Source organism: Ovis canadensis, chromosome 21 (assembly GCF_042477335.2).
Source record: "Ovis canadensis isolate MfBH-ARS-UI-01 breed Bighorn chromosome 21, ARS-UI_OviCan_v2, whole genome shotgun sequence".
Lineage (NCBI taxonomy): Eukaryota > Metazoa > Chordata > Mammalia > Artiodactyla > Bovidae > Ovis > Ovis canadensis.
This window is the reverse complement of record NC_091265.1, coordinates 42,444,712-42,516,800: the sequence shown is the minus strand read 5'-3', so window position 1 is coordinate 42,516,800 and position 72,089 is coordinate 42,444,712. Positions and strand designations below refer to the sequence as shown.

At 39.9% G+C, this 72,089-nt stretch overlaps 4 protein-coding genes and 1 pseudogene across 4 annotated transcripts in view; 2 read left to right on the top strand and 3 right to left on the bottom strand.

The window, feature by feature from the left end:
• The window catches only part of LOC138426880 (olfactory receptor 10G4-like), a 933-nt gene extending 389 nt beyond the window's left edge, over positions 1–544 (top strand). Inside the window, exon 1 of the mRNA XM_069565888.1 lies at positions 1–544. This exon is cut by the window's left edge and continues 389 nt beyond it. Within this exon, the coding sequence (XP_069421989.1) occupies positions 1–544 (544 nt within the window).
• Positions 545–10,786: 10,242 nt separating this feature from the next.
• On the bottom strand, positions 10,787–12,080 carry LOC138427232 (olfactory receptor 8B3-like; annotated as a pseudogene).
• Positions 12,081–24,675: 12,595 nt separating this feature from the next.
• On the bottom strand, positions 24,676–25,611 carry LOC138426884 (olfactory receptor 10G9-like). The gene has a single exon (XM_069565892.1). The coding sequence runs from the start codon at positions 25,609–25,611 to the stop codon at positions 24,676–24,678; it is 936 nt and encodes a 311-aa protein (XP_069421993.1).
• Positions 25,612–52,680: 27,069 nt separating this feature from the next.
• On the bottom strand, positions 52,681–53,616 carry LOC138426882 (olfactory receptor 10G9-like). The gene has a single exon (XM_069565890.1). The coding sequence runs from the start codon at positions 53,614–53,616 to the stop codon at positions 52,681–52,683; it is 936 nt and encodes a 311-aa protein (XP_069421991.1).
• Positions 53,617–66,678: 13,062 nt separating this feature from the next.
• Positions 66,679–67,647, top strand: OR10G6 (olfactory receptor family 10 subfamily G member 6). The gene has a single exon (XM_069565679.1). It carries the CDS (start codon positions 66,712–66,714, stop codon positions 67,645–67,647), a length of 936 nt encoding a protein of 311 aa, XP_069421780.1. The 5' UTR covers positions 66,679–66,711.
• The last annotated feature ends 4,442 nt before the right edge of the window (positions 67,648–72,089 follow it).

Here is a 72,089-nt window from a genome sequence, read left to right as displayed (position 1 = left end):
GTATGCCAGCATGATGAATGGGAGGATGTGTGCCACTCTGGCCACAACCACGTGGCTCAGTGGCTCTGTGCACTCTGCTGTCCAGACCACACTGACATTCCTTTTGCCCTTCTGTGGACCCAACCAGATCCAGCATTACTTCTGCGATGCACCACCCATCCTCAAACTAGCCTGTGCAGACACATCCACAGTGGAGATGGTGATCTTTGTCAACATTGGGGTGGTGGCCTCAGGCTGCTTTCTCCTGATAGTGCTATCCTATGTATCCATCGTCCATTCCATCCTGAAGATCCGCACCTCAGAGGGGAGATGGAGAGCCTTCCAGACCTGTGCCTCCCACTGCACTGTGGTCCTTTGCTTCTTTGTTCCTTGTGTTTTCATTTACCTGAGACCAGGCTCCAAGGAGGCTATGGACAGGATTGTGGCTATTTTCTACACTGTGATGACACCCCTTCTGAACCCTGTGGTCTACACCCTGCGGAACAAGGAAGTGAAGAAAGCTCTGTTGAAGCTTAAAGACAAAGTAGTGTATTTGCAGAGCTAATAATCTCTGTAATGTACACTTGCTCATTTAACAAATATAGTAATAGAATAGTACAATGAAACATAGAAATATAGCATAGCACAATATATTTTATCAGTGTGAAATATTTTATGTATATAGTTCTCAGTATTAAACTTTATCAAAACTTCTTGGGAAAATTTGTTTCAAGGATATTTTTGAAATTGCAAAAATTACAAATTTTTTATTTATGATAAACATGTTAAATTTTGATCTATGAAGTCATTTTTCTGTAATATGTTTATTTTACCTTTTCCTCTAATTGTATTCATATATAATTGACATATAATATGATTTTTACCTTTCTAAAGAGTGAATATTCAACTTGGATCTTGGATGCAGAATAGTGAGCTATTCATATATACGTAAGAAGGCTGAGCACCAAAGAATTGATGCTTTTGAACTGTGGTGTTGGAGAAGACTCTTGAGAGTCCCTTGCACTGCAAGGAGATCCAACCAGTCCATTCTGAAGGAGATCAGCCCTGGGATTTCTTTGGAAGGAATGATGCTAAAGCCAAAACTCCAGTACTTTGGCCACCTCATGTGAAGAGTTGACTCATTGGAAAAGACTTTGATGCTGGGAGGGATTGGGGGCAGGAGGAGAAGGGGACAACAGAGGATGAGATGGCTGGATGGCATCACAGACTCGATGGACGTGAGTCTGAGTGAACTCCGGGAGATGGTGATGGACAGGGAGGCCTGGCGTGCTGCAATTCAAGAGTCGGACACGACTGAGCGACTGAACTGAACTGAAGTTGATAATATACTTTTTTGTTTATGTCCTATGCACACAAATTGAGGACACTGCTCAAGAACAGCAACAATTATCAGAGGTCACCTGTCTCCTCAGTTTTTTTGTATGGCTGCATGTGTGTGTATGTGTGTGTGTGTGCACACATGCCGTGTGTGTGTGTGTGTGCACGTGCGTGTGCCTGTGTGTGTTTTTGCATGAAGGTCCCAAGGTAACTGCCCTGCTTCCCAGGACATCTTGGCCCTGCTCAGTGCTCCCACTCTGAAAGAGTCCCGCACGTCTGAGAGGCTTGTTGTCTCTCTAGGTAGGTCTGCCAGGACAAGCTATGGATCTGAGAGGCTCTTTTCAGAGACTGGGAACCATCACCACCTTCATAGAGCCCTGAAGTTTCTCAGGTTTGGTCAGTGTGATCAGGAGGAAGCTACCATCAGACACCTCCAGTCTCCATCACATAATCTGACCTTAAATTGCTGTATTAATGGACCAGATGCTTATATTCAGCACAACCATTCTATTCTGGGTCATTTCACTATGGATGGTGATGAAGGTCATGCTGCTCAGAGAGCAGCTTCTCTCAATATTTCAGAGTCTTGGAAATTCAGATTCACCAAACCTCAACCTGCTCTGGGACAAGGACACTCTACATTGTAGGCTGGAGCCAAGGGTGCCTCCTATTTAGAAAGAAAGTAGAAAAATTAATGTGTAATTAAATCACTTGGTATCATGGGATTTCAACATATTTCTTTCACAAGTTAGAAAAATCAGGCCTAGTAAAGACAAAACACCCTAAAAACCCCCCAGTACATAGCTACACAGCCCATACAAGTGGACTTCCATGCAATGGGTAAAGTGCTATAACTGCATGTAAACAAAAAGCAAATATTGGTTCAAATAAGGTTAGAAACAGTTATGCTTTGTATCTCTGTTTTTCAGCTGTGAAAGACCTTCTCTAACAATACTGTTTGGAGGATTCAATGAGTTAGTAGAAGTAAAAGTGCTTTGAGAAGTGAAAGTTTTGGTCATTCAGTCTCATCTGACTTTTTCTGACTCTGTGGACTGTAGCAGTACCAATATGCAATAGCTTCTTTTTTTAATTTAAATTTATGTTAATTAATTAAAGTTTTAAAATTCAAACTTGGGACCACCAGCTAGATAGCCTGATTCTCAAAATCAATCCTTTTACAAACTATTTTCATGATTGACTAGTGATTCATCCATCTTCAAAAATACTGTATTTGTGAAGATGCATGAAAGTAGTTTTCTTTAAATCACTGATAATAAATTAGTATGATTAACACCATTATTGACAATGCAATTATTCCAAATGTTTTGATAAATTTGATATTCTGTATTTACTAGTTTTCAAGTAATTTAACTGCAATAAAGTCCATGAAGCATTAAAGTTACATGGAATTAAATTATTCTGGAACAATTCAGAGGCAAAAACATAAATGTTATTGAGCTTGGGATATATTAGACACCTTATTTATTCTTTACTGGAGACTTTATCATTACATGAACACTATGCCATAGGTACTATTGATACATAATGTAGAAAACTGAAGGTGATCAGGTTCCTTACTCAAATTCACACAGTTAGTAAGGAATGTGGTTAAGGCTTAATTCTAAATGGGTTGGATTAAGTCGCTCAGTAGTGTCTCTTTGCAACACCAGAGACTGTAACCTACCAGCCTCCTCTGTCCATGGGATTTTTCAGGCAAGAATACTGGAATGGGTTGCCATTTTCTTCTCCAGGGGATCTTCCCGCCCCAGGGATGGAACCCAGGTCTCCCACATTGCAGGCAAATGCTTTACCGTCTAAGCCCCCAGGGAAGCCCTGCACCCAAATACCCAGCATCAAAATCCATGGAGTGAAATTCTAGACTGTATTGGTATAACATAATTTCAGGAACCTTTTAATTCTTTGAGGACAAAACATTGGTTAACATCAATAATCACTGAAGCAACAAAGAACAGAATTTTGTACAGTTGTGTGTAGTCTATATATCAAATGTAGGTTTAAAAAAAAAAAACTTATTTCCCCCATATACTATGAAATCACCTTAGCTACCCTAACTTAACTCTGCCTGACTTAGATTCTAAGTGCTTTATAACACTATATATTTTTGAGTTCCACATTAAGTTGTAGAGTTCTCAAGGAAAAATATTGTCTTTTCTTGTAGTATTCCACCTTCATAATTGTTGGTATCGTTTCTTTAAGATGCTCTCCCTGCTACAGACTCTTTCCACTTCCCAGTATGTTTATACTTTCTGAGGGACCCTGCACACTCATAATTTCTATGCACACTCATAATTTTAGATATCAGTCCTAAAGAGGGGCCTTCTCTTTCTGTACATGCTGTTCCTGCCTTCCTTGTTCAAGTCCCTAATAACTTCAGTTTGTCAGATATATCCATTAGTAGATAAAGTTACTGCATCAAATTTCATGTATTTAAACTTTTTCCCCTCTTATTCAACATTTGCCTATGTGCTGATTGTCCCAGTAAAATGTACGCTGAAGCTCAGAAGGTCTGCTCATAATCCTTCCTCATACCTTTCTTCTTTTAAAACTGAAAGAACAGTAAGAGAGATGAATAGAAAGTGATGAGACATGGGACAGCATGAAAAAACTCTGGAAAATAAAGTAAAATAATGGATAATTGAAATACTTCAGTAATGAATCCTTTTTATCAAAAGAAAGTGAAAGTCACACAGTCATAACCGATCCTTTGCGACCCCAAGAACTGTATAGTCCCTGGAATTCTCTAGGCCAGAATACTGGAGTGAGTAGCCTTTCCCTTCTCCAGGGGATCTTCTCAACCCAGGAATTGAACCCTGGTCTCCCATATCGCAGGCAGATTCTTCACCAGCTGAACCACAAGGGAAGCCCAAGAATATTGGAGTGGGTAGACTATCCCTTCTCCAGCAGATCTTCCCGACCCAGGAATCAAGCTGGGGTCTCCTGCATTGCAGAGGGATTCTTTACCAATTGAGCCATCAGGGATGCCCGTATTATCAAATATTAATCGGAACAGTGTTATTTGTAAACACTTCTTTATGTCATTATAATGCCCTAAGAGTTACAAGGGCTATTTTTCAAACAGGAAAATAGAAAGAATAAAATAATTTACAATTGGTATGTGCATTGCACTTAGGGAATGGTGCTATTGTTCAGTCGCTCAGTCATGTCTGACTCTATATGACCGCATGGACTGCAGCACTCGAGGCCTCCCTGTCCTTCACCGTCTACCATAGCCTGCTCAAATTAAGGTCCATTGAGTTGCTGATGCCATCCAACCATCTTATCCTTTGTTATCCCCTTCTCCTGCCTTCAATCTTTCCCAGCATCATGGTTTTCTCAAATGAGTCAGGCTTCACATCAGGTGGCCAAATTGGAGTTTCAGCTTCAGCATCAGTCCTTCCAATGAATATTCAGGACTGATTTCCTTTAGGATTGACTGGCTCGATCTCCTTGCCGTCCAAGGGATTCTCAAGAGTCTTCTCCAACACCACAGTTCAAAAGCAGTTCTTCAGTGTTCAGCTTTCTTTACAGTCCAACTCTCACATCCATACATGGCTACTGGGAAAACCATAGCTTTGACCAGACGGACTTTTGTTGGCAAAGTAATGTCTCTGCTTTTGAATATGCTGTCTAAGTAGGTCATAGCTTTTCTTCCAAGTAGTAAGTGTCTTTTAATTTCAGCTGCTGTCACCATCTGCAGTGACTTTAGAGCCCAAGAAAATAAAGTTTGTCAGTATTTCCATTGTTTCCCCATCAATTTGCCATGAAGTGATGGGACCTGATGCCATGATCTTAGTTTTTTAATGTTGAATTTTAAGTCAACTTTTTCACTCTGCTCTTTCACCTTCATCAAGAAGCTCTTTAGTTACTCTTTGCTTTCTGCCATAAGGGTGGTGTTATCTGCATATCTGACGTTATTGATATTTCTCCCAGCAATCTTGATTCCAGTTTGGGCTTCATGCTGTCTGGCATTTCTCATGGTGTACTCTGTATATAAGTTAAATAAGCAGGGTGACAATGTACAGCCTTGATGTACTCCTTTCCCAATTTTGAACCAGTCCATTTTTCCATGTCCAGTTCTTTTTTTTAATCTGGAAAAAATCTTTATTTATTTTTTAATATAAATTTATTTAATTTTAGTCGGAGGCTAATTACTTTACAATATTGTATTGGTTTTGCCATACATTGACAGGAATCCACCATGGGTGTACACATGTTCCCCATCCTGAACCCCCCTCCCACCTCCTTCCCCATAGCATCCCTCTGGGTCATCCCAGTGCACCAGCCCCGAGCATCCTGTATCATGCATCAAACCTGGACTGGCGATTTGTTTCATATATGATATTGTACATGTTTCAATACCATTCTCCCAAATCATCCCACCCTCGCCCTCTCCCACAGACCCCTAAAGACTGTTCTATACATTTGTGTCTCTTTTGCTGTCTCACATACAGGGTTATCATTACCATGATTCTAAATTCCATATATATGTGTTAGTATACTGTGTTGGTGTTTTTCTTTCTGGCTTACTTCACTCTGTATAATTGGCTCCAGTTTCATCCACCTCATTAGAACTGATTCAAATGTATTCTTTTTCATGGCTGAGTAATACTCCATTGTGTATATGTACCACCACTTTCTTATCCATTCGTCTGCTGAGGGACATCTAAGTTGCTGCCGTGTCCTGGCTATTATAAACAGTGCTGCGATGAACATTGGGGTACATGTGTCTGTTTCAATTCTGGTTTCCTCTGTGTGTATACCCAACAGTGTGATTTGCTGGGTCATATGGCAGTTCTATTTCTAATTTTTTAAGGAATCTCCACACTGTTCTCCATAGTGGCTGTACTAGCTTGCATTCCCACCAACAGTGTAAGAGGATTCCCTTTTCTCCACACCTTCTCCAGCATTTATTGCTTATAGACTTTTGGATGACAGCCATTCTGACTGGCATGCAATGGTACTTCATTGTAGTTTTGATTTGTATTTCTCTGATAATGAGTGACATTGAGCATCTTTTCATGTGTTTGTTAGCCATCTGTATATCTTCTTTGGAGAAATCTCTGTTTAATTCTTCGGCCCATTTTTTGATTGGGTCGTTTATTTTTCTGGAATTGAGCTGCAGGAGTTGCTTGTATGTTTTTGAGGTTAATTCTTTGTCAGTTGCTTCATTTGCTATTATTTTCTCCCATTCTGAAGGCTGTCTTTTCACCTTTCTTAGAGTTTCCTTTGTTGTGCAGAAGCTTTTCATTTTAATTAGGTCCCATTTGTTTATTTTTGCTTTTATTTCCAATATTCTGGGAGGTGTGTCATAGAGGATCCTGCTGTGATTTATGTTGGAAAGTGTTTTGCCTATGTTCTCCTCTAGGACTTTTATAGTTTCTGGTCTTACATTTAAATCTTTAATGCATTTTGAGTTTATTTTAGTGTATGGTGTTAGAAAGTGTTTTAGTTTCACTCTTTTACAAGTGGTTGACCAGTTTTCCCAGCACCACTTGTTAAAGAGATTGTCTTTTCTCCATTGTATATTCCTGCCTCCTTTGTCAAAAATAAGGTGTCCATAGGTGCATGCATTTATGTCTGGGCTTTCTATTTTGTTCCATTGAACTATCTGCAAAGACATTGATCTATATTTCTGTCTTTCTGCCAGCACCATACTGTCTTGATGACCGTAGCTTTGTAGTAGAGCCTGAAGTCAGGCAGGTTGATTCCTCCAGTTCCATTCTACTTTCTCAAGATTGCTTTGGCTCTTTGAGGTTTTTTGTTAAGGATTTTTGCATCTATGTTCATCAGTGATATTGGCCTGTAGTTTTCTATACAGCACCATTGGTAAAACATCTAGGTTAAAGATGAAAAGTTTCTCCACAGTGAGGGACACCCAGAGAGGTTCACAGAGTTACATGAAGAAGAGAAGACAAAGGAAGGAGACAGAGGTGGCCAGGAGGATAAAAGGGGGAATCAAAAGGAGAGAGACAGAGCCAGCCAGTAATCAGTTCCCTAAGTGTTCTTCACTGTCCGGAACACACAAAGGGATTCACAGAGTTGGGCAGAGAAGAGAAGAAGGAGGGAGGAGATAGAGGCGACCTGGAGGAGAAAAAGGAGAGTCCAAAGAGAGAGAGAGCAGTCAAGCCAGTAATCTTGCTCCCAAGTAAAAATGGGTACTGAAGATTGGGTTCTTAAAGGTACAAAATTGATAACAAAGATTAAAAATCTAGAGTAAAGGTTGGATTTTCAAAAATACAATATTAAAGAAAAAAAAGTCACAAAAATTATAAAATATATAATATGAAGTTTGCTTTTAGAAATAGGGTCTCTTTCTTTGGCAAAGTAATAGTAGGTCATAAAAATGAAAATTACAGGAGTAATAGAGGACTTAAAAAATAAAGAATGATAGTAAAAATAATAAAAATATATCTAGGACTTTCTCTGGTGGTGTTGTGGGCAGTGTGGGGTCAGTTCATTTTCAGATAGTTCCTTAGTCCGGCTTATATTTCTCAAGACCTATAGGCCCCTTCCTAAGTAGTCGGTACTAATTACAGGGTTTTAATCTATTGCACCTGTCACTTCCAAGCCGGTTCCCTCTGTTTTAGCTTCTTCTGTTTGCTGGTCTCTTCAGTGTCTAATTTCCACCCTGACACAAGGGGGCGATAGTGGACACTTTTTTAGGCTCACTTGTTCAGTTGTGGCTGTGGAGAGAGAGGGATGCTGCAAACAAATAACTCTGGCGTGCTCTCGCAGTGTCTCAGCCACATGCGTGAGCCCCCGCTCACGGCATGTGTGCTTTCCCTGTCTACACTGCTTAGGCTCTAGGTTGCTCTGCTGGGAACTGTCTGAGGCTGGCTCTGGGTTGCATGCACTTCCCAGGTCTAAGCCGCTCATGTTCAGGTACTCGGGTACTCCTCAGAGGTGCAGACTCAGTTGGGCTTGCGTTTTGTGCCCTTCCTAGGTCTGAGAAGCTCAGGTGACGAGGTGTTTGGTGAGCACGGTCACTGCAACTTATCGCCTCCCCTGTCCCTGATGCTTGGTTTTATGGGTGTACAACCGGCACACCTTCTCAGGCGGATGTTGACGGTCCAGAATCCCAAGAAATCTTAGTTAGCAATGAAGCCTGCTTGCCATTTGGTAGATAATGCCTCTCTGGGGCCGCAAGTGCCCCTTCCAGCTCTGGCTGCCTGTCACCGGAGGGAGATGGTCTCCAGCCAGCTAGCTCTGCTCAGTCCTTGGTTCTGTGAGTGGGCCTGATGGTGTCTTAGGTTAGGGCTTTTCGTGTTGTAGCTATCCCACAGTCTGGTTTGCAATCTCAAGTTAGTTCCCTCAGATTGCCCTCGGGGCATTCAGGCCCGGTCCTTACTCTAAGCAAAGCAGCCCGTGCCTCTCTGCCCAGCCCCCGCTTGCTAGTGGCGGATGCAGGCGTCTGTGCTGCTTCTCCACTGGGGGAGTTCCATTGGTCACATAATCTGTGGGTTTAAATTATTTATTTATTTTTCCTCCCAGTTATGTTGCCCTCTGTGGTTCCAAGGCTCACCACAGACTCAGCAGTGGGAGTGTTTCCCGGTGTTTGGAAACTTCTCTCTCTCTTTTTTTTTAATATAAATTTATTCATTTTAATTGGAGGTTAATTACTTTACAATATTGTATTGGTTTTGCCATACATCAACATGAATCTGCCACAGGTATATACGTGTTCCCCATCCTGAACCCCCCTCCCTCCTCCCTCCCCATAACCATCCCTCTGGGTCATCCCAGTGCACCAGCCCCAAGCATCCAGTATTATGCATCGAATCTGGACTGGCGATTCATTTCATATATGATATTATACATGTTTCAATACCATTCTCCCAAATCATCCCACCCTCCTCTCCCACAGAGTCCAAAAGACTGTTCTCTCTTTTTAAGACTCCCTTAGCGGGACGGAGCTCCATCCCTACCTCTCTTGTCTCTCTTTTTGTCTTTTATATTTTTCCTACCTCCTTTTGAAGACAATGGGCTGCTTTTCTGGGTGCCTGATGTCCTCTGCCGGCATTCCAAAGTTGTTTTGTGGAATTTCCTCAGCGTTTAGATGTTCTTTTGATGAATTTGTGGGGAAGAAAGTGGTCTCCCCATCCTATTCCTCTGCCATCTTAGCCAAAACCACTATTAATGTGATCATTCTATATTATGAGTTTTAGACACAGCTTTATGGAAAATGAGGATAATTACAGCACTCTACCATCATAGTAAAAATTCACAATGAAGCATGGTTTCTAAATCTCATTGACCATCCGCTACTGAGGACCTCATTTATTGTCCTGTGTCTCTTTGGATCATGGACTAATGACACATTCCAGGAATTATTTTTCTTCCATGCCCTGAAAATACTTCATTTCACATTCTTAGAAAAAGTCTGCTTTCAAAACAAATCTTTTCTCACATTTTGCCTTTACTAAAATAAAAATAAAATGAAGTAGTGGCTCAGTGGGTAAAGAATCCTCCTGAAATGTAGGAGACAAAGGAGGCAAGGGTTCAATCCCTGGGTTGGAAAATCTCTAAAGGAAGAAATAGCAAACCACACCAGTACTCTTGCATGGAAAATCCCATGGACAGAGGAGACTGGCGGGCTACAGTCCATGGGATCACAAAGAGTCAGACATGACTGAGCATTAGCATGAGTCATGAGATATAAAGAATACCAGAAAGAGTGGTAGACTTGAAATCAAATAGCTAATAGTCTGCTGTGGGGCTTCCCTGGTGGCTCCGTGGTAAAAAATCTGCCTGCCAGTGCAGGAGATGCTGGTTTCACAGTTCAGTCCCTGAGTTGAGAAGATCCCCTGGAGAAGGAAATGGCAATCCACTCCAGTATTCTTGCTTGGAAAATTCCAGGGACAGACGAGCCAGGCCAGCTACAATCCAGGGGGTCACAGAGTTGGACATGATGGAGTGACTGAGCACACACACAGGTAATTGTGAAACACTGGCATTTGGAGGAATCATACTCCTGACCACTGTAGGACGATAGAAAAGGGTAAGACAGATTGTCCAATTCCTACTTCCGCTGGCACAAGTGGCATTTAAGAAATGCCCTAATGCCCCTAAGCAGATAGTATTAATTTTAACTTTATTGATAACTAAAAATAAATGCTTTAAAAAGACTTTAAAGATACAGCAATGTTACTTTTTTAATCATTAGCAGAACCATTTATCTTTTTCTAAGGGAAACAAACAAAGCCCATAATGACAATGGGGAAAAAAATGGAGATGAATGTATTTCTTAATGCTATTCTTAAATAGGAAATAGAAAAAGAACAGTAAATTCTGAAAGTGATGAAGATAGTAGACCTACTTTGACAGATGACTCCAATTTTCTTCCCCATGGTGAGGAAGAAATAGGATAAGAAGGATGCCAATAGAACAATTGTAAATAAACACAGACACTCCTGTCCTATGACTACCTGCATGGAGACCGTGATGCTAATCAATACTTTCTTCTCAGGGTTTTCCTCAAAGCAATTTGAACATCTTTGTTTCTCAAACTAAAAATTAAGGGGTTCATCATGGGGACTACAATGGTATAAAAGACAGAAGAGATTCTTCATCCATAGATCCAGTAGAAAATGGTTTTAGATACATAAATGCCCCTGATCCAAAAAACAGAAACAGCAAAGATGTAGGAACTGCAGGTGCTGAGGGCTCTGGGTCTGCCCTCCATGGACATGATGTGGAGGATGCCGGAAAGGATGAGACCATAAGAAACAAAGATGGTGAGACTGAGCACAGTGATGTTGATGCCCACCACAAGGAACACTTCCACTCATTGATGTAGGAACTTTTGCAGGAGAGCTGGAGCACAGGGAGGATGTCACACAAATAATGGTTGATGGTGTTTGCATTGCACAAGGTCAGTCTCAGCATGCATCCGGTGTGAGCAGAAAATGCCATCAAGTAGGAACCAAGCATAAGACTGGAACACACTTTAGGGGACATGGCAGTATTATACAAGAGTGGGTTACTGATGGCCACATAGCAATCATAGACCGTTGATGTTCAGTTCAGTTCAGTTCAGTTCATTTCAGTTGCTCAGTCATGTCTGACTCTTTGTGACCCCATGAATCGCAGCACACCAGGCCTCCCCGTCCATCACCAACTCCCGGAGTTCACTCAGACTCACGTCCCTCGAGTCAGTGATGCCTTCCAGCCATCTCATCCTCGGTCGTCCCCTTCTCCTCCTGCCCCCAATCCCTCCCAGGATCAGAGTCTTTTCCAATGCATCAACTCTTCAATGAGGTGGCCAAAGTACTGGAGTTTCAGCTTTAGCATCATTCCTTCCAAAGAACACCCAGGACTGATCTCCTTTAGGATGGACTGGTTGGATCTCCTTGCAGTGCAAGGGACTCTCAAGAGTCTTCTCCAACACCACAGTTAGCACATAGCATTCAGAAAGTTGTATAAAAGAGAGAGAAAAAGTACAGTTGGGTCATGCATTACACGTAAGAAATAATACTTTTCTTTGATATACAGTTAATCAGCATGTTGGGTGTAAATACAGAAGAATAACAAATGTCTATCAAAGACAAACTAAAGAGTAAAAAGTACATCAGGGTGTGTAGTTATGAATTCAACCAAGTTAGAGTGATCAAGCCCAAATTTCCCATCACAGTGACCATATACATTCCTAAAGAAAGAAAAAAGAAGTGAAGTTGGACATCTGGTCAATCTGTTAATCCCACCAGAATGAATTTGGTCACAAAAGAACCAATTCCAGGAGCCATTCTTTTCTTTTTCTTTTTTTTTTTTTTTTTGCCTTTTCGAATGAAGGTTTTTTTTTTTTTAATTTTTAGTTTTTTATTTTTTAAATTTTAAAATCTTTAATTCTTACATGCATTCCCAAACATGAACCCCCCTCCCACCTCCCTCCCCAGAACATCTTTCTGGGTCATCCCCATGCACCAGCCCCAAGCATGCTGCATCCTGCGTCAGACATAGACTGGCGATTCAATTCACATGATAGTATACATGTTAGAATGTCATTCTCCCAAATCATCCCACCCTCTCCCTCTCCCTCTGAGTCCAAAAGTCCGTTATACACATCTGTGTCTCTTTCCCTGTCTTGCATACAGGGTCGTCATTGCCATCTTCCTAAATTCCATATATATGTGTTAGTATACTGTATTGGTGTTTTTCTTTCTGGCTTACTTCACTCTGTATAATCGGCTCCAGTTTCATCCATCTCATCAGAACTGATTCAAATGAATTCTTTTTAACGGCTGAGTAATACTCCATTGTGTATATGTACCACAGCTTTCTTATCCATTCATCTGCTGATGGACATCTAGGTTGTTTCCATGTCCTGGCTATTATAAACAGTGCTGCAATGAACATTGGGGTACATGTGTCTCTTTCAATTCTGGTTTCCTCGGTGTGTATGCCCAGAAGTGGGATTGCTGGGTCATAAGGTAGTTCTATTTGCAATTTTTTAAGGAATCTCCACACTGTTCTCCATAGTGGCTGTACTAGTTTGCATTCCCACCAACAGTGTAGGAGGGTTCCCTTTTCTCCACACCCTCTCCAGCATTTATTGCTTGCAGATTTTTGGATCGCAGCCATTCTGACTGGTGTGAAGTGGTACCTCATTGTGGTTTTGATTTGCATTTCTCTAATAATGAGTGATGTTGAGCATCTTTTCATGTGTTTGTTAGCCATCCGTATGTCTTCTTTGGAGAAATGTCTATTTAGTTCTTTGGCCCATTTTTTGATTGGGTCGTTTATTTTTCTGGAGTTGAGCTGCATAAGTTGCTTGTATATTTTTGAGATTAGTTGTTTGTCAGTTGCTTCATTTGCTATTATTTTCTCCCATTCAGATGGCTGTCTTTTCACCTTGCTTATATTTTCCTTTGTTGTGCAGAAGCTTTTAATTTTAATTAGATCCCATTTGTTTATTTTTGCTTTTATTTCCAGCATTCTGGGAGGTGGATCATAGAGGATCCTGCTGTGATTTATGTCTGAGAGTGTTTTGCCTATGTTCTCCTCTAGGAGTTTTATAGTTTCTGATCTTACATTTAGATCTTTAATCCATTTTGAGTTTATTTTTGTGTGCGGTGTTAGAAAGTGATCTAGTTTCATTCTTTTACAAGTGGTTGACCAGTTTTCCCAGCACCACTTGTTAAAGAGATTGTCTTTACTCCATTGTATATTCTTTTCTAAGGGAATCTGTGGAAATGGTAGAAAGAGTTCCATTAGAGAACAACTCAGCTCTTCTGACAATGTCTCATCCTACAAAAGAGCGTATATACTGAGCGTGTCTGAGACTAGCCCAAACTGGACCCATGTAATCTGCCTTTACCATTATCATGATTGTGAGTGACATGGACTTTCCATTACTGGAGTCTTGTTATGCTAAAGAAGGCAAAGAGCATCACAAACTTGCCTACAGAGGGAAGGCAGTGCTGCCATATGCAAGCATGACTGCTGGAAAAATCAAGGGAGGAGAGAGGGATGGTGTAAAACAGAATCTTCCTTCTTACTTATTCATTCACTTGAGTCTTCCCCCTGATCAGTATCATTGGAGACAGAGACCCTAGCTCAATGGTGCTGCCCTCTAAAGCAGACTAGATCTGGTGTGAGTTGGAACCAAGAAGGTTGTCTCTAACCAAAAACAAAGGTACCAAAGGCTAGGAGAGGTTAAGTTACTGCTCCAAGTAGAAAAGTGAGAGTCTGTCCATGGAGAGGGAACTTACTGACTGAGGTATTTCACTTTCTGAGCTTCTTAATCTCTGAACACTCTCTGATCCCCCTTGAATACATTCTTCTAAGAGTTTCACTTGAATCTCAGGACTGCACAAAATGGAGGCCCAGAGGAATGGCAGATATTACATCCCTGAACTTCTTTCTCAAAATAGGAAGGAAATTAATATTAACAGAATTCTGAAACTCGCCCTTCTTTGGCCAGAAACCTTGGAGTTCTCCCTTGGTGTTTAACCCTGTGGTCCCAGAAAGGCAGTTTCTGGTTTGAGGCTTTAGTTCCTTTTATTCTAAAAGGATGCAACGCAGACTTAATTTCAGGAATGACCTGGAAATCTTTTTAACCTACAAATATTAAGTTCAAATTATGACTTTGAGTCTTCTCAAGCAGCAGAGGAAAATAAAGCGCACTGTGATCAAGTTTGCCACTTGATGAGACCTAGAAGTTTGAATGTGAGTTTAATGATGTGGTGCACGTGATTATCAAGAGTAAAAGCTTGCTAAGTCTCTCCCCCAGGGAATAGATTCCATTTATAAAAAAAGAAATACAGGTCCATGTATGTCGAAACCAATACAGTATTGTAAAGTAAAATAAAGTAAAAATATAAAAAAAAAAAGAAAGAAAGAAAGAAGGTGGGTTTACACTCCAGACCATGTTCTCTATTTAGGCGCTTAGGGATTCAATATTTTAATCCAGTTTACATGTCACTACAGGGACTGTACATCCCCAAGGTAGAGGCGAAAATAAACTTGCATCTTCCTATCATCTTCCTCTCTTAAGAAAAATGTATTGTACAGGTTCTCTGTCTTCCCACATCCTACATTGAAATTTTCCAGAGTATGACTGCAGGTTTCTTCATATCCTCCCCTGAAATTTTTGTAAAATTTAATGACTCATTTCATTTCTAATAACTCATTGTCATCTCAAAAAAACGCAATAGCTTTCTCCTTTCTGAAGGTTTTATATCTCCTGGAAATTTATACCTGAGGATCCAGGTGGTTCCTTAAATGTATTATTCCATTAACAGAGGTCACCAACTTCTTCTCATCATAGAAAAGAGTTTAGGCTATACAATTAGAGGGTATGAGTTTGAATCCTACCTGCTTACTTAGTGACAGGGACTCATGCCTCAGATTCATAATTTCTAAAATACTGATGATAATAATAGCATCTTTTCTGCATTTGTGACCCAAGATGTGATCTGTGCTTAAAACTGATAAAGTCACTATGAAGAAGAGTATGGAGGTTGCTTTAAAAACAAATAGGGCTACCATTGCTTCCCAGGTGGCTCTAGTGGTAAAGAAACTGCCTGCCAATGCAGGAGACATGAGGAACATAGGCATCCATACATGACCACAGGAAAAACCATAGCCTTGACTAGACAGGCCTTTGTTGGCAAAGTAATGTCTCTGCTTTTGAATATGCTATCTAGGTTGGTCATAACTATTCTTCCAAGAAGTAAGCATCTTTTATTTCATGGCTGCAATCACCATCTGCAGTGATTTTGGAGCCAAAAAAAATAAAGTCTGACACTGTTTCCACTGTTTCCCCATCTATTTCCCATGAAGTGATGGGACCAGATGCCATGATCTTCATTTTCTGAATGTTGAGATTTAAGCCAACTTTCACTCTCCTCTATCACTTTCATCAAGAGGCTTTTCAGTTCCTCTTCACTTTCTGCCATAAGGGTGGTGTCATCTGCGTATCTGAGGTGATTGATATTTCTCCCAGCAATCTTGATTCCACCTTGTGTTTCTTCCAGTCCAGCGTTTCTCATGATGTACTCTGCATATAAGTTCAATCAGCAGGGTGACAATATACAGCCTTGACTTACTCCTTTTCCTATTTGGAACCAGTCTGTTGTTCCATGTCCAGTTCTAACTGTTGCTTCCTGGCCTGCATACAGATTTCTCAAGAGGCAGGTCAGGTGGTCTGGGATTCCTATCTCTTTCAGAATTTTCCACAATTTATTGTGATCCACACAGCCAAAGGCTTTGGCATAGTCAATAAAGAAGAAATAGATGTTTTTCTGGAACTCTCTTGCTTTTTCCATGATCCAGCAGATGGTTGGCAATTTGATCTCTGGTTCCTCTGCCTTTTCAAAAACCAGCTTGAACATCTGGAAGTTCACGGTTCACGTATTGCTGAAGCCTGGCTTGGAGAATTTTGAGCATGACTTTACTAGCATGTGAGATGAGTGCAATTGTGCAGTAGTTTGAGCATTCTTTGGCATTGCCTTTCTTTGAGACTGGAATGAAAAGTGACCTTTTCCAGTCTTGTGGCCACTGCTGAGTTTTCCAAATTTGCTGGCATATTGAGTGCAGCACTTTCACAGCATCATCTTCCAGGATTTGAAATAGCTCAACTGGAATTCCATCACCTCCACTAGCTTTGTTCGTAGTGATGCTTTCTAAGTCCCACTTGACTTCACATTCCAAGATGTCTGGTTCTAGGTGGGTGATCGCACCGTTGTGATTATCTGGGTCATGAAGATCTTTTTTGTACAGTCCTTCTGTGTATTCTTGCTACCTCTTCTTAATATCTTCTGCTTATGTTAGGTCCATACCATTTCTGTCTTTTATTGAGCCCATTTTTGCATGAAACATTCCCTTGGTATCTCTAATATTCTTAAAGAGATTTCTAGTCTTTCCCATTCTGTTGTTTTCCTCTATTTCTTTGTATTGATCACTGAGGAAGGCTTTCTTATCTCTCTTTGCCATTCTTTGGAACTTTGCATTCAGATGCTTATATCTTTCCTTTTCTCCTTTGCTTTTCACTTCTATTCATTTCACAACTATTTGTAAGGCCTACCCAGACAGCCAATTTGCTTTTTTGCATTTCTTTTCCATGGGGATGGTCTTGATCCCTGTCTCCTGTACAATGTTATGAACCTCCGTCCATAGTTCATCAGGTACTCTGTCTATCAGATCTAGTCCCTTAAGTCTATTCATCGCTTCCACTGTATAATCATAAGGGATTTGATTTAGGTAATATCTGAATGGTCTAGTGGTTTTCCGTACTTTCTTCAATCTAAGTCTGAATTTGGCAATAAGGAGTTCATGATCTGAGCCACAGTCAGCTCCTGGTCTTGTTTTTGCTAACCATATAGAGCTTCTCCATCTTTGGCTGCAAGGAATATAAATCAGTCTGATTCTGATGTTGACCATCTGGTGATGGCCATGTGTAGAGTCTTCTCTTGTGTTGTTGAGAGAGGGTGTTTGTTATGACCAGTGCATTCTCTTGGCAAAGCTCTTTTAGCCTTTGCCCTGCTTCATTCCATATTCCAAGGCCAAATTTGCCTGTTACCCCAGGTGTTTCTTGACCTCCTACTTTTGCATTCTAGTCCCCTATAATGAAAAGGACATCTTTTTTGGATGTTAGTTCTAAAAGGTCTTGTAGGTCTTCATAGAACCATTCAACTTCAGCTTCTTCAGCTTTACTGGTTGGGGCAAAAGCTTGGATTACTGTGATATTGAATGGTTTGCCTTGGAAACGAACAGAGATCATTCTGTCGTTTTTGAGATTGCATCCAAGTACTGCATTTCAGACTCTTTTGTTGACCATGATGGCTACTCCATTTCTTCTAAGGGATTCCTGCCCACAGTAGTAGATGTAACGGTCATCTGAATTAAATTCACCCCTCCAGTCCATCTTAGTTCGCTGATTCCTAGAATGTTGACATTCACTCTTGCCATCTCCTATTTGACCACTTCCAATTTGCCTTGATTCATGGACCTGACATTCCAGGTTCCTATGCAATATTGCTCTTTATAGCATTGGACCGTCCTTCTATCACCAGTCACATCCACAACTGGGTATTGTTTTGCTTTGGCTTCATCCTTTCATTCTTTCTGGAGTTATTTCTCCACTGCTGTCCTGTAGCATATTGGGCACCTACCGAACTCCATTGGGAGTTCCTCTTTCAGTATCCTATCATTTTGCCTTTTCATACTGTTCATGGGGTTCTCAAGGCAAGAATACTGAACTGGTGTGCCATTCCCTTCTCCAGTGGACCACATTCTGTCAGACCTCTCCACCATGACCTGTCTGTCTTGGGTGGCCCCACAAGGCATGGCTTAGTTTCATTGAGTTAGACAAGGCTGTGGTCCATGTGATCAGATTGACTAGTTTTCTGTGATTATGGTTTCAGTGTGTCTGCCTTCTGATGCCCTCTCGCAATACCTACCCTCTCACTTGGGTTTCTCTTACCAGCGGCTGAGCCAGCACAGGAGGGCCAAGAGGAGCTACTTCACGTTCAAGGTCAGGAGGGGCAACCTCGTCCAAGGTAAGGAACAGTGGCTGTGCTTTGCTGGAGCAGCCATGAAGAGTTACCCCATGTCCAAGGTAAGAGAAACCCAAGTGAGATGATAGGTATTACAAGAAATTCCACTACTGGGCATATGTACTGAGAAAACCATAATTCAAAAAAAAAAAAAAACATGTACTCCAATGTCCATTGTAGCAGTATTTACAATAGCCAGGATACAGAAGCAACCTAAATGTCCATTGACAGATGAATGGATGAAGAAGATGTGACACATATATACAATGGAATATTATTCATCCATGCAAAGGAGAAAAAAATGATTCATTTGTAGTGATGTGGATGGACCTAGAAGCTGTCATACACAGTGAAGTAAGTCAGAAAGAGAAATACAAATATTATATATTAACGCATATATATAGTCCGTAGGGTTCTAAAGAATTGGACATGACTGAGCGACTAACACATGAAGTCTGGAAAGACGGTGCAGACGTGACTATTTTCAGGGTAGGAATAGAGACTCAGATGTAGAGAATGGACATGTGGACACAGTGGGGGAAGGGGGGAGGGTGGGAAGTATCGAGAAAGAAGCATTGCTTCACCGCCATGTATGAAACAGATAGCTAGTGGGAACCTGCTTTATAACACAGGGAGCTCAGCTCCGTGCTCTGTGATGACCTAGAGGGGTGGTATAGGGAGCTGGTGGGATAGAGGCTCAAGAAGGAGGGGATATATGTATACTAATAGCTGATCTTCAGTTACCCAATAGGCAATTGAAACTTTGTAATAAAAGTACATTGCAACACTGTAATAAAACTATGATTGTTTTAGATTTTAAAAAAAATTTTAAGTCAAGTAAGATGCTATACTTAATAGAGAAGATTTCCTTATTAGTCAGAAAATATCAGGCTCCTCAACTTTCCACACTGCTCAAAATAAGACATCCTCCAAAAGACATCATGAAGAAGGTAAAAAACAGCACATAGAATGAGAGAAATAATCTCAAAATATCTATTTGATAAGGACCTAGGATTCAAAATGCATAAACCACTCTGAATTTTAGAGGAAATATGATTAGAAACCATGCAGTCAAGAAAAGAGTGGAGTGAAATATTTAAAGTGTTGAAAAAAATTATCACCTGGGGCTTCTAAACCCAATATTATTATCCTCCAACTCGAAAGTAAAATAATGACTTTCTCAGACAAACAAATTTGTTGCCAACAGACCTGCCTTGCAAAAATTACCAAGAGAATTTCTTTAGGCAAAAAAAAAAAAAACTATTGTTCAGAAGATATTATCTGATGTTTTCACATTGTTGTTCAGTGTGAAGAGAGAGGAAGTACAGAAAGGCAGAGGAAAAAAAGTTTTATTCATAAAACAGATACTACAGAATTTTTTTAAAATTTTAAGTAACTACAGACACCAAAGTCAAATATTTTAAACATAATTTTTAGGTTAAAATGCTGCTGCATGGTTCCATTTATATGAGTTCAAAACAGGAATGAAACATAGTTGGTAAACTTATTGGTAAAAGAAAATCAGTGGGAGTGCTAACAGTAATGTCAGAGTAGTTATTATCTCTCATACCAAGAGAAGAGATTACTATGGGAGAAAATCGCAAAGGATGCTCCAGGGGTTCAAGCAACATTTTATTTTCAAACTGGATCATGTTCACACATATCTCATTTTAGCATTATGAAATATGTGTGTTATGCATGTAACTATTATGTATATGAAAATTTTTTATGCATGAGATTGTGTTTTGGAAATTTTCACAAATTAGAAGTGATTAACAGCTGGAGATCACCTTGCTCATGGCTGCCCTAACACACACTAATCAGACCACATCTAGATCAGGAGCTGTGACTTTAGTCACTACTCCATTAAATCTATGATTCTGTATCATTCTGCACCTATAGAGTTAAATAGGAATGTAATCAAAATTTTCATCCTGAATCTTTCTAATTTTTGATAGTAGTATTAATCTCTGTGAGTCTCCTCAAAAACCAAAAGTTTTTATGACTCTTCTTGAAAGTGGGAATACCAAGGACTTCCACATGGCCTAGAACAGCTCCTACTTACTCCAGGGTCAGAAAGCCAACAAGAAGACCCTCTCAGATGCTGAGATATCAATTCCTACTCCACACTTATGAACTAGGAATTAATTGCAGGGTAAAGTATTCTTTCAAGGTGGACTTGGTTCAGTGCTCCATTTATCAGCTGGCAAAGTCAAAACTTAAGAAATTTAAAATGGTGTGGTATTTTTCTTTCCTAATTACTCTATGGAAAGAACATGGATCCATTTGAGGAAGGCTAGGAAAAATGTTCAGAGTACAATGCTTATGTTGTTACTGTAGGGAATACCTTATCTTTCATTCTTGACTGTGATAGATAGATATAGATATAGATATATTTCACCACAGTATATATATGTGTGTGTATATATGTGTACACACACACACACATGCACACATATATATATAGGGATATTTAATATAAGTTAGCAATGAGAAAGAAGGCAATCCTGCCATTTGTGACAACATGAACAGACCTTGAGGACATTAAACTAAGTGAACTAAGTCAAGGATAAATATATTATGATCACACATGTATGTGGAATCAGCAACAACAACAAATAGTCAAGTTTATAGATATAAAAAACAGAATAGTGATTGCTAATGTGGTAGTGGCAGGTGGTGGAGAGTGAGCAAACTGAATGAAGGGGGTCAAAAGGTGAAAACTTCCAGTTATTAAATAAATAAGTCATGGGACAGCACAAACAATGTGGTGATCATACTTAATAACATTCTATTTTATATTTGAAAGTTGCTAAATAACAGATCTTAAAAGTTCTTACAAAATAAAAAAAAATTGTCACTGAATTTTGACAAATGTTAACTAAGCTTACTGTGGTATTTTGCAATATATACCAATATTGAAATATTATTTTGTATACCCATTACTAGTGTTATATGTCAAAAGGCAATCTATAGATTCTTAGCAATCCCTATCAAATGACCAATGACATTTTTCACAAAACTAGAGGAAAAAAATATTTAAGTTATAAGGAAACAGAAAAGACTCTGAAGAACCAAACCAATCCTGACAAAGATAAATGAAGATGGAGGTATCAGGCTCCCTGACTTCAGACTATAATACAAAGCTACAGTAATCAAAACAGTACAGTACTATACAAAAACTTAAATTTAGACCAATGGAACCAGATAGAAAGCCCAGAAATAAATCCACACATGTATGGTCAAGTAATCTATGACAAAGGAGGCAAGAATATACAGTAGAGAAAAGACATTCTCTTCATAAGTTGTTCTGGGAATACTGGAAAGCTACATGTAAAAGAATTAGTTTGGAACACTCTAACACAAAAATAAAGTCAACATGGTTCAAAAACCCAAATATAAGGCTGGACACTACAAAATTCTTAGAGGAAAATAAAAGCAGAACACTCAGACATAAATCACAGAGGTAGCTTTCCTATTCACCACTAGAGTAATGAAAATAAAAGCAAAAACAAACAAATAGGACCTAATTTAACTAAAAGCATTTGCACAGCAGAGAAAACTATAAACAAAACAAAAAGACAAGCCATGGAATGGGAGAAAATACTTGCCAATGAAGTGATTGTCAAAGGACTTATATCTAAAATATGCAAGCAACTCTATGTCAAAAAACAATAGCAACTCAATCAAAAAATGGGCAAAAAACTAAATACACATTTCTCAAAGGAAGGCCTGCATGCTGCATTCTCAGTCACTCAGTTGTATCCAACTCTTTGCAGCCTCATGAACTGTAGCCTGCCAGGCTCTTCTGTCCATGGGATTATGCAGGCAAGAATACTGGAGAGAGTTCCCACTTCCTCCTCCAAGGGATCTTCCATGCCCAAGGACTGAACCCACATCTCCTGCATCTCCTGCATTGGCAGGCAGATTCTTAACCACTTAGCCACTTGGGAAGTCCAAAGGAAGGCATGCTGCTGCTACTGCTAAGTTGCTTCAGTCGTGTCTGACTCTGCGCAACCCCATAGATGGTAGCCCACCAGGCTCCCCCATCCCTGGGATTCTCCAGGCAAGAACACTGGAGTGGGTTTCCATTTCCTTCTCCAATGCATGAAAGTGAAAAGTGAAAGTGAAGTTGCTCAGTCGTGTCTGACTCTTAGTGACCCCATGGACTACAGCCCACCAGGCTCCCCTGTCCATGGGATTTTCCAGGCAAGAGTACTGGAGTGGGGTACCATTGCCTTCTCCAAAAGGAAGGCATACAGAGTGCCAAAAGCACATAAAAAATGCTCAACATCGCTAGTAATTAGAGAATTGCAAATGGAAACTACAATGAAGTATCACCTCACACTGATCAGAACAGCCATCCTCAAAAAATCTACAAATAATAAATGCTGGAGAGAGTGTGGAGAAGGTGAGAATGTGAATTGTCACAACCTCTATGGAGAAAAGAACTCCTTAAAATAGTAAAAATAGAAATATCACATGATCTAGTAATCCCACTCCTGTGCATATATCCAGAGAAAAACCATAACTTGAAAAGATGCAGGCACTACAATGTTCATAGCAACACTATTTTAGAATAACCAAGGCATAGAACCAACCTAAATGTCCACGGAGGCATAAAGGGGAAACAAGGTGGGGTGAGAGATAATAGTCAGTAGCCTGGGATTAACATTCATATCAGTTCAGTTCAGTTCAGTCACTCAGTCATGTCCAACTCTTTGCAACCCCATGAACTGCAGCACACCAGGCTTCCCTGTCCTTCACCAACTCCCAGAGCCTACTCAAACTCACACCTATCAGGTCAGTGATGCTATCCAACCATCTCACCCTCTGTCATCCCCTTCTCCTCCAGCCTTCAATTGTTCCCAGCATCAGGGTCTTTTCCAATGAGTTAGTTCTTTGCATCAGGTAGCCGAAGTATTGGAGTTTCAGCTTCAGCATCAGTCCTTTCAATGAATATTCAGGACTGATTTCCTTTAGGATTGGCTGGTTAGATTTTCTTGAAGTCCAAGGGACTCTCAAGAGTCTACTCCAACACCACAGTTCAAAAGCATCAATTCAACAGCACTCAGCTTTCTTTATGGTCTAACTCTCACATCCATACATGACTATTGGAAGAACCATAGCTTTGATTAGATGGACTTTTGTTGGCAAAGTAATGTCTCTTCTTTTTAATATGCTGTCTAGAAAGGTCATAGCTTTTCTTCCAAGGAGCAAGCGTCTTTTAATTTCATGGCTGCAGTCACCATCTGCAGTGATTTTGAGCCCAAGAAAATAAAGGTCTGTCACTGTTTCCATTGTTTCCCTATCTATTTACCATGAAGTGATTGGACCGGATGCCATGATCTTAGTTTTTTGAATGTTGAGGTTTAAGCCAACTTTTTCACTCTCCTCTTTCACTTCCATCAAGAGGCTCTTCAGTTCCTATTTGCTTTCTGCCATAAGGGTGGTGTCATCTGCATGTCTGAGGTTATTGATAATTCTCCTGCCAATCTTGATTCCAGCTTGTGCTTCATCCAGCCTGGCATTTCGCATGATGTACTCAACATATAATTTAAATAAGCAGGGTGACAATATACAGCCTTGATGTACTCCTTTCCCAATTGGGAACTTGTCCATTCATATACAACTATATATAAAATAGATAATGAATAAGGACCTATGATACAGCATAAGGAACTCCACTCAGTATCCTGTAATAACCTACATAGGAAAAGAATCTGAAAAAGGATGAATATATGTATATGTATAACTGAATCACTATGCTCTATGCCTTAAATTAACATACTAGAAATTAACTACACTGCAACAGATTTTTTAAATGATATTCAATAGAAAAGGTCAAACCAAATTTCATTGCAAGGAACTATGCAGTTTAAGATAATATGATATGTGCCTTGGTTTCACTAAATTAATAAACCGCAAGTGTGAAGTGTGTTAACATGTTAGTTGGTCTGTCGTGTCTGACTCTTTTTGACCTCATATACTGTAGCCTGACAGACTCCTCTGTCCAGGAATTCTCCAGGCAAGAATACTGGAGTGGGTAGTCATTCTCTTCTCCAGGGGTTCTTCCTGACCCAGGGATAAAACCCTGGTCTCCTGCATTGTAGGCAGGCTCTTTACCATCTGAGCCACCAAGGAAGCCCAATAAACTGAAATCTCATGTTTAAAAAACCTAATATGGCCTTTAAAATTCCTCAGAAAAATTAGTCAAGCAAATATCCCTAGTAGCTGATTTAGATAAAATTTCATAATGAGAACTATAAATATAATACATTTCTTGTTGATGATTAAATTATATTACTAAGTTTTTTAAATATGTGTATCTACATAATATAGCTTATTTGCTTTGTGAGTACACTACTTTGTCTTTAAACTTCAACAGAGCTTTCTTCACTTCCTTGTTCCACAGGGTGTAGATCATAGGGTTCAGAAGGGGTGTCATAACAGTGTAGAAAACAGCCACAATTCTGTCCACAACCTCCTTGGAGCCTGGTCTCAGGTAAATGAAAACACCAGGGCCAAAGAAGCAAAGGACCACAGTGCAGTGGGAGGTACAGGTCTGGAAGGCTCTCCATCTCCCCTCTGGCATGCGGATCTTCAGGATGGAATGGACGATGGACATGTAGGACAGCACTATCAGAAGAAAGCAGCCTGAAGCCACCACCCCAATGCTGACAAAGATCACCATCTCCACAGTGGACGTGTCTGCACAGGCCAGTTTGAGGATGGCTGGTGCATCACAGATGTAATGCTGGATCTGGTTGGGTCCACAGAAGGGCAAACGGAACGTCAGTGTGGTCTGGGCAGCAGAGTGCACAGAGCCACTGAGCCACGTGGTTGTGGCCAGGATGGCACACGTCCTCCCACTCATCATGCTGGCGTACCTGAGAGGGTGACTGATGGCCAGGAAGCGGTCATAGGCCATGACAGTGTAGAGGAAGCACTCAGTGCTGCCCAGGAAGTGGAAGGAGTAGAACTGGGCCACACAGCTGGGAAAGGAGATAGGACTGCCTTCTGGGGACACCAAGGTTATCAGCATTTTTGGTGTAGTGACCGTGGAGTACCACATGTCAATGAAGGACAGGTTGGTTAGGAAGTAGTACACGGGGGTGTGCAGGTGAGGATTTACTATAATCACCAGCAGGATGAGTAGGTTCCCCACCACAGTGAGGACATAAATCACCAGGAAGATTCCAAAGAGGAGCGTGTCCAGCTCTGGTGCATGGGGAAGGCCCAAGAGGATGAACGTTGTTACTAGGCTCATGTTCGTCATTTCTCCAGGCTTTTGATCTCTCTTTCTCTCTATGGGAATATAAAGAGCACCCAGCATTTAATCAAGAACTGAGAACACATTTTCTATACAAAAATTGCATCATATATGCTACATAGTTCTAGGATCATACCAACTTTGTTTCTAACAAGTCACCTTTGAAAAAAAGGATAGAATGATTCTGCCTTCTCCCTCTCTTATCTCTCTTACTCTTTCTCACACACAGAGACAGAAACACACACAGATATATGTAAAAAAAAATAGGAGAAATCAATTTTAAATTTCCACTGTTGTATCATAAATATGGCTAGTTCAGTTCAGTTGCTCAGTCATGTCTGAATCTTTGTGACCACATCGACTGCAGCATGCCAGGCTTCCCTAACTAACTAACTTCCATCACTAACTCCTGAAACTTGCTCAAACTCATGTCCTCACGTCGGTGATGCCATCCACCCATCTCATCCTCTGTAGTCCCCTTCTCCTCTCGCCTTCAATCTTTCCTGGCATCAGGGTCTTTTCCAATGAGTTAGCTCTTTTCATCAGGTGGCCACAGTATTGGAGTTTCAGCTTCAGCATCAGTCCTTCTAATGAATATTCAGGACTGATTTCCTTTCGGATTGGCTGGTTTGATCTCCTTGAAGTCCAAGAGACTCTCAAGAGTCTTCTCCAACACCACAGTTCAAAAGCATCAATTCTTCAGGACTCAGCTTTATAGTCCAACACTCACATCCATACATGACTGCTGGAAAAACCATAGCCTTAACTAAACGGACCTTTACTGGCAAAGTAATGTCTCTGCTTTTTAATATGCTGTCTAGGTTGGTCATAGCTCTTCTTCCAAGGAGCAACTGTCTTTTAATTTCATGGCTGCAGTCACCATCTGCAGTGATTTTGGAGCCAAAAAAAAAAAAAAGTTTGTCACTGTTTCCGTTGTTTCCCCATCTATTTACCATGAAGTGATGGGACCAGATGCCATGATCTTAGTATTCTAAATGTTGAGTTATAAGCTAACTTTTTGACTTTCCTCTTTCACTTTCATCAAGAGGCTCTTTAGTTCTTCACTTTCTGCCATAAGGGTGCTGTCATCTGCATATCTGAGGTTTTTGATATTTCTCCCTGAAAACTTGATTCCAGCTTATGCTTCACCCAGCCCGGCATCTCACATGATGTATTCTGCATGTAAGTTAAATAAGCAGGGTGACAATATGCATCCTTGACATACTCTTTTCCCTATTTGGATCTAGTCTGTTGTTCCATGTTCAGTTCTAACTGTTGCTTCTTGACCTGCACACAGATAGCTCAGGCGGCATGTAAGATGGTCTGGTATTCCCATATCTTTAAGTATTTTCCACAATTTCTTGTGATCCACACAGTCAAAGGCTTTGGCATAGTCAATAAAGAAGAAGTAGAAGTTTTTTCTGGAACTTTCTTGCTTTTTCTAAGATCCAATGGATGTTGGCAATTTGATCTCTGGTTCTTCTGCCTTTTCTAAATCCAACATCTGAAACATCTGAAAGTTGAACATCTGAAAGTTCACAGTTCACATACTGTTGAAGCCTGACTTGAAGAATTTTGAGCATTACTTAGCTACCGTTGGTAAAGAATCCGCCTACAGTTCAAGAGACCCCGGTTCAATTCCTGGGTGGGGAAGATCTGCTGGAGAAGGAATAGGCTACAAACCTGGGTTTCCCTTTGGCTCATCTGGTAATGAATCTGCCTACAATGTGGGAGACCTGGGTTTGATCACTGGGTTGGGAAGATTCCCCTGGAGAAGGGAAAGGCTATCCATTACAGTATTCTGGCTTGGAGAATTCCATGGACTAGTCCATGGGGTTACAAAGAGTCAGACACAACTGAGCGACTTTCAGTTTGCTAGCATCTGAGCTGAGTGCAGTTGTGTTGTAGTTTGAACATTCTTTGACATTGCCTTTCTTTGGGTTTGGAATGAAAACTGACCTTTCCCAGCCCTGTGGCCACTGCTGAGTTTTCCAAATTCGCTGGCATATTGAGGGCAGAACTTTGACAGCATTATCTTTTAGGATTTGAAATAGCTCATCTGGAATTCCATCACCTCCACTAGCTTTGTTCATAGTGATGCTTCCTAAGGCCCACTTGACTTCACATTCCAGGATGTCTGACATTAGGTGAGTGATTATGCCATCGTGGTTATCTGGGTCATGAAGATCTTTCTTGTATAGTTCTTCTGTGTGTTCTTACCACCTCTTCTTAATATCTTCTGCTTATGTTAGGTCCATACCGTTTCTGTCCTTTATTGTGCCCATCTTTGCATGAAAGTTTCCCTTGGTATCACTAGTTTTCTTGAAGATATCTCTAGTCTTTCCCATTCTATTGTTTTCCTCTATTTCTTTGCATTGGGTATCTCTTCATGCTATTCTTTGGAACTCTTCATTTAAATAGGTATATCTTTCCTTTTCTCTGTTTCCTTTTGCTTCTCTTGTTTTCTCAGTTATTTGTAAGGCCTCCTCAGGCAACCATGTTGACTTTTTGCATTTCTTTTTTGTGGGGATGGTCTTGATCACTGCCTCCTGTATAATGTCATGAACTTCCATCCATAGTTCTTCAGGCACTCTGTCTATCAGATCTAATCCCTGATTTGATTATTTCCACTGTAAGGGAAGGGATTTGATTTAGGTCATACCTGAATGGTTTAGTGGTTTTCCCTACTTTCTTCAATTTAAGTCTGAATTTGGCAATAAGGAGTTCATGATCTGAGCCACAGTCAGCTCCCAGTCTTATTTTTGCTGACTGTATAGATCCAATGGATGTTGGCAATTTGATCTGCAAAGAATCTTTGACTACAAAGAATATAACAATCTGATTTCAGTATTGACCATCTGGTGATGTCTATGTGTAGAGTCTTCTCTTGTGTTGTTGGAAGAGGGTGTTTGCCATGACCAATGCATTCTCTTGGTGAAACTTAGCCTTTTCCCTCCTTTATTTTATACTCCAAGGCCAAATTTTCCTCTTACTCCAGGTGTTTCTTGACCTCCTACTTTTTTATTCCAGTTCTCTATAATGAAAATGTTGGTAGGTGCCCAATATGCTACTGGAGAACAATGGATAAATAAACCCAGAAAGAATGAAGAGATGGAGCCAAAGCAAAAACAACACCTAGTTATAAATGTGACTGGTGATGAAAGTAAAGTATGATACTGTAAAGAACAATATTGCATAGGAATCTGGAATGTTAGGTCCATGAATCAAGGCAAATTGGAAGTGGTCGAACAGGAGATTGTAAGAGTGAACATTGACATTTTCAGAATCAGTGAACTAAAATGGACTGGAGTGGATGAATTTAACTCAGATGACCATTATATCTACTACTGTGGGCAAGAACCCCTTAGAAGAAGTGAAGTAGCCATCCTAATCAACAGAAGAATCCAAAATGCAGTACTTGGATACAATCTCAAAAATGACAGAATGATCTCTGTTCATTCCCAAGGCAAACCATTCAATATCACAGTAATCCAAGTCTATGCCCTGACCAGTAATGCTGAAGAAGCTGAAGTTGAATAGTTCTATGAAGACCTGCAAGACCTTTTAGAACTAACACCCAATATATATATTACTTAGCACCATAAAACAATTCAAATTTTCTGTTTGATTCTTTCTATGGGTCAGGTCACCTGAGTTCTCTGCTTCAGATCTGACAAAGTTGAAAATCAATGTGTCAGCTTCATCTGTAATCTCACATGGGGCACAAGATCACCTACCTCAGTGATCTTAGTAAAACCCATACACAATAGATAAGTAAGATAAATAATGTAAAGTAGTTAGCAAAGTACCCAATGCTTTGTAAGTTCTCAATAATAGATAGCAAATTATATGAAATTGTTGTCCTGCTTTAAAAAGCCATATAGGTATAGATAATATGGAGAGACAGAGACCATAAGAGAGAGAAGGAGGGAGACAAAATAAACAAATTATCCTGTGCTATAGAGACTTTGCAGTATCAAAGCTACAGCTTCAGGGAAAATTTCATCACTAGTATTGATTAGTTCTGCTGTTTCATTAACACACACCACCTGCTTATGTAGGAAATACTCTCAGTGCAGTTTAAGAATCTAAACTCCACTGAGAATCCCTGTAACCTCCCATATGATCCAGAAAATGCCAGCCCTCATAACACTGCTGGCTGCATGCTTGTCTTTAAAATTTTAGGCTAGACTAACCTCTGTTGTTGTCGTTCAGTCGCTCAGTCATGTCTGACTCTTTGCGACCCCATGGACTGCAGCACACCAGGCTTCCCTGTCCTTCACTGTTTCCCGAAGACTAACCTTTAGGAGGCTCTAAGAACATAAACTTCATATGTGTTCTCACAACCACGATCCACTGGGTACAGGCCGGCATCTAATATTTTGATGCATATTTCTATCTTAAATATCTAAATATTTTCCAGCATTGGCTTTGTTAATGATGATATCCCTCCCCCATCTTCCACTCCTCATACAAAACACAGTGATGCCCTCATAAGAGAAGATAATTCCATTAAGTATCTGATTCTTGTTTAAAATCTACTCCTTGTGACAAGAAATACAGAACCAACATAAGAGAAAGGAAGCTATGTTACATGAATATCAAGAAAAGTTGGAATTGTGTACAGTGAAAAGTCAGGTAGATGTTCTTAATTTAATCCAAAATATAGTTGATTTCAAGATTGTTACTTTTCTTTTCAAGAAAAGACTCACCAATATGAAAGAAATGAGTTTCTCTGCTCTTAGCAAAACTCATACACAATGGATCCTATCGTCACACAAAGTGCCTTACGCTACATTAAAGGTCAGTTCAGCTCAGTCACTAAGTTGTGTCTGACTCTGCGACCCCATGGACTGCAACACGTCAGGCTTCCCTGTTCATCACCAACTCGCAGAGCCTACTCAAACTCATGTCCATCGCATCAGTGATGCCGTCCAACCATCTCATCCTCTGTCATTCCCTTCTCCTCCTGCCTTCAATCTTTCCCAGCGTATATTATATAATGTATTAAAAAATGTACATTAAAGCTATATTGTCCAAATAAAAGAGTAAATAACAGAGACAATTATGCTAATCACCTATGTGGATATCAGAACTCAAAAAAAGAACAAATATGTCTCTTAAATTTCTACTGCACCAGAGGGTCCCATCATCAGGATAAATCACATTTATATTAAGTATGAAATTTTTCATCAGGTGAATTGCAAGGCACCCTGAAACCTAAGGCAGGAGTATCAGTGAGAGGTATCAATGTTCAGCTTGTATGTTCATGCCATAGCAACTTAGTCGCTATTTGTAGGTCCTCATTACTAGGGAAGACCCCCGGAGGAGAAGTATGGCAACCCACTCCAATATTCTTGCTTGGAGAATCTCATGGATAGAAGAGCCTGACAGGCTACAGTCCACGGGGTCGCAAAGAGTCAGATATGACTGAGTGACTAAGCACAGCACAGCACATTACTAACTGTATATATACAGATATGTATATCTGTGTGTATAAACATATACATACATATGTATGCAGTGAGTGTGTCTGTGTGTATGTGTATATATGTATATAGAGAGAGAGAGTGAGAGAAAGAGAAAAAGAGAGAGTGAAAGAGAGACAAAGATTTGATAACCACGTTTAGAAGGAAGTCTAACAATCCCCAAGTATCTTATCTCTGAATGGAAGCTTAGGAAGGAAAGCAAGAGCAAGAGGAAATGAGAGAAATCTACTTTTCTAAGAACTCACCACCACTATGTGACTCCTTTCAATACAAAACTCATTTGTGTTTATCCCTCACCCTGCCAAAATTTTTAACTTTCTACATGCTATGTCGAGGCACTTGTTTGCAAGTTAATACTCAAAGAGCTGGTGTACCTGTGGTTGTTTGTGGAGTGGCTCATTTCTGTTCTAGGACCCCACTAGTTGAAGGGCAGAGAATGGAAATTCACACAGCTAGACAGGCAGAAGCATAACTTGATTTACTTTCTTAGGGAATAGGATTACTCTTGAGTTTCCCGGATGATCAGAAAAACAATTGAAAGGGACTAATTAAAGGTTTTTAAAAGTCACGCAATCCTGAGAAAAGTTCATGTATTTCTGGAGCTTGCAGTTTTACCTAAAAGGAAAGAAGGATTCAGTTATCCTATTCCCTCATCAGTGTTGCAGATAAACTCACAATGGTTTATTCTCAACATAAAATCACACAGAACCCAAAACTGATCATCTCCTTTTGTACTCCCATCTTATATCTCACTGTCTCTTGCACCCTATTTTAAGGTGATTTAAAACTGCTGAATTTCTAAACATTTTTAAAAGCTGAATTTATACATAACTATGGCATTTTTATTACAGTTGTTTAGGTAAAGATATTTTAAAGAAAACAAAGAAGGCTGACCATAAAAAATGCATTGAACTATATTGATTGCACTTTATTTGGTTTTGAAACTTTAATGAGAAAAAAATATATCAAGCTCAAGAACACTGTGTGGGGGGGGGCGTTGATTTCATTTTAGAGTACAAATTTAGATGTGACATGATAGAGGTGCTAACTATTGATACAATGGCAATTATAGTATATAAGTATATCAGGTCAACATGCTGTAAGCCTTAAGTTTACACAGTGTTATATGTCAAATATATTTTAATAAGAAAGAACACTTGTGATGTAAGTAAATGAATCTTTGAAGAATTATTTAAAAACAAAACAAATTAAAAAATAAAATAAAAATTATGCAGCTAATTTTCTTTTATCTTATGCAATACAGCTAGAGCTTAATAACCATACTACAGGTTGAGAAAAGAGTTGAGAACTTAAACCAGTTTTCTAAACAGCACTTTAGCTAATAAGATAATTACAATTATAGCTCCTTATTTTGCAGAAAATACTGACAGTATGCCATATCTAAAATGAAATTAATTCCAGATGAAGTAAAGATTTAAATAAAGAAGGAAAAAACAAAGCATCAAGACAATATATAAACAAAACCAGAAAATCTAGGGAAAACCTTCATAATGAATTTTGATATCTGGTCTTTCAAATCTTAAAGCTTTTCCTTCTCTAGATTATCTATGCCATTTTGTGAGTCCCTCTCCATTTGAAAACACATTATAGGGTCCACATATCTACAGAATAAAGTGATGAGATTATATCTATAATTTCATTGAATCTGTAAGTAATTTGAGGAGAATAAGAATCTTTAAAATCTTGTCTTTCAAGCCATGAGCAATTTATGATCCATCATTTCTTCAGCAACTTTTATATATCTCTCAAAAAACATTTTTCAGTTTCTATTCTTGTGGTCTTATACATCATTACTTATATTTTTATCCATATCAAGGTTTTTTCAACCTCAGCACTATTGACATTTGGAGCTGACGAGTCTTGTGAGGGTCTGTCCCATGCATCACAAGATGTTCAGCAGCATCCATGATTTCTAGCCACTAGATGCCAGCCTCTGAGACAATCAACAACTTCTACAGACATTTTCAAATCACAGTTGAGAGCCACTGATCTAGATATTTAACATTTGCTTTTTATTTTGAACCAAAACAGCTGGGCACAAATTATAAGTGCATAAACAATTTTCACATGTGTTATACAGCACAGATTCTCTTTGCTATAATCCAATGTGTGGCTTTACCACAATTTAACTCAACAGTACATAGGCTGTTGAATAGCTTCCAATTTAGCTAAAAATAGTGCTAAAAAAAATTAAAATACATGTTTCATGTGTATCAGTTCAGTTCAGTTCAGTCGCTCAGTCGTGTCCGACTCTTTGCGACCCCATGAATCGCAGCACACCAGGCCTCCCTGTCCATCACCAACTCCTGGAGTTCACTCAGACTCGCGGCCATCATGTCCGTGATGCCATCCAGCCATCTCATCCTCGGTAGTCCCCTTTTCCTCCTGCCCCCAATCCCTCCCACCATCAGAGTCTTTTCCAATGAGTCAACTCTTCGCATGAGGTGGCCAAAGTACTGGAGTTTCAGCTTTAGTATCATTCCTTCCAAAGAAATCCCAGAGTTGATCTCCTTCAGAATGGACTTGTTGGATTTCCTTGCAGTCCAAGGGACTCTCAAGAGTCTTCTCCAACACCACAGTTCAAAAGCATCAATTCTTTGGTGCTCAGCCTTCTTCACAGTCCAACTCTCACATCCATACACGACTACTGGAAAAACCATAGCCTTGACTAGACGGACCTTAGTCGGCAAAGTAATGCCTCTGCTTTTCAATATGCTATCTAGGTTGGTCATAACTTTCCTTCCAAGGAGTAAGCGTCTTTTAATTTCATGGCTGCAATCACCATCTGCAGTGATTTTGGAGCCCAAAAAAATAAAGTCTGACACTGTTTCCACTGTTTCTCCATCTATTTCCCACGGAGTAATGGGACCGGATGCCATGATCTTTATTTTCTGAATGTTGAGCTTTAAGCCAACTTTTTCACTCTCCTCTTTCACTTTCATCAAGAGGCTTTTTAGTTCCTCTTCACTTTCTGCCATAAGGGTGGTGTCATCTGCATATCTGAGGTTACTGATATTTCTCCCGGCAATCTTGATTCCAAGTTTGTGTTTCTTCCAGTCCAGCATTTCTCATGATGTACTCTGCATATAAGTTAAATAAGCAGGGTGACAATATACAGCCTTGACGTACTCCTTTTCCTATTTGGAACCAGTTTGTTGTTCCATGTCTAGTTCTAACTGTTGCTTCCTGGCCTGCATACAGATTTCTCAAGAGGATACATATGAAATTTTCTTTGGCAAATCTATATAAAATATATTATATATAACTTTCATGCATTGGAGAAGGAAATGGCAACCCACTCCAGTATTCTTGCCTGGAGAATCCCAGGGATGGGGGAGCCTGGTGGGCTGCCATCTGTGGGGTCGCACAGAGTCAGACACGACTGAAGCGACTTAGCAGCAGTAGCAGCAGCAGCAACATATATAATCTTATATATGTTGTATATTGTAGGTTATATGTTATATGTCTTCCTTTTGAGACTTCCCTGGTGGCTCAGTGGTAAAGAATCTGCCTGCCAATGCAGAATACATGGGTTTGATCCTTATGTGTCAAGAAGATCCAATGGAGATGGAAATGACAACACACTCTAGTATTCTTGCCTGGGAAACCCCATGACCAGAGGAGCCTGATGGGCTATAGTCCATGGGGTTGCAAAAGAGTTGGACACAACTGAGCGACTAAACAAAAACAGTCTTCCTTTTGGAGCCACATTCAGATTTGTATAAGCACACATGTATTTCTACCAGATATATACCTAGGAATGGAATTGCTGAGTCACAGAGAATGTTTCTCATTGTTTTAGTAGACTCTGCCAGAGTTTTACCAGTTTATTCTCCCAGCGTCAGTGCATGAAATTTCCGGTTGTTTCACATATGACCATCATTTGGCATCATTGGTCTTCTCCACTTTGGGAGCTAATGGGTATGAAGTGATATTTTATTGGGGTGGAATTTTTCTCTTCCAGATGAAAAATGAAGTTGAGTATCTTTTAGTTATTTGATTTTGGGATGATATTGTGAATGTTATCTTTCCGAAATTTCACTACTATCTTTCATTCTTAAATTTCTCATTTCTTTTATTACCAAGTCACATTAAGAGGGTGAAAGGCAAACTGCAGAGTGGGAAATAGTAATTGTAATACATATTTTCCACAAAGAACTTAGATCCAAAATAAATTGTATTCGCAAATCAACAAGAAAAAAATAGAGAGCCCCTTCTCAAATTGGAAAACTGAGCAAAGAATACAGATCAGCAATTCACAGTTGATGATTAAAATGACCTTGGAAAGATGAGTAAACTCATTGAAAAGAAAGTGAAAGTGAAGTCACTCAGTCATGTTGGACTCTTTGCAAGCCCATGGACTGTAGCCCACCAGGCTCCTTTGTCCATGGGATTCTCCAGGCAAGAACATTGGAGTGGGTTGCCATTTCCTTCTCCAGGGGATCTTCCCAACCGAGGGATCAAACCCGGGTCTCCTGCATTGCAGGCAGATGCTTTACCCTCTGAGCCACCGAGACCCCATTTCAATCCATGGGTGGGGAAGATCCCCTGGAGAAGGAAATGACAACCTACTCCAGTATTCTTGCCTGGAAAATCCCATGGACGGAGGAGCCTGGTGGGTTACAGTCCATGGGGTTGCAAGGAGTTGGACACGACTGAGCGACTTCACTTTGACTTTCCTTCATAGAGTAAACTCATTACTAGTCAGTAAAATGTCAAATAACAGAACAGGTTACTAACTCATACTCATTAGTTGGACAAATAGTTAAAACATCTGTTAGTGGCCTGGATGAAAGTAAAAGCTTTATCTTATATATTGTAAATATAAATAGTAATAAGAAAGCAATTTGGTAATTGTTACTGAATTTATTTATATATGTATATAATTTAATCCAGTAATTCCGGTCCAGGAAGCTACATCATAAAAATAAAAGCACCAGTGCTAAGTATTTTTTCAAATATGTGTTAATAGATAGCTTATATCTGCAAAACAACTAAAAAGAGTGAAAATTCCTAAAAGGAATGGTTGAATAAATCATGGTACTGCTACATCATGAAATATGTAGCAGCTAATAAAAGACTTATTTATAACCACATCAATTAACCTTGAGGGATTTTCATGATATTTTCTAATGGGGGGGGTGTGGCTATCATTGTGCCATTTTTTTTTTTAATTTTTATTTTATTTTTTTTATTTTAATTTTTTATTTTTTATTTTTTATTTTATTTTTTTTTTAAATTTTAAAATCTTTAATTCTTACATGCGTTCCCAAACATGACCCCCCCTCCCACCTCCCTCCCCACAACATCTCTCTGGGTCATCCCCATGTACCAGCCCCAAGCATGCTGCACCCTACGTCAGACAGGGACTGGCGATTCAATTCTTACATGATAGTATACATGTTAGAATTCCCATTCTCCCAAATCATCCCACCCTCTCCCTCTCCCTCTGAGACCAAAAGTCCGTTATACCCATCTGTGTCTTTTTTCCTGACTTGCATACAGGGTCGTCATTGCCATCTTCCTAAATTCCATATATATGTGTTAGTATACTGTATTGGTGTTTTTCTTTCTGGCTTACTTCACTCCGTATAATTGGCTCCAGTTTCATCCATCTCATCAGAACTGATTCAAATGAATTCTTTTTAACGGCTGAGTAATACTCCATTGTGTATATGTACCACAGCTTTCTTATCCATTCATCTGCTGATGGACATCTAGGTTGTTTCCATGTCCTGGCTATTATAAACAGTGCTGCGATGAACATTGGGGTACATGTGTCTCTTTCAATTCTGGTTTCCTCGGTGTGTATGCCCAGAAGTGGGATTGCTGGGTCATAAGGGAGTTCTATTTGCAATTTTTTAAGGAATCTCCACACTGTTCTCCATAGTGGCTGTACTAGTTTGCATTCCCACCAACAGTGTAGGAGGGTTCCCTTTTCTCCACACCCTCTCCAGCATTTATTGCTTGCAGATTTTTGGATCGCAGCCATTCTGACTGGTGTGAAGTGGTACCTCATTGTGGTTTTGATTTGCATTTCTCTAATAATGAGTGATGTTGAGCATCTTTTCATGTGTTTGTTAGCCATCCGTATGTCTTCTTTGGAGAAATGTCTATTTAGTTCTTTGGCCCATTTTTTGATTGGGTCGTTTATTTTTCTGGAGTTGAGCTGCATAAGTTGGTTGTATATTTTTGAGATTAGTTGTTTGTCAGTTGCTTCATTTGCTATTATTTTCTCCCATTCCGAAGGCTGTCTTTTCACCTTGCTTATATTTTCCTTTGTTGTGCAGAAGCTTTTAATTTTAATTAGATCCCATTTGTTTATTTTTGCTTTTATTTCCAGAATTCTGGGAGGTGGATCATAGAGGATCCTGCTGTGATTTATTTCTGAGAGTGTTTTGCCTATATTCTCCTCTAGGAGTTTTATAGTTTCTGATCTTACATTTAGATCTTTAATCCATTTTGAGTTTATTTTTGTGTACGGTGTTAGAAAGTGATCTAGTTTCATTCTTTTACAAGTGGTTGACCAGTTTTCCCAGCACCACTTGTTAAAGAGATTGGCTTTACTCCATTGTATATTCTTGCCTCCTTTGTCAAAGATAAGGTGTCCATATGTGTGTGGATTTATCTCTGGGCTTTCTATTTTGTTCCATTGATCTATATGTCTGTCTTTGTGCCAGTACCATACTGTCTTGATGACTGTGGCTTTGTAGTAGAGCCTGAAGTCAGGCAAGTTGATTCCTCCCGTTCCATTCTTCTTTCTCAAGATTGCTTTGGCTATTCGAGGCTTTTTGTATTTCCATACAAATCTTGAAATTATTTGTTCTAGTTCTGTGAAAAATGTGGCTGGTAGCTTGACAGGGATTGCATTGAATTTGTAAATTGCTTTGGGTAGTATACTCATTTTCACTATATTGATTCTTCCGATCCATGAACATGGTATATTTCTCCATCTATTAGTGTCCTCTTTGATTTCTTTCATCAGTGTTTTATAGTTTTCTATATATAGGTCTTTAGTTTCTTTAGGTAGATATATTCCTAAGTATTTTATTCTTTTCGTTGCAATGGTAAATGGAATTGTTTTCTTAATTTCTTTTTCTACTTTCTCATTATTCGTGTATAGGAATGCAAGGGATTTCTGTGTGTTGATTTTATATCCTGCAACTTTACTATATTCATTGATGAGCTCTAGTAATTTTCTGGTGGAGTCTTTAGGGTTTTCCATGTAGAGGATCATGTCATCTGCAAACAGTGATAGTTTTACTTCTTCTTTTCCAATTTGGATTCCTTTTATTTCTTTTTCTGCTCTGATTGCTGTGGCCAAAACTTCCAGAACTATGTTGAATAGTAGCGGTGAAAGTGGACACCCTTGTCTTGTTCCTGACTTTAAGGGAAATGCTTTCAATTTTTCACCATTGAGGATAATGTTTGCTGTGGGTTTGTCATATATAGCTTTTATTATGTTGAGGTATGTTCCTTCTATTCCTGCTTTCTGGAGAGTTTTTATCATAAATGAATGTTGAATTTTGTCAAAGGCCTTCTCTGCATCTATTGAGATAATCATATGGTTTTTATTTTTCAATTTGTTAATGTGGTGAATTACATTGATTGATTTGCGGATATTGAAGAATCCTTGCATCCCTGGGATAAAGCCCACTTGGTCATGGTGTATGATCTTTTTAATGTGTTGTTGGATTCTGATTGCTAGAATTTTGTTGAGGATTTTTGCATCTATGTTCATCAGTGATATTGGCCTGTAGTTTTCTTTTTTTGTGACATCTTTGTCAGGTTTTGGTATTAGGGTGATGGTGGCCTCATAGAATGAGTTTGGAAGTTTACCTTCCTCTGCAATTTTCTGGAAGAGTTTGAGGAGGATAGGTGTTAGCTCTTCTCGAAATTTTTGGTAGAATTCAGCTGTGAAGCCGTCTGGACCTGGGCTTTTGTTTGCTGGAAGATTTCTGATTACAGTTTCAATTTCCGTGCTTGTGATGGGTCTGTTAAGGTTTTCTATTTCTTCCTGGTTCAGTTTTGGAAAATTGTACTTTTCTAAGAATTGGTCCATTTCTTCCACGTTGTCCATTTTATTGGCATACAACTGCTGATAGTAGTCTCTTATGATCCTTTGTATTTCTGTGTTGTCAGTTGTGATCTCTCCATTTTCATTTCTAATTTTATTGATTTGATTTTTCTCTCTTTGCTTCTTGATGAGTCTGGCTAATGGTTTGTCAATTTTATTTATCCTTTCAAAGAACCAGCTTTTGGCTTTGTTGATTTTTGCTATGGTCTCTTTTGTTTCTTTTGCATTTATTTCTGCCCTAATTTTTAAGATTTCTTTCCTTCTACTCACTCTGGGGTTCTCCAACTCTTCCTTTTCTAGTTGCTTTAGTTGTAGAGTTAGGTTGTTTATTTGACTTTTTTCTTGTTTCTTGAGGTATGCCTGTATTGCTATGAACTTTCCTCTTAGCACTGCTTTTATAGTGTCCCACAGGTTTTGGGTTGTTGTGTTTTCATTTTCATTAGTTTCTATGCATATTTTGATTTCTTTTTTGATTTCTTCTGTGATTTGTTGGTTATTCAGAAGTGTGTTGTTCAACCTCCATATGTTGGAATTTTTAGTAGTTTTTCTCCTGTAATTGAGATCTAACCTTAATGCATTATGGTCAGAAAAGATGCTTGGAATGATTTCGATTTTTTTGAATTTATCAAGTTTAGATTTATGGCCCAGGATGTGATCTATCCTGGAGAAGGTTCCATGAGCACTTGAAAAAAAGGTGAAATTCATTGTTTTGGGGTGAAATGTCCTGTAGATATCAATTAGATCTAACTGATCTAATGTATCATTTAAAGTTTGCGTTTCTTTGTTAATTTTCTGTTTAGTTGATCTGTCCATAGGTGTGAGTGGGGTATTAAAGTCTCCCACTATTATTGTGTTATTGTTGATTTCCCCTTTCATACTTGTTAGCATTTGTCTTACATATTGCGGTGCTCCTATATTAGGTGCATATATATTTATAATTGTTATATCTTCTTCTTGGATTGTTCCTTTGATTATTATGTAGTGGCCTTCTTTGTCTCTTTTCACAGCCTTTGTTTTAAAGTCTATTTTATCGGATATGAGTATTGCCACTCCTGCTTTCTTTTGGTCTCTATTTGCGTGGTATATCTTTTTCCAGCCCTTCACTTTCAGTCTGTATGTGTCCCTTGTTTTGAGGTGGGTCTCTTGTAAGCAGCAAATAGAGGGGTCTTGTTTTTGTATCCATTCGGTCAGTCTTTGTCTTTTGGTTGGGACGTTCAACCCATTTACGTTTAAGGTGATTATTGATAAGTATGATCCCGTTACCATTTACTTTGTTGTTTTGGGTTCGGGTTTATACACCCTTTTTGTGTTTCCTTTCTAGAGAATATCCTTTAGAATTTGTTGGAGAGCTGGTTTGGTGGTGCTGAATTCTCTCAGCTTTTGCTTGTCTGTAAAGCTTTTGATTTCTCCTTCGTATTTGAATGAGATCCTTGCTGGGTACAGTAATCTGGGCTGTAGGTTATTGTCTTTCATCACTTTAAGTATGTCTTGCCATTCCCTCCTGGCCTGAAGAGTTTCTATTGAAAGATCAGCTGTTATCCTTATGGGAATCCCCTTGTGTGTTATTTGTTGTTTTTCCCTTGCTGCTTTTAATATTTGTTCTTTGTGTTTGATCTTTGTTAATTTGATTAATATGTGTCTTGGGGTGTTTCGCTTTGGGTTAATCCTATTTGGAACTCTCTGTGTTTCTTGGACTTGAGTGATTATTTCCTTCCCCATTTTAGGGAAGTTTTCAACTATTATCTCCTCAAGGATTTTCTCATGATCTTTCTTTCTGTCTTCTTCTTCTGGGACTCCTATAATTCGAATGTTGGAGCGTTTCATATTGTCCTGGAGGTCTCTGAGATTGTCCTCATTTCTTTTAATTCGTTTTTCTTGTTTCCTCTCTGATTCATTTATTTCTACCATTCTATCTTCTATTTCACTAATCCTATCTTCTGCCTCCGTTATTCTACTATTTGTTGCCTCCAGAGTGTTTCTGATCTCATTTATTGCGTTATTCATTATATTTTGACTCTTTTTTATTTCTTCTAGGTCCTTGTTAAACCTTTCTTGCATCTTCTCAATCTTTGTCTCTAGCCTATTTATCTGTGATTCCATTTTGATTTCAAGATTTTGGATCATTTTCACTATCAATATTCGGAATTCCTTCTCCGGTAGATTCCCTACTTCTTCCTCTTTTGTTTGGTTTGGTGGGCAGCTCTCCTGTTCCTTTACCTGCTGAGTATTCCTCTGTCTCTTCATCTTGGTTATATTGCTGCGTTTGGGGTGGCCTTTTTATATTCTGGTAATTTGTGGAGTTCTCTTTATTTTGGAGCTTCCTCACTTTGGGTGGGGTTCTATCAGTGGCTTGTCAAGGTTTCCTGGTTAGGGAGGCTTGTGTTGGAGTTTTGGCGGGTGGAGCTGGGTTTCTTCTCTCTCGAGTGCAGTGGAGTAACCCGTAATGGGTTACAAGACATCAAAGGTTTTGGGATAATATTGAGCTGCCTGTATATTGAGGCTCAGGGGATTGTTTCTGTGTTGCTGGAGAATTTGCGTGGTATGTCTTGTTTTGGAACTTGTTGGCCCTTGGGTGGAGCTTGGTTTTGGTGTAGGTATGAAGGCATTAGATGGGCTCCTATTGCTTAATGTTCCCTGAATTCATGAGTTCTCTAATGTTTTCAGGCTTTGGATTTAAGCCTCCTGCTTCTGGCTTTCAGTTTTATTTTTACAGTAGCCTCTAGACTTCTCCATCTATACAGCACCGATGATAAAACATCTAGGTTAAAGATGAAAAGTTTCTCCACATTGAGGGACACTCAGAGAGGTTCACTGGGTTATAAGGAGAAGAGAAGATGGAGGAGGTAGTTAGAGGTAACTGGAATGAGATGCGGTGAGATCAAAAGAGAAGAGAGCAAACTAGCCAGTAGTCACTTCCTTATGTGCGCTCTATAGTTTGGCCCGCTCAGGGGTATTTACAGAGTTATACGGGGAAGAGGAGAGGGAGGAAGTGGACAGAGGTGACCAGGAGGATCAGAGAGAGGAATGAGTGGGAGAGAGACAAATCCTGCCAGTAACCTGTTCCTTAGGTGTTCCCCACCGTCTGGAACACACAGAGATTCACAGAGTTGGATAGAGGAGAGATGGGGGGGGAAAGAGACAGAGGCCACCTGGTGGAGAAAAAGGAGAATCCAGAGGAGGAGAGAGTGGTCAAGCCAGTAATCTCGCTCTCAGGTAAACTGGGGTAGTGAAGTTTGGGTTTTTAAATGTACAAAATTGGCAATAAACACCTAAGAGCAAAGATTAAAAATCTAGAGTAGAGTTTGGATTTTCAAAGATACAATATTAAAGAGAAGCAGAAGGAAAAAGGAAGAAAGAAAAAAAAGAATTATTAAAAAACAAACAGACAATCAAAAAAAAAAAAAAAAAAAACCAAAAACAACCATCCAAAGACTATATATGGTGTTTGCCTTAAAAAAAAAAAAAAAAAAAAAAAAAGGTCTTTAAAAAAAATTAGTAATAATAGGTTATAGAAATAAAAATTTAAGGAGAAAAAGAAGACAACAATTAAAAAAAAAGTTAGAAAAAAAAGCAAAAAAAAAAAAAAAAAAAAGGAGTGCTTTTAAAAATATTAAAATATATATATATATATCTTGCCCTTTCTGGTATTATGGGCCGTGTGGGATCACTTCCAAGGTGGTTCCCTCTGATTAACTTCTTCTGTTTGCTGGTTTTTTAGGATCACTAGTTCAGTCGCGCTGTGGGGAGGGGGGATGCTGCAAACAAATAGCACTGTCGTGTGCACACAGTATCTCTGCTCCGCTTGACCTGTCCTTTCTCGCAGCGCACAAACCGCTCCGGTTCTACGATGCTCAGCTGGGAACCGTCTGGGGCCGGCCCTAGGCTGCGTGCACTTCCCCGGTCCAAGCCGCTCAGGTTCGGCGCTCAGGCAGCCCTCAGAGGCACAGATTCGGCTGGAACTGCGCTTTGTGCCCTTCCCAGGTCCGAGTAGCTCAGGAGTTTGGCGAGTTTGGCGAGCGCGGTCGCCGCGGCTTGTCACCTTTTCTGCCGCTGCTGCTCAGCTTTCTGGGCGGACTGCTGGCGCACCCCGTGAGGCAAATTGTGACTGTCCAGCTCCCCCAGAAGTCTTAGCAAAGGAGCCTGCTTGCAGTTAGGTAAGCAAAGTCTCTCCGGGTCTGCAGTTGCCCCTTTCCAGACCTTACGGCTCTGGCTGCCTGTCCCCGGCGGGGGATGGTCTGCAGCCGGCTTTTTCCGTTCCGTCCTTTGTTCTGTGCTCGGTCCTGGCGGGGTCTTATGTTCGAGCTTTTCGCGTGGTAGCTATCCCACAGTCTGATTTGCTAGCCCAGGTTAGGTCGTTCTGGTTGCGCGTGGGGCGTTCCTGCCCGATTCTTACAAAGCTCTGCAGCCCGCGCCTCCCGCGCGTCCCTGCCCTGCCCCCACTTCCCAATGGCGGATGCAGGCGTCTGTGCTGCTTTTCCGCTGGGGGAGTTACTGTTGGGCTTGTAATCTGTTGGTTTTAATTATTTATCTATTTTTCCTTCCTGTTATGTTGCCCTCTGTGTTTCCAAGGTTCGCCACAGACTCGGCAGGGAGAGTGTTTCCTGGTGTTTGGAAACCTCTCTTCTTAAAATTCCCTTCCCAGGACGGGCTTCCCTTCCCGGGACGGAGCTCCCTCCCCACCTCCTTTGTCTCCTTTTTCATCTTTTATATTTTATCCTACCTGTTTTTGAAGACAAAGGTCTGCTTTTCTGGTTGCCTGATGTCCTCTGCCAGCCTACATAATTTGTTTTGTGAAGTTTGCTCAGCGTTGAAATGTTCTTTTGAGGAATTTGTGAAGGAGAAAGTGATCTTCCCGTCCTATTCCTCCGCCATCTTTCCCTCCTCCCACCTCATTGTGCCATTTTGTAAAACAAACTGACAATGTGTGTATTATAGGAGCATAGAGAGAGGAGTAAAAAGATAAAATCAGGTTATTAATTATAGGCTGAAGAGTAGTGATAAAAACAAGCAAATATAATTTTCAGGATGAAAATAATATGACATGGGTAATATAACCTAATTAATTAATATTACATGCATATATATGTAAAAAGAAACCAGAAAATAAAATAACTGGATATTGATACGTAGGGATGATTAAAATACATATTTTAAGTGGAAAAAGCAAAGTTATAAAAAGTATTTATCAGTTAAAACATACCCCCACACGCACAAACCCAGGTAAAAAGAAACTCAAAAAGCCAAAGAGTCAAATTTATAAAAGAAACAGGGAACATTAAAGCCAGGCAGAATATTTGCAAAATAATGCCAAAGGAGTAACTGGTGAGGGTCCATGGCTGTCTCCGTGCAGCTCAGCTCCTCAGATGGCCCACCAGTACTACAAACATAAACCCACCTCCTAAAGCATGGCTGATATGTTGTTAGCTCTTTCAAAATTCTATGTTACCCTTGCCATTTCATTTTGAGTTTATTTGCTAATGAAGGAGATGTGGGTTTGATTCCTGGGTCAGGGAGATCCACTGGAGCAAGAAATGACAAGCTACTCCAGTATTCCTTCCTGGGAAATCCCATGGACAGAGGAGACTGGTTGGTTATAGTCCATGGAGCTGCAAAAGAATCAGACACCTATTGAAAAGATTGTATTTTCTACATTGTATAATCTTGCCTCTTTTGTCATTGTAGAGATGTGGATGGACCTAAAATCTGTCATATTGAGTGATGCCAGAAAGAGAGAAACAATTATTGTATATTAACTCATAGTGGAATCTAGAAAAGTGGTACAGAAGAATCCATTTGCAAGACAGGAATAGAGATGCAAATGTATAAAACAGACTTGTGGACACAGTGGGGAGGGTGGGACAGATTGAGAGATTAACATATACATACCACCATGTGTAGTACGTACAACCTGTATGCAGGTCAAGAAGCAGCAGTTAGAACCAGACATGAGACAACAGACTGATTCAAAATTGGGAAAGGAGTAGGACAAGATTGTATACTGTCTCACTCTGCTTATTTAACTTATATGTAGAGTACATCATGTGAAATGCTGGGCTGTATGAATCACAAGCTGGAATCAAGATTGCCAGGAGAAATATCAACAACCTCAGATATGCACATGACTGACACCACTTTAATGGCAAAAAGGAACTAGAGTCTCTTGATGAGGGTGAAACAGGAAAGTGAAAAAGTTGGCTTAAAGTACAACTTTCAGAAAACTAAGACCATGTCATCCAGTCCCATCACTTCATGGCAAACAGATGGGGAAAGAGTGGAAACAATGACAGATTTTATTTTTTGGTCTCCAAAATCCCTGTAGATGGTGACTACAGCCACCAAATTAAAAGATGCTTGCTCCTCAGAAGAAAACCTGTGACAATCCTAGACAGGTATTAAAAAGCATATAGTCAAAACTATGGTTTTTCCGGTAGTCATGTACAGATGTGAGAGTTGGACCATAAAGAAGGCTGACTGTCAAAGAATTGATGCTTTTGAACTATGGTGCTGGAGAAGACTCTCAAGAGTCCTTTGGACAGCAAGGACATCAAACTTGTCAATCCTAAAGGAAATCATCCCTAAATATTCATTGGAAGGACTGACGCTGAAGCTGAAGCTCCAACACTTTGGCCACCTGATGTGAAGAGCCGACTCATTGGAAAAGACCATGATGCTGGGAAAGACTGAAGCCAGGAGGAGAAGGGGGCAACAGGGGATGAGATGGTTGCATGATATCAGCGACTCAATGGACATGATTTTGAGCAAACTGGAGGAGAGAGGGAAGGGCAGGGAAGCCTGGTGTGATGCGGTCCATGGGGTCGCAAAGAGTCAGACACAGCTTAGTGACTGAACAACAACTACCATGTGTAAAATAGCTTGTGGGAAGCTACTGTATAGCACAGGGAGCTCAACTTGGTGCTTAATGATGACTTAGAGAGGTAGGATGAGGATGTGGGGGTGGGGTAGAAGTCCAAGAGGAAGGGAATATAAGTAAACGTATAGCTGATTTAAGCTTCCCAGGTGGTGCTAGTGGTAAAGAACCTGCCTGCCAATGCAAGAGATATAAGAGACACAGGTTTGATCCCTGGGTCAGGAAGACCCCCTAGAGGAGAGCATGGCAACCCTCTCCAGTATTCTTGCCTGGAGAATCCCATGGACAGAGGAGCCCAGCACGCTATAGTCAATAGGGTCGCATAGAGTCAGACACGACTTAAGTGACTTAGCAGGCAGGCAGGCAGAGCTGATTCACTGTGCTATACATCAGAAACTATCACAACATTGTAAAGCAATTACACTCCAATTTAAAAAGAAAGAAAGAAATTCAAAGAGCATTTTTATAGTAATTAACATATGATATTCATATAGCATCTTTGGGGTTCCATAAATGTTTCAAGCTAATAAGCATGACCCCTGGTCACTTTTGATAGGATGGGTATCCAAAATATGAGAACAATGTTCCTTGAAAATATTTTGCTGATGATAGCCTTGAATGCAGAAAACACCCCCCACATTTTACCAAGGAGGAAGAGATGTATTTTTGTCTTCATTTTGCCCACAGTGAGCAAAAGAGGATCACACTGTAAACATTTGAGTTAACACCTTAGCGCAGTCCACCTAATGTCTCCACAAGCCCACCACAGGGACACGGCAAGAATGCACCTACTGGCTTCTTGTGGTTGGATGAGGCAGGTCCTGGACAATATGAATGCATGGTCTGGGCACTGAGATTATCAGAGAAAGAAAGAGAACTGAAATGTTTTGAATTTAGCCTCTTGTGTCCAAATTTTCTTCTTAGAATAAAAGACTCAGAATACATTATGATTTGGCCTGAAAAGTAGAACCTCTATGAATTTGGGGCAGATATCAAAACACATAAACTAAAACAGACTTTGTATTATTCATGTGCTACCTGTTATTATTACGAGTTATATGTTTGGGGCAATCTTTTATCTTCTATGTAATTTGATTTTCAGACTGTGACTCACTCAACTATCTAACTTCAGTTAGATGCCATGCAATTTACTATGGCACCATGTATACACTTGAGGACAATCTGAACCTCACTTGGTTACTTATGTGTTTCACATTTGGTGGTACACAGTACCCGAGTTTTTGGAGCACAAATGCTGTCTTGACATTCTGGATTTCCTGTGCCTTAAATATAGATGTGTGTGTGCGCGCGTGTGTGTGCGTGTGCTCAGTCACTTTAGTCATGTCTGACTCTTTTCAACCCTATGGACTATAGCCTGCCAGGCCCCTCTAGGTCCAGAGGATTCTCCAGGCAGGAATATTGGAGTGGGTTGCCATTTCCTTCTCCATAGGCTCTTGCTGACAAAGAGATCAAACTCGTTTCTCCCACATTGGCAGACAGATTCTTTACCTCTGAGCCACAAAGGAAGACCTGTTAGCTATTTACTTTTTATAATGTAACTATTTACTTCTATAATTTAAGATCCTTTTCAAATACTAATTAACACAGAAAATATAGCTTCAAGCAATCGATCATACATATCATGCTACTACAAACAATATTTTAAAATTTCAGGTTAACAGGGGAATGACATGATAATAATGAGTCTCAGAGGACAAATTCAGTGCTCCACAGCAGTTATTTCAAGGAGGGACTCAAGAGAATACATCAAAATACAGCAAAATGTGTTGAAAGTTTTGCTCAGCTTTCATCATTTCCTAAGTGGAAAGCAAACATCTCTCTGAATTATTTGATTCCTTTTTATTATTAATAATGACATGGTGAAGTGTTTATACAATAAGGTAGCTCCAATTAATATTTGATAATATAAAGGATTGTTGAAGTATTCTAATTATCCATTACTCTTTGTTTTCTGAGATCTTTCATTCCATCCCACCTCTATCATCTTTATTTATCTCTTCTCTTATCCCTTTTTCAATTGTATAAATTAGAAATATACAAGGAATAATTATGGGCAGACCCTCTGAGTTTTAGGGTAACTTTTACTGCTTCAAGCAAAATGAGGAAAAGGAGGGGGAAAAAATTCAGACATAGAAAATTTGTTGCAATAGCTTTATCTCCTAATGGAAATACCTGACAAACAAGGATTTGAACAAGGAAAGCAGGAATAGCATGGAGAGAAAGAGAAGGCCCCTGTTTAGGAGTGATATCTAATATTATGAGTGTGCATCAGAACTTGGGTCCCTCAGAAAGTATATACATCCTGGGAAATGGAAAGAGCCTGTAACAGGGAGAACATCATAAAGAAAACAGACCAAGATTTTTGAAGGTGGATTACTATACAAGGTATGACAGTATTTCTCCTTGAGGAGTCCACAATTTAATGTGGAGCATGTAAATAAGCAGTGTGATGAAGCATTTAGAGTCTAAGTCAGGCAGAGGTAGGGTAACTAAGGTACTTTTCACAGTATATGAGGGAAAGTTGTTTCAAAACCTACATTTGATATGTAAACTACACATAACTGTACAAAATTCTGTGCTTTTTTATTTCAGTGGTTATTGACATCCATTGATATTGTCCTGCTCCCCAAACAGTTAAAAGTTTCCTGATATTTAGTGATAGCAATGCAGGGTAGAATTTAACACAATGGGCTTTGGTGTCAGATATCTGGGGTTAAGCCTTGACCAAATTCCTTACTAACTGTGTGAATCTGAGCAGCCATCCTAATCTTCAGTTTTGACTTCTTATGAATCAACAGTACCTATTTTATAAGGTTCTTATAATGGTTATCTTATAAAATGTCCAGTATATCCCAAGCTCAAAAATGTTTATGCTTTTGTCTCTCAATTATTCTGGAATAATTTAAGACCATATAATTTTAATGTTTCATGGATTTTATTATGGTTGAATTACATGAAAACTAGTAAATATGGAAATATCAAAATTATCAAAATAATTAGAAAATTACATTGTCAGTAATGGTGTTAATCATGACAGTAATTTATTATCAGTGATTTAAATAAAGTTATATTCATGCATCTTTCAAATATTATGTTAGTGGCTAGGGAATCATTGAAATAACTCATAAAAGAAATGACATTACTTTGCCAACAAAGGTCCGTCTAGTCAAGGCTATGGTTTTTCCAGTGGTCATGTATGGATGTGAGAGTTGGACTGTGAAGAAAGCTGAGCACCGAAGAATTGATGCTTTTGAACTGTGGTGTTGGAGAAGACTCTTGAGAGTCCCTTGGACTGCAAGGAGATCCAACCAGTCCATTCTGAAGGAGATCAGCCCTGGGATTTCTTTGGAAGGAATGATGCTGAAGCTGAAACTCCAGTACTTTGGCCACCTCATGTGAAGAGTTGACTCATTGGAAAAGACTCTGATGGTGGGAGGGATTGGGGGCAGGAGAGGAAGGGGATGACAGAGGATGAGATGGTTGGATGGCATTACTGACTCCATGGACATGAGTCTGAGTGAACTCCGGCAGTTGGTGATGGACAGGGAGGCCTGGCGTGCTGCAATTCAAGAGTCGGACACGACTGAGCGACTGAACTGAACTGAAGATTTAAACCCAAATTTGTCTTCAAAGCTTGGCTGCTTCTTAAAATACAACTCTGCTTTCAAGTAGCTATCAGAACAAGCATGTACATATTAAGGGCCTCACAGGGAGGAATGGTATTTAGGCTCATGGTAAAGAATCAGCCTGCCAGTGCAGGAGATGCAGAAGATGCAGTTATGATCCTTGAGTCAGGAAGACCCCAGGAAGGAGGAAATGGCTACCCACTCCAGTATTCTTGCCCGGAAAATCCCACAGACAGAGGAGCCTGGAAGACTACAGTCCTTGGGGTCACAAAGAGTCAGACACAACTGAGCATGCATGCACGCATGCATAACAGAGTTGGTTCTGAACTGGTTGTACAGAGGCAGAGAGTGGTACTGTCCAGGGCTGAACAACCAGAGATGTCTTAGCACAGGACCCCCAGGAGTGAAGAGCTGGAAAGGCTGAGGGAGCAAAATGGTGGCTGACCAAGGGCACAGATCATGGAGCATGTAGAATCCACACACAGAGATTTAAGCTGTGACTTATTACCATAATTAATGATTTGTTGTTTTCTTTCAAATGAAAATTAGTTTGTCAGATGTAGTAATTGAGGACACTGATTACACATAGCTGCACAGGGCCTGCCCCAGGCAAAATTGAATGTCTTTGGTTTTGATTTGTTACCTCCTTTCTTGGCAGCATTTCCCTCCTCTCACAATTCCTTTATGTACCCTCACAGGCTGCCTTTATGCTGCCTTTATCTTTTCCTTCCAGAAGAAAATTGATGTAATAAATGAGCTCATAATAGAGTTGGTTGGTAATTTTTTAAAAACAGAAATGATTCTGAAAATCATGCTATCTGGCTGGTAGTCCCAGGTTTGAATTTTTTAAATTTAAACTTATTTATTTTAATTGGAGGCTAATTGCTTTACAATATTGTATTGGTTTTGCCATATATCAACATGAATCCGCCATGGGCGTACACGTGTTCCCAATCCTGAACCCCTCTCCCACCTCCCCCCCAATACCATCCCTCTGGGTCATCCCAGTGTACCAGCCCCAAGCATCCTGTATCCTGCATTGAAACTAGACTGGTGATTCGTTTCTTATATGATATTATACATGTTTCAATGCCATTCTCCCAAATCATCCCAGGTTTGAATTTTAAAAGTTTAAGAATTTCTTTCTGGCTTACTTCACTCTGTATAATCTGCTCCAGTTTCATCCACCTCGTTAGAACTGATTCAAATGTATTATTTTTAATGGCTGAGTAATACTCCATTGTGTATATGTACCACAGCTTTCTTTTTTTTTTCTGTTTTCTTTTTTCTTTTTTTTTTTTTTAGTTTTTTATTTTTTTAATTTTAAAATCTCTAATTCTTACATGCGTTCCCAAACATGAACCCCCCTTCCACCTCCCTCCCCATAACATCTCTGTGGGTCATCCCCATGCACCAGCCCCAAGCATGCTGTATCCTGCATCAGACATAGACTGGCGATTCAATTCTTACATGATAGTATACATGTTAGAATGCCATTCTCCCAAATCATCCCACCCTCTCCCTCTCCTCAGCTTTCTTATCCATTCCTCTGCTGAGTTATTGTGAATCAGTATCATTCAAAGCACTTTTACTTCTACTAACTCATTTAATCCTCCTCAAAGTATTGTGAGACAAGATCTTTCACAGATGAGAAATAGAGATATAGAGCATAAAATTATTTTTAAACTTATTTGAGCCAATGTTTGCTTTTGTCTGCATGCAGTTATAGCACTTCATCCATTACACATGGAAGTCCACTTGTATGGGCTGTGTAGCTATTCATTGAGTTTTTTAGGTTGTTTTTTCTTTTCCAGGCCTCATTTTTCTAACTTGTAAAAGAAATGTGTTGAAATTCCGTGCTACCAAGTGACTTAATTGCACTTTAATTTTTCTACTTTCTAAGTAGGAAGCATCCTTGGCTCCCTGCAATGTAGGGTGTCCTTGTCCTAGAGAAGGTTGAGGTTTGGTGAATCTGAATTTCCAAGACTCTAAAATATTGAGAGTAGGAGCTCTCTGAGCTGCATGACCATCACTAACATCCATAGTAAAATGACCCAGCATAGAATGGTTGTGCTGAATATGGGCACCTGGTCCATTAAAACAGGAAATCAAGGTCAGATTACATGATGGAGACTGGAGATGTCTGATGGTAGCTTCCTCCTGATCACACTGACCAAACCTGAGAAACTTCAGGGCTCTATGAAGGTGGTGATGATTCCCAGTATCTGAAAGGAGCCTCTCAGAGCCACAGGGTGTCCTGGCAGACATACCTAGAGAGACAGCAAGCTGCTCAGAAGTACGGGACTCTCAATGTGGGAGCACTGACCAGGGTCAAATGTGCTGGGAAGAGGACTAGTTAATTTGGGACCTTCACGTACAACTCACACATGTATATACACAAACACACACACACACAGCCACAAAAAGAACTGAGGAGACAGGTACACAATTGCATCCATGAGAAAGTCGCCTCCGATAATTCATGCTATCCTTGAACTGTGTCCCCAAAATTCTATATCCCCAATTTGTGTGCATAAGACATAAACTAAAAAGTATATTGTCAATGTAAGTATATATAAATAATTCATTCCTCTGCATCCAAGATCCAGGTTAAATATTTCCTTCTTAAAAAGGTAAAAATGATGTCATAATCAATTCTAAGTCAGCAAAACTAGAGGAAAAGTAAAAAGAAACATGTTACAGATAATGAGTGAATAGCATGTTCACAGTAAATTTAAAAATTGCAATTTTTAAATTCCTTAAAAAAATCTGTGAAACAAATATTTTTTAATAATAAATAATGAAACAAATATTTATAGGTATTTTGTTTAAAGTTTAATATTGAGAACTATTGACAAAATACATTTCACACTGAAAAAATTATATTGCTATATTATGCTATACTATATTTCTATGATATATTATACTATTTAATGCTGTATTTTTTAAATGAGCAAGTCTACATTGCAGAGATCATTTGCTCTGTGAATATATTACTTTGTCTTTAAGCTCGAGCAGAGCTTTCTTCACTTCCTTGTTCCTCAGGGTGTAGACCACAGGGTTCAGAAGGGGCGTCATCACAGTGTAGAAAACAGCCACAATCCTGTCCACAACCTCCTTGGAGCCTGGTCTCAGGTAAATGAAAACAAGGGGACCATAGAAGCAAAGGACCACAATGCAGTGGGAGGCACAGGTCTGGAAGGCTCTCCATCTTCCCTCTGAGGTGCGGATCTTCAGGATGGAATGGACAATGGATACGTAGGACAGCACTATCAGGAAAAAACAACCTAAGGCCACCACCCCAATGCTGACAAAGATCACCATCTCCACAGTGGACGTGTCTGCACAGGCCAGTTTGAGGATGGCTGGTGCATCACAAATGTAATGCTGGATCTGGTTGGGCCCGCAGAAAGGCAAACGGAATGTCGGTGTGGTCTGGGCAGCAGAGTGCAGAGAGCCACTGAGCCACGTGGTTGTGGCCAGGATGACACACGTCCTCCCACTCATCATGCTGGCATACCTGAGAGGGTGACTGATGGCCAGGAAGCGGTCATAGGCCATGGCGGTGTAGAGGAAGCACTCAGTGCTGCCCAGGAAGTCAAAGGAGTAAAACTGGGCCACACAGCTGGGAAAGGAGATAGGACTGCCTTCAGGTGATACCAGGGTCATCAGCATTTTGGGCACAGTGACTGTGGAGTACCACATGTCAATGAGGGACAGGTTGCTCAGGAAGTAGTACATGGGGGTGTGCAAGTGGGGATTCACTATAATCACCAGCAGGATGAGTAGGTTCCCCACCACAGTGAGGACATAGATCACCAGGAAGATTCCAAAGAGGAGCGTGTCCAGCTCTGGTGCATGGGGAAGGCCCATGAGGATGAACGTTGTCACTAGGCTCATGTTTGTCATTTCTCCACAATTTTGATCTCTCTTTCTCTCTATGGGAATAACAAGGGCACCCAGCATTTAGTCGAGAATTGACAACTCATTCTATATATGAAATCTGCATCATACGTCATACATAATTCTAGTTATATTCCACTTTGCTTATCACAAATCTCCTTTGTAAAAGGAGATGGAATGTTTTCATCTTCTCTCTCTCTCACTCTCAATGACATAGAGTCATACACAGATATATGCAAAAAATTCATTGTAAATTTATCTTGGTGTATCATAAATATCACTAACTTAGTACCATAAAACAATGCAAGTTTTCTATTTGGTATTCTCTGTGCATCATGTCAGCTTGGTCCTCTGCTCCAGGCTTCACAATGTTGAAACCAAAGTTTCAGCTTGTTCTCTAATCTCGCCTGAAGCTCAGGATCACCTGTCTCAGTGAAGATGTCAGTACAAAATAAGATAATAAATATAAGGTATTTAGTAAAGTGCCTACGTTAATAGGTACTCAATAAATGATAGCATACTATATGAATCTGCTGCCTTATTTTTTTAATGTATGTATATAGATATATGGAGAGAGAGACAGACAGAGAGGTGAGTAGAGAGGGAAAGTAAATTCTCATTGTGCTATAGAGACTCATCAATTTCACAGCTTCTGAGGAAGATTTCACCACTGTTGTTGGTACTCTTGTCTCACTAACACCACTACCTGCTTTTATAGGAAATACTCTCAGAGCAAGCTAAGTCTAAACTCCATATAGAATCCCTACAGCCTCCCATATGATCCAAGAAATAGCAACCCTCATAACACTGCTGGCCGCATGCTTGGCTTATTGTAGATAGTCTTTCGTGAGGCTCTAAGAACATAAACTTCATGTGTCCTCCCAACTACAATCCACTGGGTAGGGACTGGCTTCTAGTATATTGACACATATTGCTATCTTAAATATCTAAGTATTTTACAGTATTGGCTTTGTTAGAGATGATACTCCTCCCCCCACCTTCTACTCCTCATATTCATAAATCCAGGTGATGCCCTCATAAGAGAAGACAATTCCATCAAGTATCAGATTCTTATTTAAAACCTACTACTTGTGACAAGAAATACAGAACCATTGTAAGATTAAAGAACCTATGATAGCATAACATCAAGAAACTTTGAAATTGTGTACTATGGAAAGTGAGGCAGAAATGATGGTTTTAATTTAATCCAAAATATTGTCAAGGTCAATTCTGATAGTATATTTCAAGTGAAGACTCATCAACATGACAGAAATGAGGTTCTCTGCTCTTAGCAAAACCCATACACAACAGATCCTATCTCCATACAATGTGCCTTAAGCTACATTAAAGCCGTATTTCAAATGAAAGAGTAAATAACAGAGACACTTACCCTAATATCCTATGTGGATATCAAAATTTAAAAAAACAGAACAAATGTATCTCTAAAATTTCTACTGCACCAGTGGGGTCCCATCATAAGGAAAAATCACATTTAGATTAAAGTATGAAAATTTTCATCAGGTGAATTGCAAGGTAGCCTGAGACCTAAGGCAGAAGTATCAATGAGAGGTATCAGTGTTTGACTTGTCTTTATGCCATAGCAACTTAGTAACTAATCATAGGTCCTTATTACTAACTGTATATACAGATATGTATATGTTGCGTGTACATATATAATGTGTGTGTGTGCAATTTGTATATATACATACATACATACAGAGAGAAGGAATACATTAGAAACAGAGACAGAGGAAAAGACAGACAGACAGGACTTGATAGCCACATTTAGAAGGAAATCTAACAATATCTTACCTCTGAATGGAAGCTTAAGAAGGAAAGCAAGTGGAAATGAGAGAAATCTACCTTTGTAAGAACTCACCTGCACATGCGATTCATTATAATATAAAACTCATTTGTGTTTACCCCCCAGCCTGCCAAAACATTTAACTTTCTACATGCTACATCAAGGTACTTGTTTGCAAGTTAATACTGAAAGAGCTGGCATACCTGTGACTGCTTATGGAGAAAGAGCAGTTCATTTCTGTTATAGGACCCAACTAGTTGAAGGGCAAAGAATGGAAACTAACATAGCTAGACAGGCAGGAGCTTAATTTGATTTACTTTCACAAGGAATTGAATTACCCTTGGGTTTCCTGAATGATCAGAAAAACAACAAAAAGAATCTAATTAAAAGTTTTTAAAAATCACATGTATATCTCCCTGTATGTTTGTTATCTGAACACTCCTGAGAAGAATTCATGCCTTTCTGGAGCTAGCAGTTTTACCTAAGGGGAAAGAAGGACTGTTACCCTATTCCCTAATCAATGATGCAGATAAACTCACAATGGTTTATTCTCAACTTAAAATTGCCCAGAACCTACAAATTATCATCTCTTATTTCTGCACTCCATCTCATATCTCACTCTTTCTTTCAGCATATTTTAAGGTGATTTAAATTTTAGTGGTCTAAATTCCCAAACTGTTTTACAGCTGTTTTTAGATATCCGTGGTAGTCATTACTACGTTTGTTTAGGTAAAGACATTTTAAAGAAAATAAGCAAACAAGCCAACCATGAAAAATAATGCTCTGAACTAAATTGACTGCATTTTAAAATACAAATTTTGCATCTCATTCTCTTTGATCATATGTTATAAAGTTAAAGAGCTTTATAATCATACTATAAGAGAGAAAACAATTGGGAACTTAAACCAATTTTCTAAATACCACTTCAGTTAATGAGATAATTACTGCTATAATTCCTAATTATTATAAAATAATGGCATCTTTATATCATATCTAAAATAAAACTAATCCCAAATGAAGTAAAGATTTAAATAAAGGGGGAAAACTCAAAGCACTAACAAAGATAATACATAAATAAAACAAGAATCTAGAGGAAACCTTCATTGTGACTTTTTAAAAATATTTTAATGTACTTATTTATTTATTTTTGGCTATGCCAAATCACATATGGGATCTTAGTTCCCCAACCAGGGTTCAAACTCTGGTCCCCTGCAATGCAAGTCCAAGGTCTTAACCCACTCAACTCCCAGGGAAGTCCACATGGTGACTTTTGATATCTGGTATTGTGACTCTATTAATTTTTACTTCTCTAGATTATCTTGGCCATTTTGGAATCTCTCTCCATTTGAATATACACTATAGGGTCCACATGTCTATAGAATAAAGTACAGAGATTATATTTAGAACTGCATTGAATTTATTAACAATTTGAGGAGAATGTGTGTGTTCAGTGGCTCAATTGTGCCCAGCTCTTTGCAACCCCATGGACTGTAGCCCATCAGGCTCCTGTCATATGTCTCTCAAAAATGTTTTGCAGTTTCTATTATTGTGGTCATACACATCTTTGCTTATTTTTAGATCTGGATCAAGTTTTCTCAACCTCATCACTATGGACATTTTGAGCAAGACAAGTCTTGTGGGGAACTGTCTTGTGCATTCAGAGATGTTTAGCAGCATCCATGACCACCAGACACAGACACAAGTACCAGAGACAATCAACAATTTCTACAGACATTTTCAAATCACAGTTGAGAGCCACTGACTTAGATATTTAATAAATGTTTGCCTTTTTAATTAAATTATTTTAATTGTAGGCTAATTACAATATTGTGGTGGTTTTTGCCATACGTTGGCATGAATCAGTCAAGGGTATACATGTGTCCCCCCAATCCCAAACCCCCCCCACCTCCCTCCCCATTCCATCCCTCTTGGTCATCCCAGTTCAGCTTCTTTGAGTGCCCTGTTTCATGTATCAAACTTGGACTGATCATCTGCTTCACATATGGTAATATACACATTTCAGCATTTTGAGCCTAATCATACATAAACAAATGGACACAAATCATAAGTGCATAAGCTGTTTATACATGAAGTTGCAGAGCACAGATGCTCTTTGATATATTACTGTATGTTGTGTGAATATACTATGATTTATTTTTAATTCAACCGTAGATAAGCATTTGAATAGTTTCCAATCTTGCTTATTAAAAAACAGTGCTAAAATATTAGAATATATGTTTTGTGTGATGTATATATGAAATTTTCTTTGGCAAAACTATATATAATGTATCATGGTGGTAGTATAGTCGCTAAGTCATGTCAGACTCTCACAATCCCATGGGCTGTAGTCCACCAGGTTCCTCTGTCCATGGGATTTCCCAGGTAAGAACACTGGAGTGGTTTGCCATTGCCTTCTCCAGGGATCTTCCTATCCCAGGGAAGATCTCTTCTTGATAGGTGGTTTCCTGCATTGCAGGCAGATTCTTTACTGCTGATCCACCAGAGAAGCCCCCATGATTTATTACACATAATATTATACATTATATACTGTAGGTTATATATAATGTCTCTTCCTTTCAGATACACATTTCGAAATATATAAACATATACATGTATTTCTATCAGGTATTTACCTAGGAGTGGAACTGCTGAGTCACAGGGAATTTTTATCATCGTTTCAGTAGATTCTGCCACAGAGTTTTACCAGTTTATCCTCCCAGTGTCAGTGCATGAAATTTCCAGTTGTTTCACGTAAGACCATCATTTGGCGTGACTGGTCTTCTTCACTTTGGCCCTGTTCATGTGTGTGAAGTGATATTTTATTGTGGTATAATTTTTCTCTTTCTGATGAAAACTGAAGCTGCTGCTGCTGCTGCTGCTGCTGCTGCTAAGTCGCTTCAGTCGTGTCCGACTCTGTGCGACCCCATAGACGGCAGCCCACCAGGCTCCCCCATCCCTTGGATTCTCCAGGCAAGAATACTGGAGTGGGTTGCCATTTCCAAAACTGAAGCTGAGTACCTTTTAATTGTTTGACTTTTGGATGATACTAGCCTCTGAAATTTCATTACTATCTCTCATTCTTAAGTTTATCATTTCTTTTATTGCAAAGACTCATTAAGAGAGTGAAAGACAAGCTGCAGGGTAGGAGATAGTATTTGTAATACAGATAATTGACAAAGAACTTAAATTCAAAATAAATTATGCCAGCAAATAAATAAAAATGGAAAGCCACCTCTCAGCTTTGAAAACTGAGCAAAGAACATGGATCTGCAATTCACAGTTGATAACCCAAATGGTCTTAAAAATGATTAAATCATTACTAGTTAGTGAAGAGATAAATTTAAAGATTGGAATCAACACACACACTCTACCATATTAAAAATGGATAATTAATAGTACAGGGAACTCTTCAATACTTTGTAATGCCCTGTAGCATAGAATCCTCCTAAGAGAGTGTACTTGAGCAGGAGTCAGGAAGGATTCCTTCCATCTCTCTGTATTTTAATTTCATCATCTGTCAATTGAAGATAATGCTGCCATATCCAGTTATCCTATAGAGGTACTAGGGTTGGTATGTGAATGAACTTTAAAGCCAAAGATGCTATTAATACATGGATGTCACATACTAATTATTGTAAAAATGCCCTTTGAATTTAACTCAGATTGAAATAGAGGTGGCAAAAATACACAGAACTATACAAAAAAGATCTTCATGACCCTGATAACCACAATGGTGAGACCATTCACCCAGAGACAGACTTCCTGGAATGTGAAGTCAAGTGGGCCTTAGGAAACATCACTATGAACAAAGCTAGTGGAGGTGATGGCATTCCAGTTGAGCTATTTTAAATCTTAAAAGATAATGCTGTGAAAGTGCTGCACTCAATATGCCAGCAAATTTGGAAAACTCCACACAGTGGCCACAGGACTGGAAAAGGTCAGTTTTCATTCCAATCCCAAAGAAAGGCAATGCCAAAGAATGCTCAAGCTACCATACAATTGCATTCATCTCACATGCTAACAAAGTAATGCTCAAAATTCTCCAAGCCAGGCTTCAACAGTATGTGAACTGTGAACTTCCAGATGCTCAAGCTGGATTTAGAAAAGGCAGAGGAACCAGAGATCAAATTGCCAACATCCTCCAGATCATCAAAAAAGCAAGATAGTACCAGAAAAAAAAAATCTACTTCTGCTTTATTGACTATGCTAAAGGTTTTTACTGTGTGGGTCACAACAAACTGTGGAAAATTCTTCAAGAGATGGGAATACCAACCCACCTCACCCGTCTCCTGAGAAATCTATATGCAGGTCAGGAAGCAACAGTTAGAACTGGACATGGAACAACAGACTGGTTCCAAATAGGGAAAGGAGTACGTGAAGGCTGCATATTATCACCCTGCTTATTTAACTTATATGCAGAGTACATCATGTGAAATGCCAGTCTGGATGAAGCACAAGCTATAATCAAGATTGCCAGGAGAAATATCAATAGCTTCAGATAGGCAGATGACACCACTCTTATGGCAGAAAGTGAAAAAGAACTAAAGAGCCTCTTGATGAAAATGAAAGAGGAGAGTGAAAAAGTTGGCTTAAAACTCAACATTCAGAAAACTAAGATCATGGCCTCTGGTCCCATCACTTCATGGCAAATAGATGGGGAAATAATGGAAACAGGGAAAGACTTTAATTTGGGGGGCTTCAAAATCACTGCAGATGGTGACTGCAGCCGTGAAATTAAAAGACACTTGCTACTTGGAAGAAAAGCTATGACCAATCTGGACAGCATATTAAAAAACAGAGACATTACTTTTCAACAAAGGTCCATCTAGTCAAAGCTATGGTTTTCCCAGTAGTCATGTATGGATGTGAGTGTTGGACTATAAAGAAAGCTGAGTGTCAAAGAGTTGATGCTTTTGAACTGTGGTGTTGGAGAAGACTCTTGAGAGTCCCTTGGACTGCAAGGAGATCCAACCAGCCAATCCTAAAGGAAATCAGTCATAAATATTCATTGAAAGGACTGATGCTGAAGCTGAAACTCCAATCCTTTGGCCACCTGATGCAAAGAACTAGAAAAGGCCCTGATGCTGGGAAAGATTGAAGGTGGGAGAAGGAGATGAAAAGGGATGAGATGATTAGATGGCATCATTGACTCGATGGGCATGAGTTTGAGCAAGCTCCAGGAGTTGGTGATGAACAGGGAAGCCTGGCGTGCTGCAGACCATGGGGTCACAAAAAGTAGGGCATGACTGAGAGACTGAACTGAACTGAACTGAGGACATCGCACTTCTACAGGCAACACTATTTCAGGCAGCACTGTCTAGATCATCCAGCATGCAAAGAAGAGACTTAAGCTAGATGGAATTTGAAAAACTTGTCAGTCCCTTAAGAAATCAAACATATTTAGAGCTTGGACAGCCCTTTAGAGGAGTGACCTAGAGCACACCCTCATTTTACCCTTGAAAAAAAGCAACTTCTGTGGAGAACATGGACTTTTCCAAATACAAAAGGACATACTGCTTACTTAGTGGTTAAAAATCCCACATGAGGTTACGTAAATGCATTACATGGAATCCTCTAATTATGATAACAGAGGAATTTGTAGTTCTGAAATAACACTGGGCAATGAATAGATCAATAAATAATTGTTAAATATCTTTTTTAGTATGCTTTATTTACTTTAAATCATTGTTGGCATGCATTTTTAAAATAAGCCATTTTATTTTATTATTAATTTCTCCTTCCAGTTTTATTGAGATATGACTGCATATAGGACTGGGTAAGTTTAAAGTGTATAGCACTGGTGGATGGAGTTGGATCCTAAGGTGGCCAACTGGGGTTCTAGCAGGCAGAAACTGTGTAAGCCAGGGCAAGGCTGGGTCCCTTGTCTTCTGTTGAACAGAACCAAGTCCTAGGGCAGCTTGGGGGCTCAGAGGGGTCTACTGAGGACTTGCAGGTGGTGGACCTGTGTCCCTATGAAACTGGATGGTGGGCCAGAAGTGGTATCAACTGGCTGATGAGATGGGTCAAGTCCCAGCCACTAATAAACTCGAGGAAAGACCACAAAATGACACTTGCCAGCATCGGTGTCCTCAGGGTAGAGTGAGCTCCCCCAAATGGCTGCCACCAGCAGGTCCTCGGTAGCTGGGTGAGTCCCACTTGTCTCCCACCTCTCCAGGAGGCTCTCCAAGATCAGCATTTGGATCTGATCCAGGTTCCTTTCAAGTTGTTGCTTCTGCTCTGGGTCTTGGAGCATGTGAGATTTTGTGTGTGCCCTTTAAGAGTGGACTCTCCATTTGCTACATCCCTCTAGCTCTCCAGAAAGCAAGTCCCATTGGCCTTCAAAGCCAGATGTTCTGGCAGCTCATCTTCCTGGTGCCAAGACCCCTGGTCTGCAGAGCTTATGGAGCTTGAATTTGTAGCTTCTTGGGGAGAACTTCTGCAATTTTGATTATGCTCCTTTTTATGTGTTGCTTATCTGGGGATATGGGTATGGGTCTACACCCCTTCTACACATTTAATTGTGGTTCCTTTTTTACATCTTTTGTTGTAGAAAATCTCTTCTAGTTTTAGGTCACTCTGATCAATAATAGCTCTGGAGATAGAGGTAATTTTGGTATGCCAATGGGAGGAAATCAGCTCTGGGTCTTCCTATTGCACCATCTTGGCCACTCACCTTTTTTTTACACTTTTTTGTTTTTTTTTAATTTTGTATTGGAGTAGAGTTGATTTACAATATTGTATTAGTTTCAAGTATGCAGCAAAACGAATCAGTTATACATATATCCACATGCTCTTAGGAGGATTCTATACTACAGGGACACTACAAGCAAGCAAATAAACTTCCTGAGTAGCCACAGTTCATGTTTCACTGCTAACAAAGCCCACTGAGGCTTATTTCTGGGCAAGTTAATAGCCTCTGGAGGGTGAAGCGGTAGTGACATCAGCCCCCTTCCTCCACCCCATGGGGACTATAGGAAGGAAGAGCCTACTTGCCAGAAAGGGAGGCTCCAGAGGTCAAAGCCTAAGGAGATTGCTGCCAATGTCTTCAAAAAGCTAAAAAGAGGATGGTGAGGCAAGAAAGGTGCACCGAAAGAGCTCAGTGACAAAGCCAAGAAAGGGCATGTCATAAGAGGGGACCAGGGAACCTGCTGAGCTCAGAAAGGAGCCTCTACAAAGAACAGCAAAGAGCGTGAAAAAGCTGTGGCAAGAATACACAGTGTCCTCAGGGCAGAGTCACATCCAGGTAGTGGCTGTCAGCAGAGAAGACTCGGGGAGGGAGATGAGGGCTAGTAACAGAACTCGCTGGGAGACATGCATTTATTGGAAGTATGTTAGAGACTTTGGAAACAGTGCAGACACCTGAGATCTCTCCCCAGCATTAGGCTTTACAAGGGAGGGAGGGTGGGACTTCATACTCTGCTCATCGAAGGCCAACTTACCTCTCAGTTTTGGACCCTGGTAAGCTTCAGGATCTATTTCAAGCCTAGTCCAGTTCATACAGACTACAAATGGCCAGATAGAGCTAGTACTCATGCCCTTTTCCCCAAGACTGCTTGTGGAAACTGCTTCTTTTCCCATTACATGGATGAATATATCATATGCTGTTAATATGGGCTTCCCTGGTGGCTCAGAGGTTAAAGCGTCTGCCTTCAACACGGGAGAGACCTGAGTTTGACCCCTGGGTCGGGAAGATCCCCTGGAGAAGGAAATGGCAACCTACTCCAGTACTCTTGCCTGGAGAATCCCATGGACAGAGGAGCCTGGTAGGCTACAGTCCACGGGGTCACAAAGAGTCAGACACAACTGAGAGACTTCAGCTTCACCATGCTGATAATATAATGTGGTACTGACTAAACTATATACACCATAGGACTGGAGACGTTTTAGCTATCAATAGGGAAACCATCAATAGGGAAACCATCAATAGGGTTCTCTCTTTCCAGGGGGAAAATGATGATTATTGTGCAGTGAAAGTGAAAGTCGCTCAGTCGTGTCCAACTCTTTGTGACCCTATGAACTGTATAGTCCATGGAATTCTCCAGGCCAGAATACTGGAGTGGGTAACCTTTCCCTTCTCCAGGGGATCTTCCCAACCCAGGGATCAAACCCAGGTCTCCCACATTGCAGGAGGATTCTTTACCAGCTAAGCCACAAGGGAAGCCTAAGTACACCTGTATGCATGTACATTATGGGGAATCTGGTGGGACTGGGAAGAGGATCTGAGCTATTGTAAGCAAGAGCTGGTAGAGACGGTGTGTTTGATTCATGCAGAGACTAGTAGGATGTCCCACTGTTCTTTCATGTGGCATACAGTACTGTGCAGAGAGAACAATAAATTATAAAAATGAATGAAGAGTGAGATGCCAAGGCAACTGGGAGACAAGAGAAAAATTTATAGTACAGAAGAGAACTGAGGCTAGGAGGAAAATTGATTTTCTGTATGTAAGAACAAAACTTAAAGTGTGAACCCTTACTGATATAGAAAAGATAGCTATTTCTTTTTAGGTAAGAATCAGAACAAACTCCTCCTTTCTCACTCTCTCTCTCTCTCTCTCTCTCTTTCTCTCTCTCTCTCCCCTTCTCTCTCTCTTACAAATGAGAAGCCAACACTAGGCATATTAAGGAATTTGCTCAAAACAATATAGTAAGTAGTGACAGTCTCAGTACTGGAATTCTTATGATTTGGGGACCTAGATTATAAAGACATAACTGATTGTCATCCTAGATTGAGGGTCTAGATAATAGGGAATCCAGACAAGACAGAGTGAAATCCTTATATTCAATAAAACATACAAATCTTTCTCTGCAAGATATGCTATAAATTTGGGATCAAAAGAAAAATGAGACAAAGTCCCCATAGGAATTCACAGCCCAATGAGGTAAATCAGGCACACAGAGGGTAAATTGTAACCTGCTTAGTAAGCCTATGATAGAAATGTGAATGAAGTACTGTGGCGGCTACAAAGAATGAAAGGCCTTTTGGGGGAAAGGGAAGCAAAGCTTTACTTAGTACATCGCACATGAATGAGATCTTGAAAGATTAGTAGAAATTTTCAAGCATCAGTGGAACAGGGCTAGTACATATTAAAGGGACTAATATATAAGGAAAGGGGGGGAAAATGTTTGACTACAGCACAGATTTGTGGGATGGAGCACAGAGAGGAGGCTAAGGAAGTACGTGGACAACAGGTTATGAGTGTCTCTGTTCCCATAGGTCATGCCGGTGTGTTTGAATTTTCGCCTGGGCACCATGATGCCAGTAAATGTTGGTAATCAAGGAAATGCCCAGGAAACCTCTAAGAATTTCCTCTGAAGTTGCTTCAGAATAGATTCTGTAGCTACATGTGGAGAGATTATTTAGTTTCTATGTGGTTTGAAAGAAAGTGAAAGTCACTCAGTCATGTTCTACTCTTTGTGACCCCATGGGCTGTAGACCACCAGGCTCCTCTGGAATTCTCCAGGCAAGAATACTGGAGTGGGTTGCCATTCCCTTCCTTCCCCAGAGGATCTTCCCAACCCAGGGATCAAACCTGGGTCTCCTGAATTGTGGGCAAATTCTTTGCTCTCTGAGTCTGTGTGGTTTGACTCTTACTTAAGGTGCACACCTGTCTTAATTTGCCCTGGACTCTCTTAGGTTTAACAAGGAAAATCTCATAACCTGGGAAATCGCTCAGTCCCCAAAACACCTATCTTCATTGATGAGTCGTCTCTGTGGCACTGATGAAGACTGAAAGGAATAAAGGTTATGGATACACAGTGATTCATGGTGTAGAAGGAGAAGATAAAGAGGTCAGCCACAGCTGCCATCTTGGTCCTTTTGCCTGCTAGCTGTCCAGCTGGAAGCCAAATTTCATTCCACACTTTTCGAAGCCTTCTGAGTTATTCTGGGTGACCCTTGAATTCTCAAGAAGGTAATATACTATTTCAGATACTTGCTTCCAGTTGGTAAAAAGACTATTAGAGCTAATATTGGTGGGGAAAGGGGGACACTTAAGAGGATACACCTCCCATAACCCCTCAGTGTCTGAAAGAGCTCTAGCGCCCTCTTAGCCACCTTCCTGATTTCTTCCTTTCACTGTGGTTGATGCCTGTCACCAGTAGTCCTGGGAGAAAAGCCTCGTTGTGATGATGCTGCAAATTCTGAGAACTCACTGGAAGTTACAGGTTCACTTCAGACCTGAGGCACAGATGCAATGCCTGAATTTTTCCAATACAGAACCCTGACACATAATAGCTAAAGTCATTGAGGGTTACTGTGAATTATGTAAATTTATTTAATCCTTACAAGAGCCCCATAAAGTCGACACTACAGTTGTCCCCATTTCTAGAAGCAGGCAAAGAAAGGTGAAATGGCTTTTCCAAGATCATTGTTTAATCATTCAATCATGTCTGACTCTGTGTGACCCCATGCACTGTAGCCCGCCAGTGTACTCTGTCCATGGGATTTCCAAGATTTCCAATGAGTCAAACTGGAAGAGCTAGGATGTTTAAACCATGTCTGACTTCAGCATCCATGGTCTTAAGATACAGTATACAGTATATTACTGAATGGACATATGAACAGACAGATGCATGATGGATGGATGGATGGATGGATGGACGGAAAGATGGATGGCACTCAGGCAGAAGCAGAGAGAAGAGATGACAACAGGTATCCTGAAGCTGAGATTTTGTATTGCTTCACTAACCTGAATGATTTTAAAGGGCTTGTGTATTTTTGAAGTAGAATTTATAAAAATAGATATTCCTCACATAATTTCAAAGATTCTGAATATTTTATGTTTGATGTATAAATCAGATAGTGCATTGTTTAAAATATACACAGTTTTTTATTTGGCAAACTTACATTAAGAAATATAATTCCGACTCTCAGTAAATAAATAAGCGGTAACCTAACTCTCTAGTATGTAGATCAGAGATCAAACTAAAGGAAAACAATAGAACAGTCATTTCTTCTTAGACTGGTTTAGGTATTATATGATTGTTCTTCCTTCTGACATGACTATCTCTATGTATGGTCTTTCCTTCACCCTCCAGAACTATATACACATAATCTGTTACATGGGTTTTAACCCTGGAGAGAAAACCTGCTGTCTGAAACCAAGCAGAATCTCAGAATCAGGGGTTGAGGAGAAGGAATGATTATGAGCAAGAGCTAGAGAAGATCTCTCTTTTGGAGATCCTTTTCGGTCCATATTTGGCAGTGACATAGAATATATACCCCGTGCCTACAGAATTTACAGAGCATCGCTTTTTCCCTTCTGCTGCTTCTTTTGGCAGATGTCAACAGCAAGGAGATGCAACGTGGAAATCAGACTTCCGTGTCTCACTTCATCTTAGTGGGGCTGCACCACCCACCACAGCTGGGGGTACCGCTCTTCCTAACCTTCCTTGTCATCTACACCCTCACCGTCTCTGGGAATGGACTTATCATCCTCACAGTCTTGGTGGACACCCAGCTCCACCGCCCCATGTACTGGTTCCTATGTCACCTCTCCCTCTTGGACATGACCATTTCCTCTGCCATTGTCCCCAAGATGTTAGCTGGCTTTCTCTTGGACAGTAAGATGATTTCCTTTGGAGGCTGTGTCATCCAGCTTTTTTCATTCCATTTCCTGGGCTGCACTGAATGCTTCCTGTACACACTCATGGCTTATGATCGCTTTCTAGCCATTTGTAAGCCTTTACATTACGCCACCATCATGACCCGCAGTGTCTGTAACTATCTAGCTATTGGCACCTGGCTGGGAGGCACCCTCCACTCACTTTTCCAAACAAGCTTCATATTCCGGCTGCCTTTCTGTGGTGCAAACCAGGTGGACTACTTCTTCTGTGATATTCCTGCCATGCTGCGTCTAGCCTGTGCTGACACCACCATCAACGAGCTGATCACCTTTGTGGACATTGGATTCCTGGCCCTCACCTGCTTTGTGCTGATCCTCACTTCCTATGGCTACATAGTGGCTGCTATCCTGAGAATCCGGTCCGCCGACGGGCGCCGCAACGCCTTCTCCACCTGTGCCGCCCACCTAACTGTCGTCATTGTCTACTATGTGCCCTGCACCTTCATTTACTTGCACCCCGGCTCTCAGGAACCCCTGGATGGAGTGGTAGCTGTGTTCTACACAGTCATCACTCCCTTGCTTAATCCTATCATCTACACACTCCGCAACAAAGAAATGAAGGCTGCCTTATGGAGACTGGGAGGTCGCAAGGTCGTGAAGCCTCACTGACTCCGTGCATCACAGACATGCAGGAAATGATAAAATTTAGGGTATCTGATGGGACACCAGATAATTGGGGAGCTTTAAGAGAGAAAGAGAATGAAGAATTCATACAGAGAGTTGAAGACTCCTAGATATGGAGGTGGGAACCTTGGAAAGTTCTATATTGTAACTTACTTTTGAACATGATTTTTCCTGTTTCCTCCTTGAATAGCAGTGGAAATCAATCAAAACAACTCATCAAGGATGATAACATGCAGAAAAAATCTAAGATAAGTAAACTGTCCACCTAAAAACTCTCTCTGTGGCATCCTTCTCCATGTGTATTACTGCTTCTAATCCCTGAGTTGATACCCACATAGCTTTTTACAGGTTACAAGTAACCTTCATGCGCACCATATAATTTGACCTTGACAACAATTATATGAGGTAAGCATTATTATTCCCACGTAACTGTGGGAAAACTGAAGTTCAAGGAAGTAAGTGACTTTCCCATACTCACTCTCTGCCTTTTACTTTGATAAAAAATGGCCCATGAACTCTAACTTGAGAGGGCACTTTCACTGCAAAGTAAGGAAGCCATGAAATGTGCACTGCATCGTGACCCGAGTAGTTCTGGCCTTCTGAGCTTGCACACAACTCTACTTTGGTAAAATTGACGTGGGTATATCAAGGATAAACTTCCTTATGACTAGATCTCCCTGTTGATTTCCTGAATATTAATTAAACAGGCCATATGAGACGGTAGAAGAATGCATGCTACCATATCCTGGCATTTTCCACAGCAATTGAGTATGAGTGAGGAGATGCAAATGGGATGGTGCATATACCTATTTGCAAGAAGATGAGGTCTGCTCTATTAGTCCTTTTTTGTGATAATGTTGCCAGGGTCCAAGGAGGGCCCCTCAATCCCAGAGTGCTCAAGATGTTTTGCTTTGATGTTTGAATTTTTGATGTTTTGAATATACATGGGTAAGTATAGCCCATGAAATATGATGATATTCTATTCCAAAATCAACTCTACTTGTTAAAAAGCTGGCAAAAGGAAGGAGAACTGATTTATGTGTATCAGACATTTTCTGAGCCTAGATGTGCGCATTCAGTGATTTTTCTTGCTGTCTGCTCTAACAGCAGAGATGTAAGGTTGAACATCGAAATATGCATGAATAAACAATTCCATTCAAATCAACAAAAACATATTCAGTGTAACTCCAAAATTATAACATTGTCATCTATTCTAAATGCATCTATGATCTTACGAGAAGAAAATACATTTATACATGAGCATGTAGATAAACTATCAATATATGACTAGAAAGGGCTTCCCAGGTGACACCAGTGGTAAAGACTGTGCCTGCCAGTGCAGTAGATGCAAGAGGCAAGGGTTCAATCCCTGGGTCTGGGAGATCCCTGGAGAAGGAAATGGCGACCCACTCCAGCATTTTTGCCTGGGAAATCCCATGGACAAAGAAGACTGGTGGGCTACGGTCCATGGGGTTAGAGCAGGACATGACTGAACACTCGTGCCATTCCATGACTAGAAATTGAAATTTTAAATTGGTTTATAATTCAGTGTACAATAAGTACTGCAGTAGTTCAGGAAAAGGAGTTAGAGAAAATAACTGGACCTGGAATTTATAAAGCTGGCGCCCTGGAAAGTATAGGATGATCCGCAGTTTGCAGGTCTCGTAAAATCTATTCAGAAAAAAAAAAAAAAAGAGTAAATAGATAGAATTTTTTCATGTGATAGGAACAATATAAACCCTAAGGATAATCCTAAGAGAAACCCCTAGAGACATTTAATTAGCTATCTTGGGTGGAGAGGCCCTGGGGATGGGAAAAAGCAGTTAGTTACAAACTCTATTTGACAAACGTAAAACACCGCAGTGCTACACGCACCTTAACATCCCACTGCACAAACAGAAGCAGAACTCAGTTAATAAGCCTCCTGGGTCAGAACAGAGACCTGAAAGTTGGATTAAAGTAAATAAGCATCTCTTTTCTCATCAAGACCAATGACACATCATGCAAAAATGAAGGGTTACATTAAAAACTTAATTTCTTGTTTAACTGTTAATAGAGAAACATAAAATATATCTCATCACTTAAAATTAAGAAACCTACCTCATAAAAACAACAAGCAACGAATTTTACTTTATCCTCTGTGTGTGTGTGTGTGTGTGTGTGTGTGCGCGCGCGCGCGCACGCGTGAGCTCAGTCGTGTCTGACTCTTCGCGACCCTGTGGACTGTAGCCCACCAGGCTCCTCTATGCATTGGATTCTCCAGACAAGAATACTGGAGTGGGTTGTCATCCCCTCCTCTAGAGGCTCTTCCCAAACTGGGGACTTTATCCTCTATTCACAGTTAAAACAACTGCAGAGCCAATAAGTGAACTTAAGTCTATCTGAGTCCAAAACTTGAAACCCTCCTTTAGAAAGAACTATATAGGTTAGTATATACTTTTTATGCAACCTCAACTCTTAAGAGGAAATTTTGTTTTCAAATTCATTTTGAGGTTCTCTAACCTTAAAAGTGAGAAAAAAATTAAGCAGAAGAGAAAAAGTAGTTAATCTGAATGTACAACCAGTGTTGAAAACAGTAATTAAGAACAAGGTCTTGTTTAGAGTTTGAATAAAGTGTGCTTAATATTACTTTGGGGAAGTCACTTTTTTTTTTTTTACCAAGTTGGTGTTTTAAAATGGATGAAAATATATTTTACTTTTTTTTTTTTACTTTATTTGCCATACATCAACATGAATCCGCCACGGGTGTACATGAGTTCCCAATCCTGAACCCCCCTCCCACCTCCCTCCTCATACCATCTCTCTGGGTCATCCCAGTGCGCCAGCCTCAAGCATCCTGTATCCTGCATCGAATTCATGCGATGATGGTCTAGTTTCAGAAATTTGTATGGGCTATGGTTGGAGTGCGCCCTCTAGTGACATCAGCGATGACTTGCAAGTGAATAAGCCCCTAAGTCTTAACATCTTATTTAACTTGAATTTCCAATTTTTCTCTAAAAGTGAGAAAAGAATTGACCTTTCTGATTTTTTTTTTGCATTGTTAACTGCTTTTTATTTTTATTTTTATTTTTTTGTTTTGTTTTTTTTTTAGTTTTTTATTTTTTAAATTTTAAAATCTTTAATTCTTACATGCGTTCACAAACATGAACCCCCCTCCCGCCTCCCTCCCCATAACATCTCTCTGGGTCATCCCCATGCACCAGGCCCAAGCATGCGGCATCCTGCATCAGACATAGACTGGCGATTCAATTTTAACATGATAGTATACATGTTAGAATGTCATTCTCCCAAATCATCCCACCCCCTCCCTCTCCCTCTGAGTCCAAAAGTCCGTTATACACATCTGTGTCTCTTTCCCTGTCTTGCATACAGGGTCGTCATTGCCATCTTCCTAAATTCCATATATATGTGTTAGTATACTGTATTGGTGTTTTTCTTTCTGGCTTACTTCACTCTGTATAATTGGCTCCAGTTTCATCCATCTCATCAGAACTGAGTCAAATTAATTCTTTTTAACGGCTGAGTAATACTCCACTGTGTATATGTACCACAGCTTTCTTATCCATTCATCTGCTGATGGACATCTTGGTTGTTTCCATGTCCTGGCTATTATAAACAGTGCTGCGATGAACATTGGGGTACATGTGTCTCTTTCAATTCTGGTTTCCTCAGTGTGTATGCCCAGAAGTGGGATTGCTGGGTCATAAGGTAGTTCTATTTGCAATTTTTTAAGGAATATCCACACTGTTCTCCATAGCGGCTGTACTAGTTTGCATTCCCACCAACAGTGCAAGAGGGTTCCCTTTTCTGCACACCCTCTCCAGCATTTATTGCTTGCAGATTTTTGGATCGCAGCCATTCTGACTGGTGTGAAGTGGTACCTCATTGTGGTTTTGGTTTGCATTTCTCTAATAATGAGTGATGTTGAGCATCTTTTCATGTGTTTGTTAGCCATCCGTATGTCTTCTTTGGAGAAATGTCTATTTAGTTCTTTGGCCGTTTTTTGATTGGGTCGTTTATTTTTCTGGAATTGAGCTGCATAAGTTGGTTGTATATTTTTGAGATTAGTTGTTTGTCAGTTGCTTCATTTGCTATTATTTTCTCCCATTCAGAAGGCTGTCTTTTCACCTTGCTTATATTTTCCTTTGCTGTGCAGAAGCTTTTAATTTTAATTAGATCCCACTTGTTTATTTTTGCTTTTATTTCCAGAATTCTGGGAGGTGGATCATAGAGGATCCTGCTGTGATTTATGTCTGAGAGTGTTTTGCCTACGTTCTCCTCTAGGAGTTTTATAGTTTCTGATCTTACATTTAGATCTTTAATCCATTTTGAGTTTATTTTTGTGTGCGGTGTTAGGAAGTGATCTAGTTTCATTCTTTTACAAGTGGTTGACCAGTTTTCCCAGCACCACTTGTTAAAGAGATTGT

Coding starts and splice junctions, on each gene's coding strand:
- LOC138426884 (XM_069565892.1), bottom strand. CDS start 25,611: ATGACGAACATGAGCCTAGTAACAACGTTCATCCTCTTGGGCCTTCCC.
- OR10G6 (XM_069565679.1), top strand. CDS start 66,712: ATGCAACGTGGAAATCAGACTTCCGTGTCTCACTTCATCTTAGTGGGG.
- LOC138426882 (XM_069565890.1), bottom strand. CDS start 53,616: ATGACAAACATGAGCCTAGTGACAACGTTCATCCTCATGGGCCTTCCC.